The sequence below is a fragment of the Eucyclogobius newberryi genome, unplaced genomic scaffold (genome assembly GCF_026437365.1).
Source record: "Eucyclogobius newberryi isolate DKJ021-1_F unplaced genomic scaffold, fEucNew1.0.hap1 SCAF_12, whole genome shotgun sequence".
NCBI lineage: Eukaryota > Metazoa > Chordata > Actinopteri > Gobiiformes > Gobiidae > Eucyclogobius > Eucyclogobius newberryi.
In genome coordinates, this window is record NW_027315746.1 from 33451519 (window position 1) to 33523607 (window position 72089).

Consider the following 72089-nt stretch of genomic DNA (forward strand, 5'->3'; position numbering starts at 1 on the left):
TTGATTTGATCATGAGGACTTTTACAACCCTAATTATTATAATAGTGTTTCAATAGGCAATGCAACATGTTCCCCGTGTTCTCTAACCTTCAAACTACACTGGCCAAACATGTAACCCCAGGACCATGAAAATGTGTTCGTTTCCTCCTCGTAGCTTTATTTAATAATTTGTGGGAATATTTTCTACTAAAAGTAAAAATATAAACATTTAAAATACGTTTCGCCGCGTTAGCTGCAGTTTACTAGCTAAACTTTAACTCAAATTACTCCAGTTTATGCAGTTAAAACCAAACCTCTTTTACAATTTTGGGAGTGCTATGCTCTATTTATATATAACCTGTCTAGCGCTGTGCAGTGCATTATGGGATATTTAAGACAGCAAAGTGTGCTCAGATGTGTCCTTCCTTCATGCCAGGTTTCTTCACATGTAGCCTTTGGAGGATGCAGCCCCCGAGTTTGGTACTGCCCATGTCCAACCAGGAAGTAACATTATAAGCTTTACACAAAATGGCAAAATGTTTAGTAAAATCTTATTTATAATCGTGTTCACTATGTTTTAGTGAAATGTGGAGTCTAAGCACTCTAAGCACCCATATGAACTTTAAACATACTAGTTGAGGTTTAATTGTCAATCAAATGTGGTTTTGGGGTCTGTCAGTGTCGAGTCAGACCTGAGACATGTCAGCAGAGTCAGGATGAGAGGCTAAACATCTTTAAAATATAAAACCGTAATGTCTACCTTTTTAAATCTTTTCTTACCATAGAACCCTCCTGCATAACTGAGCGACTAAAACAGCACTTAGTAAAGGTATTTCATAATTGTAACAGTCAATTTACAGTGGAATTCCGACAGAGAACAGAATCCACAAATCTGATCCGAGCAAACACCGAGAAAATGTGTTATTTCTTTCTGTCACTGTTTATTTGTCTTTGCTTACAAAGTAATAAAAGAGATGAAGTAAGTTATGTGATATGTGAGGTTTATGATGGTGTAAAAGAAATACCTGCAGAATAAGAGTCTAATAAACACAATACTTTCTTTTGTTTTGATTTTGTACATGCCTTTTAGAAAAAAGAAGAATATATATATACGTATATATGGAGGCCCAGATCTACCACACCAGACAAGACCCAAGGCTGTGCAGGGGGGGCCCTGAGACAATCCCGCACATAACTGCAGGGTGTAAGATGCTGCAGGGACAGCACACATGGAGCTCCATAACCAGGAGCTGGCATAGTGTACAGAAACATCTGCATATATATTATATATATATATATATATATATATATATATATATATATACACACACATAGTGTCCAAAAACATCTGTGAAGAGTACGGGCTGGAGACTTCAAGGACAAAGTGGGAAACACCTCCAAAGGTGGTGGAGAACGACCGAGCCAAGGTCCTCTGGGACGTCCAGATACAGACAGACCGAATGGTAATGGCAAACCGGACATAGTGGTGGTCTCAAGGGTCAGAGGAAAGCTGTGGTGGTGGACAGTGCAGTGCATCATGGGATGGTAACATCCGGAAAAAGGAACATGAGAAACTAGAGAAATACCAAGGCCTCAGAGAGGAGCTGGAGAAGGTCTGGAGCGTGAAGGTATCGGTGGTGCCCGTAGTGACCGGAGCACTTGGGGCAGTGACCCCCAAACTGGAGGAATGACTTGAGCAGATCCAGGAAAAACATCAGAAAAGTGCAGGAACAGCAAAGATACTGAAGAACCCTCAAGCTCCCAGGGGCCTCAGGTAGAGGACCCGAGCTTGAAGGGGGAGAAATAGAGACACAATACACATTATACACATATATATATTTTCAGCTTTGTTGTTGTTTGAAGGATGTTATCTTAAAGGTTGAATGGACGATTTTTTTGGATCAAATCTGAGTCTTATTTCCTTGTGGCGTGGACGGCCGATTAGTCCTGCCACGTATCAATCATAAAACGCACCTACTGCACAGCTGCAGAGCCTCGTTCACCTGCAGCCGCGTGCGGCTCGTCCCCCGTGAGCAGCACGTTTCCGCGTGTCTAAGCGCATTGATCTATCATAATATAGTTCCCTCAGTGTACGGGACAAAATGAAGACGGAGAAAGACTGTTCGAGCTGACTCAGAAGAAGACGGAAATCTACGGGAGACGAGAGATGCGATGCGATCTGTCGCGCTGATAAACAAACGCGCGTGTGTGTTGTATCGGTCCACACGGGGGAGTGGCATGTGCACTTCCGCCTGCGTTCTCAAATCGCCAAAAAATCGTCCATTGCGCCTTTAACATGGACATAATTTACGTGACTTGCAAAATCATACTTGGCAATACAAAACCCATTTACTGTAAATTGGTGGTTAAGTATTTGCTGGGTTTATGTGAGTAAAGTTGTTTGCATTTTGCTTTAACCTTTCTTCACTGGGTTCACTGTTCAAGACTGCATCAGAAACAGGAGAAAACCCACTCAGACACTGGCAACCACTTTGTGTCACTATCCATGGAAGTGAAATTAATTTAATGAAATGTCTTTATTTTGATCTTCATCAGACAGACATGAATAATTCACAAATTCAACCCCAGCGGAATCTTATTAGTTGATTTTGATCTAATTGGGGCATAAAATGAGCATGCTTATACATCTCTCTCAGCTGATTAACACACGGCAAATCCACATCCAAATGCGCGGCTTCATTATCACATATTGGGAAGAGTGTTGCAGAATTCACACCTCGGCTCTGTGACAGAAGCATAGTTTTCTCTCCCTCTGCCCCAGAAGTGTTTAGGGAAGCAATGTACGTTACTTAGGCAAATGTGTCTTTTGCATTTGCAGCTAACCACTCTGCCACTGTGATGACATGTTTGACTAGGGCTAATTACAGGCAAAGTGTGACAAACAAAGAAATAAAATGGAACCAGTTTATATTTATTGCCAACGCTGTTCTGATTTTTGAGTTGGCCAAAGGAGTAAAAGGAAAGACCAAAGACCAAAGAACAAACTAGTTTGATGGAAAACAAAGGGAGTTTAGTTTCTGGTGAAACCAATAACACCTTTTATCAGGAGGTCCCGCCTGGTGAGCAGGGCTTACCCAGAGTAAGATAAACATCTATGTTCCCAGTCTTGATTCGCAGATTGAGAATGACTCTCACCTATCGTTTTAGTCCAGATGACTACAACTAAATGTTTTTCTACAATTGAACACTCCTGGATGAATGAGGGATTACACCAACATAGGAGCCCTTATTTAACAGGAGCTTCACAATTCTTGCATCCATTGAACTTGTGAGTTTGTGTAGATTTTCTTCTTGAATTTCTTTGCAGGATGTCAGAATATCCTCCCAGAGCTGCTGTTTGGACGTGAACTGCCTCGTCCCGAGATCTTTGGCTTGAAGATGCTCCAAAGGTTCTCAATAGGGTTGAGGTCAGGGGAAGATGGGGGCCACACCATAAGTTTCTCTTCTTTTATGACCATAGTCAGCCAGTGATGCAGTATGAGATGGTGCATTGTCCTGCATGAAGAAGATTTTGGTACAGAAAGCACAGTTCTACGTATTGAACCATGGAAGAACGTCAGATACTCACATACTTTTCAGAGGTCATTTTCCCACCTTCAGGGACCCTAAAGGAGCCAACCAGCTCTCTCCACATGATTCCGGCCAAAAACATGGCTCCGCCCCCTCCTTGCTGAGGTCGCAGCCTAGTTGAGACCTTGGGAAAAGGTTTATGCATAACCCCAAGCCTCTGGAGGATCCTACACCTTGATGTTTGCCAGACTCCAGAGGCACCAGCAGCTTCAAATACCCGCATGATGCTTTGTAATGGCATTTTAGCAGCTGCTCTCTTAATATGCTGCATTTGTCCGGCAGAAACCTTCCTCATTGTGCCTTTAGCTGCACAAGTCTGTGTGTGCTCTGAACCAGCTACAAATCTCCTAATAGTACGATGACCACATTTAAGATTTTGTGAAATACCAAGACATTCAACTATTTCATGCTTTTGCCACTAGAGATCCTTTCTCTTTCCCATATTGCTTGAAAATGGTGGTCTGCTTCATAATGTGGAACATCCTTCTGAACAGCGTTACATAGTTCAAACCAGTGGGATGTTATTAGCCTCCTCAAATGCTAAATAGCATTTGTCTTGGAAACCCTCCTTCCATTTTAACTTAGCTAAGCGTCAGACCTGTCTTGCGTAAACCTGTTGTTATGATATGGAAAATTGACGGTGGACCCTTAATGTAAGATTTATTCAAGTGACGTGTGGAAGTCGGGCAACAGATTTTGACTGGACTTCCACAAGTTTTTTCTCGACACATCATTTGCCAAGCTACATTTCTCTATTTCCACCTTCACTAGCAATCAAATTTATTATTAAAAAAATCTATAACTAACTAATACAAAAATAGATTATAAGTCATGTCTCCCACTCTCTCTTCTAAGCCTCGGCCTCAGGAGTCTTCTGGAATCTGTCTGTTCAGCTCATGTCGCACTCGCTCAGCTGTCCAACTGCATCCATCACGGTGAGCCTTGACTTTGAGCATCAACAACACTGCACGGGCCATCCAGGCACACGCTGTACTTTATTATATTAGAACAAATACAGAAGAAAGGAAACTGAGCTACTGTTGGGTTTAATTTATCATCTCCTTTGGACACCTTGTGTCCAAAGACTATAGACTTGGTATTTCTAACAGCTTTTAGTGCAGTGAGACTTAAGGTACGTGCACATACAGAGCATCAAAGTGCACCAGATGCCCCACATTGGATGCCTGAAAATTTGAATTGCACACAAATCTGCACAAAAGCTGAAATATCAGTTTTACTTATGGAACAGAGACATATGATTATCATATTATTTTATTCTGATGATCACGTTTTGCAGTAGGGCTATAAACCTAGAATCAAAGTTTTCCCCAGAGAGGTGCCCCAGAGAGGTGCCCCACAGAGGTGCCCCAGAGAGGTGCCCCAGCCCCAGAGAGGTGCCCCACAGAGGTGCCCCAGAGAGGTGCCCCAGCCCCAGAGAGGTGCCCCACAGAGGTGCCCCAGAGAGGTGAGCTGATGATGTGGCGCAGTTGGTAAAAGTGCCTGGCTTGTAAGCATGAGATCCAGCAGCTGGCACAAATGGTTTTGTGTTTTACCTCCGACACAGCACTCATCAAAGATATAAAAGCACTGACAGTCTGTCTGCCACAAATGCAGGACAATTTCCACTTTTTATATAATTTAGGATAATTTCCAGAGCAGAATCTAAACATTATGGACCTGATGGTATTACATGAAAAAATGTGTGACTCAGCAAACTGCACATGCAGACGAGAGGAAGAGGAGGATATATAATAATGTTTTTTCTGATGTTTTCTTCTCTACAGGCTATAAATTGTAAGCCACACATGTTTAATGTGCGTTTATTATTCTCAAATGTGATGCCATGCATTAAATGTAAATAGTATATTTAGAATATTTCGAGAGGTTTGTAGGCCTGGGTTTTCTTAAAACAGCTAATCATACATTAAAGATAGCATGGGGAGAGCCAATCACGGCTGTAGCTTCCACATGGATCCTGGTCCATCCTCATGTATTTCTCCGTGCTTACACTGACACTGTCTTTTTTTCTCTGTGTGCTCCTGCTACTAGCCATGCATGTGTAGAAGAATGTTTCGGAAGCCCGGATCAAGTGGCTAGTTTGCCGGTGTCTTCCTCATTATTCCAGCTCCGCCTGTCCATCTGTGGGCACAGATATTGGCTGAAGGTCACAAGAGGACAGTGAAAACAATCTTTGAGGTTGCTGAGAAGAGGCAAAGGCTTTAGAGGAGAGGAACTAGACAAGGCTTTTCCTCAGGGATGGCGTGCTCTGAAATCTCAAATCGACAGGTAACTTTTCCGTACTATTTTTTACAAAAGTCTTCAACTTATATAACATGTATGCAGTGTAACAAAGTGTGCAATATGTACTGATAGCAAGTCAGAGATGGATGGATTTCTTCTTTTTAGATTAGATTTTATGTTTTTTATTGAAACATGGCTTGACAAAAACACAGGAAATGTAGTTCTGATAGAATCTGATCCACCTAACTTTTAGTTTGAATCTGAAACATGAGAAAACAAAAAAGGGGGTGGAGTCTGTGCTGTCTTTAGAGATGAAATAATTACCCACAGGTTGTCTTTTGGGGGTGTTTTCATCATTGAGTAAGTATCCTTTAAAATGGAACTAAAACAGTCTCCATCGATTCTCTTCATTGTTTTATACAAGCCTCCCCAGCACTGCCAACGTTTTATTGATGATTTTACTGAGATGTTTCAGTCGTATGCACAGACTTTGATGGTTTGGTCATTACGGGTGATTTCAATGTGCATGTTGAAAACATTTTTGACAGAAACGTTAAAGAGCTTGATGCTGTCCTTGAAACCTTCAGTCTTACTCAGCATGAGAGTGGCCCCACCCACAGCAAAGGACACACTCTAGATCTCATAATTCTGTTTTTCCCTTACCACCGGCTGGTCTTGCAGTTGTTTGGAGGAGACACTTAAATGATGGCACAGGTGCACTGTTTATGGAAATAATAAACTTTGAAAATGTCTCATGTTCTAATGTAAATGATTTGTTGAACTAAAATGGTTAAAAATAATGCCATGGAGAAAATGATGATTCGGTCAGGGCAATGAAAAGGGAGTGCCGGCGAGCCGAACAGAACTGGCACGAGCTCCAGGTTCAAAAAGAGATTTACAGAGAGAAGTTGAACATGTACAACCTCATTTTATGTAGAACTAGAGAAGGATGATTTTCTGAAATAATTCGAAGCTGCAGTAACAACGGGCGTGTCCTGTTTGCCACAGTAACAGATGAACAAACCCTCCAGCTCAGCTGCAGATAGAACTCATTTCCACATCCAAGCGTAATTAGTTTGCATTATTCTTTTATGACAAATTTCAGGGCATTAAAAATGCTATAAATCCCACAACACAAGTAATTACCCTAAAACCATCAAGTCACTTAGAGCTGACTCACTTTGCGCCTGTAACAGACAAAACTGTCCATGTCTATCATCACCAGTCTGAGTTCATCTACAGCTGCCTCCATGTGTGACCCTCCAGATTTCTAAAGTCTGTGCTGAACAGTTTGTTAGCACCATCACTCACATAGTTAACATGTAGCTTCAATCTGGAACATTCCCAATGTCTTTGAAAACTGCGGTCATAAAGCCTCTCCTAAAGAAGAGCAGTCTTGATGCTGCAGTCCTGAGTCATGACCGGCCCATCTCTAATCTGACATTTTGGGGCAAAGTCCTTGAAAAGGTTGTTTACAACAGTCACAGATTTCCTCTTAATAAACAACTCATTTGATGTTTTTCAGTCAAGTTTTAGAGCTCATCACAGCACTGAGACTGCTCTTGTCAAGGTGACAAATGACATCCGCCTGAACACTGACACGGGCAAAGCCTCAGTCTTAATTCTGTTAGATCTGATGCTGCTTTTGACACCGTCGATCATGGGATCCTCTTACAGAGACTAGAGGACTGGGTGGGCATCACTGGCCCCGCCCTAAACTGGTTAGGGTCCTATCTGGAAGACAGGAAGTACTTTGTTGAAATTGGTAGTTGTGTCTCAGACTACATGACCCTGACCTGTGGGGTCCCCCAAGGGTCAATCCTGGGACCACTTCTGTTTAACCTCTATTAGGTCAGCTGATATGCAGTGAAAATGTGTCCTATATCCAATATGGACCAGTGGATTCACTCTGTCACTGCATCCAACAGATCAGTTTGTGGAGGCAAAACAACTTTCTCCAGCTGAACTCAGACAAGACTGAAATAATCGTTTTTGTCCCACAGAAACAAAGAGAAAGTGTTAGTGTCACCTCCAGAGTCTCGCTCTAAAACCTACAAACCAAGTTAGAAATCTGGGGGTAATAATGGACTCAGAGTTGAACTTTAACAACCACATCAAATCAATAACATCAGCAGCTTTTTACCATCTAAAAAACATTGCTAAAATCAAAAATATAGTGTCTAAACCAGATTTGGAGAGATTTAATTGATGAGTGATATGACTAATATGTTTTACATATCATATATATAACTATGTAAGCGTGACCATGCAAAATGCTTGATAATTATTATTATAATGTATAACTTCAACATGCATTGTCCCATCAAGTTGAAATTGCAATAACTGTTCATACTCTAAATAAGATGTACATCTAAATAATTCAATGAGTCCCTAAGTTTATTGTAGTGTCTAAGCACATAAGTTCAATGTACCTTAGTCCAATTTGCTGCTGTGGGACAATTAAATTTAACTTAACGCATATGAAAAAATGCACCCTAAGGATGCACTGCTGTCTCTCTGTCCGAGGGACTCGGATCTCTCCTTCACTGTGGAACTCCTCCAGGTTTCTACTTTATCCCAAAAAGGTTTAGAGTATAAGAACAGGGGACTTTGGGACATTTGTCGAAGGACAGGGGATTCTTGGACATTGCTAAATTCCTATGAACATTGTTTAGTCTGTTTTCTTTTCAACTGCTGTTGTGATTTTTGGCACTACAAAAATAAATGTTGTTGAATTGGGACACACCATTAGTGATGTATCCTGGGTTTATTGGGTGTTTTGGGTCTTGCTACATCAGACACCCTCACCCAGGCGACCCAGGTTGATAAAGTCCCCACAGTGGGTCCCAGCAGTGGTTCCCAAATCACCCCTTTTTATCCAAAGCCATCTGGAGGCTGCCTCTATGCTCTATTGCAGCGCTGATGGCTTTCTTTTTTGATGGCCTACTCATGCCCAGTCGGGTAAAAGTTCTGTAAAGGGGGCATCCTACACATTCCCTGCAGCCCACCTCCACTGGTTGGCAATATGCCCTCCACCCTTTCTGTTTGCACTCATCCACCAGCTCCTCGTACTTAGCAGCCTCCATTCTGTCTTTGGATGGAACTGTTAATTCAAGCAAGGCCGTCGTTTAGTAGATTCTGATAAAACAATGATGGCTGGGTGTAGTGAGGTTTAAGGACATGTTCTGGGAATGATCAAATCAAATCAAATCAATTTATTTTTGTAAGGCCCAAAATCACAACAACAGTTGCCTCTGAGGGCCACAGGGAGAAATGAATCAACAATGTCTGTGGTGGCGATGGAGTCAGACAATGTCTGTGGTGGCGAGGGACGATGTCCCAGGGTCCTCTGTCCTTAGACTCTCCTTCTCGGCCAGGAAAAACTACAAAAAAAACCTCTTTGGGAAAAAAGCGTAGAACCTGGAGGAGTTCCAGTGAAGGAGAGATCCGACTCTCACAGACGGACAGACGGACACGAGGAGACTGGAGCTGGACCCACTCTTCAAGCAGATGAGGGACCGTCTGAGTCGAGCTGGACCCACTCTTCAGGCAGATGAGGGACCGACTGAGGCGAACTGGACCCACTCTTCAGGCAGATGAGGGACCGTCTGAGGCGAGCTGGACCCACTCTTCAGGCAGATGAGGGACCGTCGGAGGCGAACTGGACCCACTCTTCAGGCAGATGAGGGACCGTCTGAGGCGAGCTGGACCCACTCTTCAGGCAGATGAGGGACCGTCGGAGGCGAGCTGGACCCACTCTTCAGGCAGATGAGGGACCGTCCACACAGGGCAGGGACCACTTCACCAGGGGAGGGGCATCTGGGTCCACAGGTCCTCAGGAGTGAGAGAAAGAAAAGAAGGCGGTGAACAGTTTGCAAGTGGAATCAAAAAATAAATATTGTTTGATAGCATAAGTAGTCAGAAGAAGAAGAGGATAGTGCTCAAGCTGTCATACTTCCCCCAGCACAGTTACTCCTAGGGCAGCGTAGCTAAAGCTGTGGGTTTATGTTTCTGTTCCTAACTACTCTGACCATAAGCGATTTCGAAGAGGAACGTTTTAAGCCTGGACTTAAATGAAGAGACTGTGTCAGCATATTTAACATGGGTCGGGAGCTGATTCCATAACACAGGGGCTTGGTAGCTAAACGCTCTACCTCCTACAGTACTTTTAGAGACTCTTGGCACCACCAGAAGGCCGGCATTCTGAGAGCGAAGAGCTCTGTTTGGATGATATGGTTCTATAGCATCTTGAGGTAGGATGGGGCCATGTCATTTATGGCTTTGTAGGTCAAGAGTAGAATTTTAAATTTGATTCTAAACTCTACGGGGAGCCAGTGAAGAGACTTCAGCACTGGCGTAATGTGCTCTCTTCTTTTTGTTCCTGTTAGTAATCTTGCTGCTGCATTTTGAACCAGTTGAAAGCTTTTTATGGAGCTTTTAGGACACGCTGCGAGCAGGGAGTTACAGTAGTCTAATCTAGTCGTTACAAATGCATGGATAAGTTTTTCGGCATCACTTTTAGGCAGAATTCTTCTGATTTTGGCTATGTTGCGCAAATGGAAATAGGCTGTTTTACAAGCTTGATTTATATGAGCTTTAAATGAGAGCTCCTGGTCAAATAAGACTCCAAGGTTTCTTACAGTAGAACTGGAGGCTACACTGACATTGTCCAGTGTGACTATCTGCTCGGATAGAGAGTCTCGTAGATGCTTAGGGCCAAGCACAATGACCTCGGTTTTTTCAGGGTTAAGAAGCAGGTAGTTTAGTGTCATCCAGGTTTTTATCTCCTTCACACAAGCACTAAGTCTGTCTACTTGATCGCTCTGATCAGGTTTCATTGATAAATACAGCTGAGTGTCATCTGCATAGCAGTGGAAGTTAATGCCATGCTTTCTGATAATGTTGCCTAATGGCAGCATATAAAGAGTAAACAGAATTGGACCGAGTACCGAACCCTGTGGCACACCGTAAATTACTTTAGAGCTTGGTGAGGAGCTCTGGTTTACATTAACAAATTGGAACCTATCAGATAAATAGGATTTAAACCAGCTGAGGGCTGTTCCTCCAACACCTACATCACATTCTAACCTCTGCAGTAGAATGTTGTGGTCAATGGTGTCAAACGCTGCGCTGAGGTCCAACAGAACCAGGATTGAGACCAGTCCATCGTCAGCGGCTAATAACAACTCATTTGTGACTTTAACTAGTGCAGTTTCAGTGCTGTGGTGGGCTCTGAACCCTGACTGGAAAACTTCAAATAAGTTATTGTCCTGCAGGTGGCGACAAAGCTGTTTTACTACAACTTTTTCAAGGATTTTAGAGACGAAGGGAAGATTTGAAATAGGTCTGTAGTTTACCAATAGGTCGGGATCTAGATTAGGCTTTTTCAGAAGAGGTTTAATGACGTCATGTTTGAAGGACTGTGGAACATAGCCACTTTCGAGTGAAGTATTTATTATATTAAGAATAGGGTCTATAATTAGGGGGAGAATATCTTTGATGAGCTTGGAATGGGGTCTAGGACACAAGTTGAGCTTTTAGAGGACATAATGGCTGAAGTTATCTCTGCTTGATCAACAGCTGTGAACCTTTCTAAGTTTACAGGTGGATTTATATGGGACGTTAGATTTACAGCTTGGGCTAGTTCAGGGCTAATAGCGGGGGTAATTTCATCTAATTTATCTCTGATTGTTTTTATTTTATTGTTAAAACATAGGAGGAAATCATCAGAGCTGAGTGTAGCTGGGATTGAGGGCTCTACTGCACTGTGACAGTTTGTTAGCCTAGCTACAGTGCTGAAAAGGAATTTAGTGTTACTTTTGTTGACTTCTATTAGATTTGAATAATATCTGGTTTGGGCCTTACGCAGAGCCTGCTTATAGGACAGCAGGCAACTTTTCCATGCTTTTAGGGATTCTTCGGTGTGAGAGCGACGAAATAATCCCTCTAACTTTCTAACTCTTTGTTTATGTGAACGCAGTTCTTGGTTGTACCATGGGGAGGCGCGCTTTGGCCTAATGACCTTCTGTTTTAACGGCGCTACAACGTCAAGAGCAGACTTCAGAGAATTCATGGTCAAGTCGACACATTGATCACTTAAACTGGGACTAAAGCTGTTCTCAGCAGGATCACATGACATGTCACTGAACAATATAGCTGCTTCTCCAAGTCAACCAACATCTTCCAGTCTCGGGCAGAACCCAGCATCCCTCCTGTGTTTTTAGGACTCAGTTTAATGCATCACAAAAGAGATGGGTCTTATCATTGCTTTCCACACACTTTCAGCCTTTGCCTTTAGGATCTTGTTGTGTCTTCAACAATATCGGCTCTCGCTGAGTGCCTTGGGGCCACAGTTCATGATGTGTTCTAGTGTCCCACTCCCTTAACACAGCAAGCAGGTATCATTGATCTTCCATTCCATTGCCTCTTGAGCTGTTAGTGGGACATAATACACCTGCAGGATGAGGGCAGGATGCCACGTTGATACATTTAGCACTTGAAATCATTCATCAACGTTACTAAGCCATGAATAAAGCTCTTCAATGGATGTGTGGATAGCTGTCACGTCTCAGAGGCTCTGGTATTGTATAACGGTGTCATCCAGAGTAAAGCCGAACTTTCCAGACACTTTTACTTTCCTCAAAACATGTGACCTGAACTTTACTTGGGCTTAAAACTTATCCGCGCACACTTGAATAGCTCTTCTAGTCCTTTGAGAATCCATCGGCAACCCAGCATGGAGGAGGTAGTGACAGTAAGGTCATCTATGTAGGCTCAGATTGGAGGCAACTGCACACCTGACCTAACCAACGGACCTCAGCAGCATTTACAACCATGTTTACGACCAGAGCCAACAGGAGGACTGATATAGCACAGCCCATGTTGATGCCCCGATGCCAACTTGATGTTACTTGCCCAGAAGTGACTTTCAATCTGAAAATCAATTCTCAATCAACTCAAATAGTAAGCTCGGCTCAAATGTTCATTCGGTCTCTCAATCATAAAAGTTAATCAAACCTAAGTTTTATCATGAACTGGGTTTCTGAAAATACAATTATAAATGTCACCGAAATTGCAAAATTGGAGCAGAATGTTTGGCAAAATCTTAAATATAATCATAATCTCTCTTTTTTTCCCCTGAAAAGTGCAGTCTAATGTGTCTGATGTGTATAAACTTTAAACGCGCTGCTGCTGGAGACGAGCTACTGCAGATCAAAATCAGCCGTGCAATACTGATACTCATTCTGGTATCAATATACGGATATCAAAGCAAAATGTCTATGGAGGGAGCGCTACAATAGTTACATAGTGCACCTTTAAAATGTTCTATAAAACAGCTTTGTTCCTTGCTCCCTCCTTACGAGTTGATCAGCCTTGAACAGCAGCTGGACATGAGGAGTGGAATGAACCAGAAACCACCCCGTGCAGAGCCAAAGAGCAAGCACACTGGGGTCAATTAAAACACACAGGTGAAGGAGATGAATGAGGAGGGGGAGTAGAGAAGACCCCAGGCAAATGCTGTGATACAGAGAGCGCCGGAGTGGTTTGGAACAGGCAAAAGCAGGTTTAAACGTGTAAATGTCGCAATAGGTGTTCTGTGCTAACGGCTTCTCTATTTGGCTAAACATAATCAATCACTTCCAGTCACTGTTTTCAATTAGTCACCTCATTCTGCGTTTACCACTTTCCCAACATTGAGTCTTGTGCGTCGTGGTGTTCCTCCTCAAAGTACTTTAAAACTGCATGATGCTAATCCGAGTTGGTGAACTGAAAGGGCTCATTTGTGAATGTAAAACGCCTCTTCACTGTCTGCAAATCTGTAAAATATTACTTCTGTGTTTTACATGCCATCCTAGACGCACAATAGTTTAGGATTTGTTTACCTGTTGCTAAGGATTTCCACAGTGTAGTGATGTAGAACGGTGATTTAGCTGTTACTACTTGTGCGAAAAGCAAAATCAATGCACATTAGAATTCTGACCGACCGTGGTATAAACTAAAACAAAGCACAAAGACATTTTCTACATAGTTGATTTGGCCTAATTAATCCAGTCGATTTTGAAGCCATGCCTTTTTCTCTGCAGTTTCTTCCTGTTTGCTGCAGTACATGTATTCATATCAATGTCTGGGCATTTGTAAGTACTTATAGATTGTTTTATTTAATATTTCATGTTCATTTTATATTCAAGCCTTTACTGCACAAATGAAACTCAAGTACTCAATGAAAATACATGAATTCCTTTTTTTCCTGCACAACTTCTCCTCTTAAGCACTGCTGCAAAATAATACTGTGTAGTTGGAATCTCCACGATGAAGACAAATGATAGTAAAAAAATGTTTCTGTATATATGAATTCAAAACGCTGCTGAAGCAATCTGTCTACCTCACAAATGCAAGGATGAACCAATCTGTTTTTAAACCCAGACACTTAGCTCGTATTCCACAGATGAACGGAAGCTCATGCAAAAGGGAATAGTTTAAGCTTTAATCCAGCTTTTATAGAATTACTTAGAGCCAATATGCTTTTATGTTATCTTTAGAAGCTATGACACCTGTGGTTCAGTACTTTACATTTTAAATCACAATATTGATCCAAAAACAACGTATTCATTTAAAAGAAACAAGTCTGCTGATTTCCACTTGTGTTGTGACCATTTTTATATATACAGTATAAATAAAAAAGAAGAAAGAAAAAAAAAGAAGAAACATAAAACAGAACATAACAAGACCTGAGAGTAAAAATAATGACACAAATAGATATAAATGAAGCATCAAAAGAAACAAAATCATGACACGTTTGCATTAAAATCAATGTACCATTGGGTCCATAGTCAAATTTTTCCTTTTCCAAATTAAGTCTGAATGTCATTTTTTTCATGTGTCTAATATGTCAGCCCAGTCCTGGATCGTCAGGGGTTTCGTGTCTCTGACATGGTGTTGTAAAAACACTCTCCAGACATGTGACTTTGTGGTTCTCCACTGGGATGGACACATGTTCCCACTCTTTGTCTGTCAAAACAAGATGACCTTCTCTTTCCCATTTGTTTTTAATATATTTGTACAGTAGTTGTCCAGATTAGAAATGCATTGATATAATTTAGATATTATTCCACTTGAAAATTCTGATTGATAAGCCTCAATACAAAAATTAGTCAGAAGGTTGTAATGGTCATTAATTTATTTCATTTCTTGATAATAATAACTCCTTATTTGTAAAAGAAACAATAAAAGTACTGTTTCTCCAAATCAAAATATGTTTTCAACACATTAAAGCTTTTCTTGAAAAACCTTTATACCTTTTGTAATCCAGATCTTGTGTTAGTATCCGCTCTGCAGAGACTCTATTTCCCATGTGCCCCTTGTGTTTGTCATGTGCTCCCCTGGTTGTTTCTGTGACTCCGCCCCTCACCTGTGTCTCCGCCCCTCACCTACTTGAGCAAGTTTATATTCTTCAGTTCTGGCTTTTTGGAAATTTGAATCTTTTGTGTTTTTTGACTTTTGGAGCCTTTGTGCCTACCTTTGGATTTTTAACTTTTTGTTGAATAAATTCTTATTTGCCTTATCCGGACTGCTTTTGGGTTTTTGCCTCCGGGATCATAACATCTTGAATCTCAGGTCAGTTCTATTTGGTACAAAACCTTGGTCATAAGCCAACCAATTTTAAGATCTTAAAATCTTTGTTTAGTTTCTATGTTTTGATCATCCAACAGATTTTACCCAAGATTCTCCACCTTCTCCAATGACTCAACCGTCTCATCTGCCAGTCAGGCCTGCACAGGAACCCCCGGCATAACATTAATCTTTGTTGGAAATATTTTTCCTTTGAGCTTCATATTCTGGATTACACCAGTGCAGCAACACTGATCTGAGATGAAATTAAGTGATTTTTCAGACAGGGTAAACCCCAGCCTCCTTTTTCTTTTGATAACTGTACGGTTTGTTTTGAAATCAGAAGAGTCTGGAACAGAGAGAAATCAGGGCAAAACTTTCATTTCTATAGTTTCAATCCTTTGACTTTGACTTAAGTCTGGGATCAGAGTCAATTTTCAGAGAAGAAAAGAGTATAGTTTTTCTCTAAGATTTTTGATAGTTCTTTATGGAGGACCACCCCTCAATATTTGAGATTCCGTTAGCAGGACAGCAGGGGGTGCAAGTAAGAGTACATTCAATTTGTATCCAGACATTGGACCAATATCATGAAGAAATATTATATATTCACACTGTGAATTGTTTTTGATTATCAAATATATATATTGGCCCAATGGTTCCAAATACAAAGCAAACAGGAGGGGGGACCGATCACAGCCCTGTCTCATCGCTCTTTCCACAGTCTGCGTGTCTGTCAGGTGAGTGTTACTTCTTGATGTTGAAACATCATAAAAAGCCACAATACATTTTTTTTCAAAATTAAAGTGTATTAAATATTTAGCCCAGTGAACAGAATCAAAATATTTTTCAATGTCCAAAATACTCATTACAGCTTAATTATGTTAATTTTGTATATGAATCATTATGTGTAAGGATGGTCTTATGTTATCCCAAATAAAGTTTAAAAGTGGCACCTGAGACTTATAACCAGCCGCGTGCTCTTACACTGGAAAGTCTGTGGAGGCTGCTCTCAGCAAATAGGCACAAATAATATAAAAGGGATTTATACCTACATGTTACCATACTTAATTCAAATTAAACATGACATTGCTCTTAAGGATTAATTTTAATCCATAAAATGCTTAAAGACTGATTAAGTAATTTAGTATTTTGGCTGTTGGAGTGAGGTAAAAGCTGTAAAGTCAGGCTTGAGTTTGTGTTTTCTCAGACTTGAGGATTAAGCCGGATTTGGAGCTGGTTTCATTCCATGATTTCAGGAAAAGCTCGGACGTGTTAAGTGACTTTGATGGAATATCCCCATAGTGTTGATTAAATATTCATTCATGAAGTTCAGCTCTATGTCTAAGTGTAGGTCTGCAGACAGGGTGCAGTGTGGCAGATCAGAGTTAGTGCTCCAGCAGCTGTTGACACTGGTCTGTAGAAGCAATCAAACAGACAGTAAACAGCACTCTGTCACGTTTAGCCCCCAACATCATCACAAACATGCCATGCATATGTAATTGCAGTCATGGGAATAAACCCTATGCTACAAGGCAATTCCCTCAAAGTCACTTGTGTAGCTGGATAACTGCACAGTGACCTCCTGCTCTCGACACTGCAGCTGCCGACGCCACTAGCATTATAATAGCAACATAGTAATGGACTGTGGAGCAAGATAGGTGACATTTAGTATTCACAGTGTGATCATCTGGTGTATTCCAGTGCGACGGTGCAGTAGCACAGTATTTGCCCTAAATACTGCTGTATTTTCCCTACATAGTAAGAACTTGCAATTGCAATGGCTTTATATTGGACCAGGAGCTCACTTACTGGTTCATAACCTGAAGATAAAACTTGTTTTTTTAAAGAAAAAAAAAGTAATAAAGCCTTTTTTAACCTTGAAGCCTGCAAATGTCTGGTATTGTCCACCTCCATGCCTCTGTTGGATTATGGCCTAAACATAAATTTATCTGCAAAATGTCTGAAGTCATTGGATACTGTAGATCATTAAAACAGGTTGTGGGAGGCTCCCCCACCACTGTGACCTCTGTGACCTCTATGCCGAGGCTGGGGGGCCTTCTTTGGGTACAGGAGGTTCACACATTTTATAAAGATATACTACTCAATTCTATTTGATCCAAAAAGAGCAAAGTACATTGTAAATAACGGTACTTAAGGGAACATACATACACACTTGTGCACTTTCCTTCTTGTGTGCCCTGGTGCAGAAAGTGGAGGGTCATTATCATAATCTGTTTGATTTGTTTGTCCCCCGTGTGAGGACTGACCGGGGGAGCGGCCCCTGCCACTCGGAACTCCTTTCAGTCAGAGTTGAAATTGTGTGAAATAGTCTCAGTTAGGGGGTTTTAATTGAATTTTAAAAGACAAAAAGAGTGAATCTTAAAAAAAAAAAGTTGGTGCTTTTAAATGTAAATTTTGTTTTATTTTCTTGTCTTTTAAAATTGTAATGTTTCAAAATGTGTGTTCTGTTATGTCTTTACTTTGCTCCAGGTCACCCTTGAAAAAGAATTGATCTCAATGGGTTCTTTCCTGGTTAAATAAATGTTAATAAATAAATATGGTAATCGACTTATGAACAAGGTCAGAAAATGGTGGATGAAGCCTAATTAGCCTGTTAACACAGCACACTGACAGTGAAATAGACATGGAGACTCTGATATACTGTATTTGCAATATTTTGCTTGTGTATAAACCATTTCATTATTTAAAAGCCGCTCCTAGGGTCAGAATTAGGCCGCTGTCTGTCGTCTGCATCAAATGTAGTGTTTTATTCTCAGTGTGTTGTTAACATGCTAATTTTTGTTAGCTTTACAGTGACATTAAACTCTGCTCTTGCTCTGAAAGTTGTGAAAAGTGCTTATAAACTCATCCTGGCTATTAATCAGAATACATTAGTAAGTTGTGGACTACTACAAAGAGCTTAAAGGAACTAATTCTGCTTTTCAAGTTTTTAACATTGTAAAAATCAGCTAAACATTTTCTGGTGGGGGGTCCATCACCTGCTTTTCGTTGTAGGCTTTGCTTCGAATGTTTCACAGTGTGGCATTAAACGCATCTAGCAAGGCCACGGTACAGATCGGCTCTGTGGAGAGGCGTGCCTGCTCAAATGAAGTATGCGTCAACGTTTATCGCAGTAAAAACGCTTGAAATTGATAAATCCAAGATAGGTACGTTTATTGCCAAACTGTGGTGCAATGCAATAACATCTTTCCTCCTCCAGAAACACTCCGCAGTGCACCTTTAAATCCTTTTACAAACAGAAAGAGGGCGACGGTCCAGGGTTCTGTGAGCAGCAGTCCTCTGGGGCCCTCAGCAGTGATTTGTGGAGGCTCATCCAGATCCAGGACTGGAGCATTTAGGATCAGCTAAACCCCCTGTTAGCTTTGGCTCGCACCTCTCTCATGAATCATTATTTAGATCGCAGTTTGTCACTCATCCAGATGGTCCAGTGACGAGGAAGAAGTCTGCATTCCACCCAATTAAAGCGCGGCAAAAAAGAAAAGCTTCCAAAGCGCCAGCGTCACGTCAAAGTGGAAACAGTAACATCTTGCCAGGGAAACTTGCCAATGTGGATGAGAAGGACGAGCAGGCGGGAACTAATATGCTGAAAATATGTCGTGTGGTGGATATGTAAGAAATAATTTGAAGAAATGCTGTAGTTATATAGTTTGCGCTTGATGAAATACAGACAAAAGTAAGGCACAATTACAATATTGCTTGGACTAATTATTTTATTGTTTTTAATTTTTGACAACTCCATAATCTGACTCAATACCAAACATGGCAACAGTAATCTCTGCTTCGTGTTGAGCTTCCACATTTAGAGATAAACATGAGCTACAATTGGGTGGGATGAGGCACAATTCCTACAATGCCTAAAGTCTGCAAAACAATTATATATCAATTGCTAAAATTATTACTTATGTTCTCTATGAAATAGTAAAATGATAATAAAAATAAGGGTCGTGCCAAATCAGACCCTCCCAATATGATCTTAGTGTGGAACATTCCAAGCAATTAAAACACATTTGTGGGTGACTTGGCAACAACTAAAAAGTCACAGTACACATTTAAAGGGACTCTACCTGATTTTTTCATGGAATAAAGTTAAATCAATGACCCCAGCACAGGTAAGACGCTCTTAAGGCTGAGACCGCTGTCTGCATCGAATTATAGAGTGTTTTGTTCTCCAAGAAACAAAAAGTGCAATGTTTGCAAATCTAACCAACATTAGCATGCGATCACGGTAAAGCTAACTCACTCCCTCCAAAAGCTGTGAAAGGTTATGAATAATTAGGATGCTCAGAATGGATTAGGTTCATGAGCAGTACAAGTGGACCGCTGCAAAGAGTTTGAAAATGAACTAGTTCTGATTTTCACACTTTTCTTAAAGGAAAGTAGGTACAGCACCTTTAAACAGAAAGAACTGTTACCACAAAGATTTACTCATTTTGAAGACATAAATCCTCTTTGTTGGCAGCTGTCTGGAGAGTACAGTGAGTGATAGAGCGGTCGAGAGGTCCTCCTGTTTCGTTTTCCACTGCGCTCTCGACCTCCGACCCCTGTAATGGCCCGTTCAGTGTCCCACTCCCGGCACCTCAATGAAGTGACAGTACAGCTCCTCTCAGCGCACACTTGACTCCTCTCACTGAAGAGGGCCCAGAGGAGGAAATAAAAGTCTATTCAGTCCACAAGGCTGATCATTCTTTGGTCGTCGTAATCTAAATCGCCAGATTGTGAAAAGAATCTGAGCTGAGAGGAAATCTGCAAAGGGAAAGTTCATGAAGCTAAAGATGGTTCCATTTAAACGTAAAATGGACATACAATTTAAGGTATTGAATAATGTAGGCTATTTGTGAAGCAGCTGCACAGTTTCTTTTGCAATGAATCACGAAGCGTACAGTAGGCCCTGTTAGTACAATTATATACTGCACTTTTCGGACTTTAAGACGCTACTTTTTCCCACGCTTTGAACCCTGCGATCATTACAAGGGTGCGTCTAATTTATAGATTTTACGGCAACTGGGGGGCACTCTAGCAGGAAGTGCAAACTGTAGAAGTAGACGTCAGTGGTTACCGTCCAGGTGACACATCGTGTTCTCTATATTTTAAGCTTCAAAACGCTGTGTTTTATTACAATCAGACTCATATTCATGGATAAATCAGTCTAATCAATCTTGCGGAGCAGCAGCGGACCACAGGAGTTTCCAGCCTAATTTCTATCCACTCTCATAAAATCTATATTTGGTAAAGAGCATTTTCTTAACTATTTCCTGTGAGCTCAGAGCACACATTTCTCCTCTTATCTTTTTAATTCCCTGTAGGAGTTGAGGATTAGCCTTCTGGGCATGTTTTACTTACAGCAATTTTAGTTTTTCTGCTTGTGTTTCTTTTTTGCTGAGGCAATGACTATAATTTTACCTCTCAAAACTGCTTCAGCAGCATCCCAGAGGATCGGCAGGGAAGTTTAACCATTATCATTTTCCTCCAGATAAGGCTCATTGTCGTTTTCTTAAACAAAGGGTCATTAAGCAGCGTTGAATCTTTAAGTTTGATTTTTAATTTATTTTAATGTGTCCACAGTAATGTAGGAGCATGATCACTTAAGTCTATTGTGCCATATTTGCTTCAGTGATTTTTGGTCTGTCTTTATTGGAAGAAAAGAGTTGTCTATTCTAGAGTAGATTGTATGTGTGTTAGAGAAATGTGTGTATCGCGTGCACTGATTTCCAGCAAACCCAAACTCAAATGTATAACGTATGTGACAACGTGGTGTCATTATCCTCAATACAAACATAAATAAACAATAAGAAAGAAAATGATTTAAATTTAGAAGTTTTCATAATTATCATGTATAAAGTTAGATGCCTAAAACAAATAGATCACACAAACTGTCCTCAGGGTCTTTTCAAAACAACAGGACTGTCCTACAATGTGACGACACTGGTGGGTCGAGCTCTTGCTGCTGTTCAGCTCTCTGCATCTGCCTCTGCTGGTGTTTTGAGCATGTGTTTTTCAAAAGTTACTAAAAGTGCCAGAAATGCAAAACCGTGTTGCAGTTGTCTCGAGGTTACAGTCCGTCAGCTTTGATTGTTTAGCTCAGTGGTCCCAAACTACGACCCGCAGGCCACATCCAGCCCGTTGGGCCTTTCAATCCGGCCCGCCAAGCTTGTCCAAGTTATATCATTTGTTTATTTTTTTTTGCCGTAGGCTTTATTAGTCAGTAGATGGAACGAGAAAGAAAGGAAGGGGAATGATGAGAGAGAAAGGAGGACATGCAGCAAATGTCGAGGTCGGGATTCAAACTCACCACACTGTGGCTGGCCGTTCATTTCATCTTTCGCCTGTAATGCCCACATTTCCCCAAGAGATGGCCACTGTTCCTTCTAAGCTGCGCCTGCGCAGCTGCGCACTGCTCGCACATAGTGCGCTGCTCTTAGTGCACTACTCTTAGTGCACTGCTCTTAGTGCACTGCTCTTAGTGCACTGCTCTTAGTGCACTACTCTTAGTGCACTGCTCTTAGTGCACTACTCTTAGTGCACTGCTCTTAGTGCACTACTCTTAGTGCACTATCTTAGTGCACTACTCTTAGTGCACTACTCTTAGTGCACTGCTCTTAGTGCACTGCTCTTAGTGCGTGCACTGCTCTTAGTGCACTACTCTTAGTGCACTATCTTAGTGCACTGCTCTTAGTGCACTGCTCTTAGTGCGTGCACTGCTCTTAGTGCACTACTCTTAGTGCACTATCTTAGCGCACTGCTCTTAGTGCACTGCTCTTAGTGCACTGCTCTTAGTGCGTGCACTGCTCTTAGTGCACTGCTCTTAGTGCACTGCTCTTAGTGCACTACTCTTAGTGCACTGCTCTTAGTGCACTACTCTTAGTGCACTGCTCTTAGTGCACTGCTCTTAGTGCACTGCTCTTAGTGCACTACTCTTAGTGCGTGCACTGCTCTTAGTGCACTGCTCTTAGTGCACTGCTCTTAGCGCACTGCTCTTAGCGCACTGCTCTTAGCGCACTGCTCTTAGCGCACTGCTCTTAGCGCACTGCTCTTAGTGCACTCACAAGAAAATCTATGGCGCGCAGAAAATAAAATTCACCATAAACGGCCACCGGGGCCAATCAAGCAGGACGCGCAAGTGTTTGACACTGAAGAAGACTCTTGTGGACAGTAGAAGACTCTTGTAGAAGAGTCTTGTGGACAGTAGAAGACTCTTGTGGACAGTAGAAGACTCTTGTAGAAGAGTCTTGTGGACAGTAGAAGACTCTTGTGGACAGTAGAAGACTCTTGTAGAAGAGTCTTTTGGACAGTAGAAGACTCTTGTGGACAGTAGAAGACTCTTGTAGAAGAGTCTTGTGGACAGTAGAAGACTCTTGTGGACAGTAAAAGACTCTTGTAGAAGAGTCTTGTGGACAGTAGAAGACTCTTGTGGACAGTAGAAGACTCTTGTAGAAGAGTCTTGTGGACAGTAGAAGACTCTTGTGGACAGTAGAAGACTCTTGTAGAAGAGTCTTGTGGACAGTAGAAGACTCTTGTGGACAGTAGAAGACTCTTGTGGACAGTAGAAGACTCTTGTGGACAGTAGAAGACTCTTGTAGAAGACTCTTGTGGACAGTAGAAGACTCTTGTGGACAGTAGAAGACTCTTGTAGAAGACTCTTGTGGACAGTAGAAGACTCTTGTAGAAGACTCTTGTGGACAGTAGAAGACTCTTGTAGAAGACTCTTGTGGACAGTAGAAGACTCTTGTGGACAGTAGAAGACTCTTGTAGAAGACTCTTGTGGACAGTAGAAGACTCTTGTAGAAGACTCTTGTGGACAGTAGAAGACTCTTGTAGAAGACTCTTGTGGACAGTAGAAGACTCTTGTAGAAGACTCTTGTGGACAGTAGAAGACTCTTGTGGACAGTAGAAGACTCTTGTAGAAGACTCTTGTGGACAGTAGAAGACTCTTGTAGAAGACTCTTGTGGACAGTAGAAGACTCTTGTAGAAGACTCTTGTGGACAGTAGAAGACTCTTGTAGAAGACTCTTGTGGACAGTAGAAGACTCTTGTGGACAGTAGAAGACTCTTGTAGAAGACTCTTGTGGACAGTAGAAGACTCTTGTAGAAGACTCTTGTGGACAGTAGAAGACTCTTGTGGACAGTAGAAGACTCTTGTGGACAGTAGAAGACTCTTGTGGACAGTAGAAGACTCTTGTGGACAGTTGAAGACAGTAGATAATTAATCATTATTTAATGCATTTGGAACACAATTTGTACATTGAGCCTTGCATTTGTTGCTTTATTACAAGTTACAGGTCAAATCTTGCGTGTAATTTATAGTAATTCATTAGTTCACACAAACACACCATATTTTCCTGGCCCAGCCAAATTTTAGAACCCAATGTAGCCCTCGAGTCAAAAAGTTTGGGGACCACTGGTTCAGCTCTTTACCTTCTTTACCCTCCTTGTCTGTTCTGTGTTTACTCATCTTTAACAGCGTCTTGCTCCTCGTTTTATGGATGAAACTGAGATTTTAGAGGCAAATGTTAAATAATTATTTTCTAAGGACCCAAAGAAGTGTTTGGTTGCCGTTGGCTGTATTTTCATAAAACAAACATCAGTGTAACGTATAAGCTGTTTCACCACAGCTTTGGATAGAATCAAGTGATAAATACATGTTTAATTTTGCACAAAATCATCTCAGTTCAGTTCAGGGAAGTCACTTAAACTGCTGTATTCTGTCCACATGCTGCAATGCACACAGCCACGTACAGGATTGTGCCACCCGGGGTCCACCCCAATATAAGAAGTCTGGATGCGCCCCTGCTGCCAGTCAACTCTGAGCTGAACCAAGCTGCTCAACTTAATAGTGAGAGGTCGACAGTTCTGATGCAAAAATGAGCTGATCGTCATCTTTCCGGACCCTTTTGCTTCACACACGTGTCTGTTTCATAGGTTAGTTTCGGAGTTTAGTCTGCTTTAGTGTGCTCAGGTGTGCCCCCTCCAGGAGAGCTGCGGGGCTGACGTGTAACTGCACCGAGACCTCTGACTTCACATGGGCCAGATGTGCACTTTGACTCTAGTTTGGTGAAGCGTTCACATCTCCACAAATGAAGTGTACTTAGTGTGTGAAAACAACACACGTAATCTACGTTACATCATTTTTATTTTATTTTTATTTCACTGAAAACCACAATACTGGTTAACCTTTAAACTTTGAATATTGTAATGCAAAGGTCTATGGGGGAAATGAAGGAGAAGCAGGTTGTGCTACGTTAAGAGTTGTCAAAAGTTTCAAAAATCCAATACAAATCAATGCTAAAGCTGTTGAAACTAAAACAAACAAAATGTGACTTTTCCTGAACAATTTTAGAATAATCTCGAGTTTGAAATGAACTAATATCAAATTAAATGATAAAATAGAGACTTTTTCTATAGACTAGACTATTTCTCACTATGGAAATTGAGTTTGAAATGTTGAAAAGTATCGTCACAACATTACATCATACATTAGTACGGGTGTATACATATTTTGTATCCACCAATCACTACTTCACTAGCAGGGACCACGCCACAATGGAGTATGAAAGAATATTTATTGATAATAACGACGATGGAGCGCGGCGATGAAGGTTGGCGATGGGGAGAGACGATGGAGATCGGCGATGGAGATCGACAGTGAAGCGACAATCGAGCCACGATCGAGCTAAGATGTAGCAACGATGCAGCAACGATCGAGCATGAGAGTTGGCTGGGTAGAGACTCAGGATGGGGGCTCTGTCTCGGGTGATCAGCCCCGCCCCCTCTGTAGATGATGATGTGTTAAGGTGAAGATGATAGAGACATGGGGTGGGAGGGCGGGGTCGAGAGAGCAGAGACGACCAGATATGCTGTGAATAGGCCTTATAATTAGGGCTTCTGGGTAATTAGAGGTGTGGTTAGAGAGTGGGGCGTGTTTTACTAGTGGAGTTGAGGTTGAGGCGTGGTCCCGCTCCTGAACATCAGTTAGCGATTAACATCTCCAACTCCATCTAATATCTTCTAACAAGCTCAACATTATTATTATTAATTGCTATTAACCATTATTTCCATTACAGGTCCATGATACATTTAATAGAACAAAATGATTAAACAACAACAACAAAATTATAATAAAACCGCATAAATTCTCATCCTATCAAAGATTCTTATTTTCAAAAGCAAAAGTTCAATAAACTTTGTTCTACACTTTTAAACAACTGTAGAACGACACCGCTTAAAACTTTGGAGCGTCTTCAGCGTCTCACAGTCCACACGTCCAGTAACATGTCCTAAGCTTTATATCTCACAGTTTTACCGCGCTCTCCTCTCGTCCGGCGCTGTAGCGGTCAGCAAAGGTCAGCGCGGCTCACCAAGACTCCGGCAGCTCAGCCCAGCGTGGTTAACCCCGGCTCCGCGGCTGTAATTGAAAAACATGTCAGCCTTGTCAGTTCGCTGTCAATACAAACAGAGCCAGAGGCAGAGCGGAAACTACCGGCTGGTCAGTCACATCCAGCACTGAGTTGTTAAAGTGAGTTCAGACTGACCGAGCTCACAGACTCAGCCTTTCCACTGCAGAGTCTCCACGGTTACAGAACGCTTCTAAAGGCTCTGAGACAGGTTCATACTTTAGCGCCGATATGTCATCAAAGACGAAACAGGATTTGTCATTGTTTCAAAATCATTTACGGACACAATTTTTCTCTTTTAATCTGAACTCTTTTTATTTCTTCTAAATCAGATGAAACATGTTGGACACAGACGCGTTCTGTTTGTATTACCGTAGATCCTGTGGATGAACAGTGCATATGGACCATACATTTCATATGCACAGTCTCATATAAATAGTTATAGCTTTAGACTTTAATATCCACGTGAACGTGAGTGATGACTCTCTCAGTAATGCCTTCAGCGCCTTGTTAGACAGCATTGGTTTGACTCAGAATGTAAATAAACCGACTCACACTCACAAGAACACTCTGGATCTTGTCCTAACGTATGGAATAGAGATTAGTGACCTCATTGTCTTCCCTCAAAACCCTATATTGTCAGATCATTTCCTAATTACCTTTCAGTTTATTCTTAAAGATCATCCAGTCCCACAAAATAAAGTTATAATGAAAAGGACAATATCTGAAAAATCTATCTCAAAATTCAAGGAAATAATAGAGCCAATATTCAGTGACATGTCATGTGATCCTGCTGAGAACAGCTTTAGTCCCAGTTTAAGTGATCAATTTGTCGACTTGACCATGAATTCTCTGAAGTCTGCTCTTGATGTTGCAGCGCCGTTAAAACAGAAGGTCATTAGGCCAAAGTGCGCCTCCCCCTGGTACAACCAAGAACTGCGTTCACATAAACAAAGGGCTTTAGAAAACTAGAAGGATTATTTTGCCGCACCCACACAGAAGAAAAGCATGGAAAAGTTGCCTGCTGTCCTATAAGCAGGCTCTGCGTAAGGCCCAAACCAGATATTATTCAAATCTAATAGAAGTCAACAAAAGTAACACTAAATTCCTTTTCAGCACTGTAGCTAGGCTAACAAACTGTCACAGTGCAGTAGAGCCCTCAATCCCAGCTACACTCAGCTCTGATGATTTCCTCCTATTTTTTTACAATAAAATAAAAACAATCAGAGATAAATTAGATGAAATTACCCCCGCTATTAGCCCTGAACTAGCCCAAGCTGTAAATCTAACGTCCCATATAAATCCACCTGTAAACTTAGAAAGGTTCACAGCTGTTGATCAAGCAGAGATAACTTCAGCCATTATGTCCTCTAAAAGCTCAACTTGTGTCCTAGACCCCATTCCAAGCAGACTCCTCAAAGACATTCTTCCCCTAATTATAGACCCTATTCTTAATATAATAAATACTTCACTAGAAAGTGTCAGTAGCACACTCTGGATTATTAAACCGCTTTTGAAAAAGCCTAACCTAGATCCCAATCTATTGGTAAACTACAGACCTATTTCAAATCTTCCCTTCGTCTCTAAAATCTTTGAAAAAGTTGTAGTAAAACAGCTTTGTCGCCACCTACAGGACAATCACTAATTTGAAGTCTTCCAGTCAAGGTTTAGAGCCCACAACAGCAGGGTTCAGAGCCCACCACAGCAGGGTTCAGAGCCCACCACTGCAGGGTTCAGAGCCCACCACAGCAGGGTCCAGAGCCCACCACAGCAGGGTCCAGAGCCCACCACAGCAGGGTTCAGATCCCACCACACCAGGGTTCAGAGCCCACCACAGCAGGGTTCAGAGCCCACCACAGCAGGGTTCAGAGCCCACCACAGCACTGAAACTGCACTAGTTAAAGTCACAAACGATTTGTTATTAGCCGCTGATGATGGACTGGTCTCAATCCTGGTTCTGTTGGACCTCAGCGCAGCGTTTGACCATCGACCACAACATTCTACTGCAGAGGTTAGAATGTGATGTAGGTGTCGGGGGAACAGCCCTCAGCTGGTTTAAATCCTATCTATCTGATAGGTACCAATTTGTTCATGTAAACCAGAGCTCCTCACCAAGCTCTAAAGTAATTTACGGTGTGCCACAGGGTTCAGTACTCGGTCCAATTCTGTTTCCTCTGTACATGCTGCCGTTAGGCAACATTATCAGGTCACATGGCATTAACTTCCACTGCTATGCAGACGACACTCAGCTGTATTTATCAATGAAACCTGATCAGAGCGATCAAGTAGACAGACTTAGTACTTGTGTGAAGGAGATAAAAACCTGGATGACACTAAACTACCTGCTTCTTAACCCTGAAAAAACCGAGGTCATTGTGCTGGTCCTAAACATCTACGAGACTCTCTATCTGAGCAGATAGTCACACTGGACAATGTCAGTGTAGCCTCCAGTTCTACTGTAAGAAACCTCAGAGTCTTATTTGACCAGGAGCTCTCATTTAAAGCTCATATAAATCAAGCCGGTAAAACAGCCTATTTCCATTTGCGCAACAAGAGCCAAAATCAGAAGAATCCTGCCTAAAAGTGATGCTGAAAAACTTATCCATGCATTTGTAACGACTAGATTAGACTACTGTAACTCCTGCTCACAGCGTGTCCTAAAAGCTCCATAAAAAGCTTTCGACTGGTTCAAAATGCAGCAGCAAGATTACTAACAGGAACAAAAAGAAGAGAGCACATTACGCCAGTGCTCAAGTCTCTTCACTGGCTCCCCGTCGAGTTTAGAATCAAATTTAAAATTCTACTCCTGACCTACAAAGCCATAAATGACATGGCCCCATCCGACCTCAAAGATGCTATAGTACCTTATCATCCAAACAGAGCTCTTCGCTCTCAGAATGCCGGCCTTCTGGTGGTGCCAAGAGTCTCTAAAAGTACAGTAGGAGGTAGAGGGTTTAGCTACCAAGCTCCTGTGTTATGGAATCAGCTCCCGGTCCATGTTAAATATGCTGAAACAGTCTCATTTAAGTCCTGGCTTAAAAAGTTCCTCTTTGAAATCGCTCATGGTCAGACTAGTTAGGAACAGAAACATAAACCCACAGCTTTAGCTACGCTGCCCTAGGAGTAACTATGCTGGGGGAAGTATGACAGCTTGAGCACTATCCTCTTCTTCTGACTTATTGTATCAAACAATATTTAGTTTTTAATTCCACTTGCAAACTGTTCACCGCCTTCTTTTTCTTTGTCTCACTCCTGAGGACCTGTGGACCCAGATGTCCCTCCCCTGGTGAAGTGGTCCCTGCCCCGTATGGACGGTCCCTCATCTGCCTGAGGAGTGGGTCCAGCTCGACTCTGATGGTCCCTCATCTGCCTGAGGAGTGGCTCCAGCTCCAGTCTCCCTCACGTCTGTGAGAGTCAGATCTCTCCTTCACCGGAACTCCTCCAGGTTTCTACTTTTTCCCAAGAAGGTTTTTTGTAGTTTTTCCTGGCCGAGAAGGAGGGTCTAAGGACAGAGGACTCTGGGACATCGTCCCTCGCCACCACAGACGTTGTTGATTCATTTTTCACTGTCGCCCTCAGAGGCAACCGTTGTTGTGATTCTGGGCGTTACAAAAATAAATTGAATTGAACAAATTGAATTGAATATAGGACAAAAGTTTAGAAAATGCCAATGATGGTTGGTTTAATAATTTGTGTGGCCAAACAAGGTCATACGGAAATGGTTTGTTCATGTAGATGAGACAATAATGGATTTTGAACAGAAAAACAAAGCATCAAAGCATTTGATCTTTCTAACAACAAGAACATTACCTCACGATTTGCAAAAATAAATGAAGGATTTGAAGGTTGAACAATTACTTCGGGAAAATGTGCCTTAGCAACGGAAAATAATGTGCAGGGGATTTAAAAAGTCTGCAGATCTCTGTTGAAATGCCAGTTTTGTGATGTAAAAACATGAGCCCAAGATAAACCTTTGGGGGAGTAAAGATGAGAGAAGAAAAAAGGAAAATAATGAGGTTTGTGATAAAATGTGAATATATGATTATATTTCTGTGATGTATTTTATCTGCATAATAGTGATATTTTACTGCATCATTAGTCTAAGAGAAGAACGGGTGTGTGACAGCATTTGTTTGTGAAGGGGTCGTAAAGATGGGCCAAAGGATGTTGCCCCAGAGGGGGGGGAGTTGCACCCCCCCTTCCAGGCTTTATCTCTACGGAAAAATACCAAGTGCCTTGATGTGAGGCTGACCAATGAGAAATGTGACCCGCCTATTCCAGAATATCTAATAAAACCAACCAGCATGGGAAAAAACGGTGTGAGACGCGGGGGTGAGACGCAGGAGGGTCAGCCAGGCTCCTTACAACGGCCTGGCTGACACAGTCCCCGCGTTTTCTCCCATGCATGCCACACAAATGTCTGATGTTTCTGTGTCGTTTAATATTCTAAGTTGAATTGTGTTCTCAATGTCTTAAGGAATAGCATCGGGTGTATGTCTAATTCCATGACAGGTTGCATAAGTGTTTACATCATTTAAACATCCTCTGCTTTACCCCCAATGAAGTTCAGCTGTTCTAGGCTTTTCCAGTGGCACCTTGAGGCCAAAGCCATGGTCCACTGAGAGGGACCTCACTGATGAAAGGTCCCAGTCAGGAGAAGGCTTCAAAAGAATGTCCAAGGCTTTAGATAGAACTGGACGTCCCTCAAAAAACTTTGAAAAGATGATAAGGAAACTCGTCGGGGAAACTGCCACGAGGCCTTCAGCAACATTAAAAGAGCTGCAGGATTCTCGGGAAAGTACAGACTGTGTAGTACATGTGACAACGATCTCTCCCCAGAAGAACTGCAGAGCCTCAGTGAAGCAGGTGACGGCGCATCACGCTTTCCTTCAGCTGGAACTGGGACCTTTTTATTTTTACAACTGAATCATAAAGGTCATAGGTCACGTAAAAGGGAGAAAAAGTTCTGAAATGTTTTATCTTGGTCTCATTCTTTACATCATAAAACGTGACATTTAAACAGTGTGTATATTGTAAATGTGTGAATCAAGTGATCAAACCACAGCACATTTCTGAAACTGTGCGGGGAAAATACATCTAATAAATGTAACGTGGACTTGGTTTGATCCTGGTTCAGTGACGATCCAGCCCAGGTTCAATTAGTTTAGGTTTAGTCTAAGTGTTGATGTGGAGTGTGGGTAGGTGTGGGTAGGTTCCACATTTAAACAGCTTCAAAGGGGCCTCTCTGTTTATTTATCCACCTGTCACACGTCTTATTCAAAGTCCATTTACTGCGTTGGTTGTAATCCAGAAAACCGCTGACTAAAGAACTTGTGTTTGATGCTTTTCGCTGAATGAGCGTGTTTGCTGTCACTGAAGCTTTTAAACGACACCTTTTCTTTTTGCTTGTCTTTTTTTTTCTGTCCCCTTTTCTGTGTCCCTTTTTCCACTCCCACTCAGAGATTATCCGTCCCAAACTCCCTGCAGCGCGCTGGGCTTAGTGTTACTTGCACGGCGCAAATTGGAAAAAGGGGGAAAATTGGTTGAGTTGTGTGTCGGGAGGTCAGTGCCGGGCGGACGAGCGGCTGTGGCCCCCCGCAGTGTCCATCCACGGCTAAGAAAGACCAATGCAAATGGCCCCCAAGACCCCCCCCCCATCACCTCGGCAGGGGTCTCACGGAGCCGCGGCGCACAGGGAGGAGTGCGTTTTTGCAAGAATCGCAGAACGGGGAAAGTGGAGAGAAGACATAATAGTGTAGAAAGTTAAAATGGAGGAAAGAAAGAGTCACAGTGTCATTTCTTTGGTAGGTATTCTACAGTTTGCACGTTCAAAGGGATTACTGACATTCAAAAGGTTATGCCAGTGTGGCATAGTTTGATTGCAGTTCAATGTCAGAACAGTCTTTGAATACACAGGAAGTAGAGTGAGGACCATGGTATTAATAAAAGTATGAATAATGCAATTGTTTACGTAACTACTACCTATCTACATACTGACTACCTACAACAAGTATGTGCAAATACATACACAGATACACACAGGTTTTAAACATTCAAATATCTTCTAGTTCCTTTGAAAGGAAAGCTAGAGGACTATACCACAGACAATTTCAAGCTTTCCTCGCCCATGTGGATTCTGAATACGGTGATGTCCTCTTCCGCCCTGATGTGCTGCACCCGTTTTACGCGCTGAGATCAGAAATGCATCAGTTTTTGAAAAAGAAAAGTTCCTCTTCGTGAACGGAGTGACCCTCTGTGGCTGGCAAACCTCACTTTTTTAGTTGATCTTACTCATTATTTGAATACACTAAACAATAACCTACAATGCAAAGAGCAGCTGGTTCCACACCTTTACACGCTCATGAAAGTGTTAAGCTTCGCCTCTTTGAGACGCATCTGCAGAGCTGTAGCCCTGCACACTTCCCCTGCACCCTCTGAAATCAGGTCTACTTTTCCAAACGTGGTCCTCACTGTGAATAATGAGGAATATGTGTCTGTGATTGCATCTCTTATGGTTGAATTCAACACCATTTCCAAGTTATTGAAAAACAAATCAAGCTCTTCTCTTCTTCTTCCTGGAGGAGGAAGAGGAAGTGGAAGAGAGTGAAGAACTGATTGAAATGTCAGCTTCTCTCCCTCCCTGACTTCTTTGGATCAGGTCAAGTTTCCTCTGAAGAGACAAACAGAATGATGAGCCATGCAACACAACACAACACATGCAAACAAACAGTTTCTCTGTTAAATCAGAACAAAAACTGAAGTTCTCTGTCTCTCGACCGCCACATTTTCTCCTGACATCAGCCGTTCTTGGACCCAGAGGACATTATCACTGCTCCCACTGAGTTCTTCACAATCACACACTATAGTATTATCAACATGTCACCTCTAGTGTGAGGCCCTGGGTTCATTTTTCTGGCCCTCAGTGAAAAAAAGTCTGCTTTAAAAGTTCTGTGTTGTAGTTCCATTTACTTTTACGGATCACTCTTCAAACTTTTATGTTTTTCTATTATATTTATAAGATCAACAAGTAATATAATAGGGAAATGATCAGTGACAAATTTAGAATGAATTATGTTTGTTATCAAAGATAGATTTGTGTCTTTTCCTTGACTGTACATGCTAAGGAAGAGGAATAGAGACAATTTAAGAAGTAATTTTCTTCTCCATCATCTTTGGCTAAATTGTTATTGAAGTCTCCCAGAATTAAACTGTTTTGTTAGATTTATTTATAGAATGTAATAATCCTTCCAAATTGACTGAAATTATTTCGGTTTGTTCTTTGAGGACGATAGATTATATAGATTATATAGATTGATATCAATAAATAAGGAATCTGAGTGGTCATCTTTGTACATAAATCATCATGAATTAGCTTCCATATATACATGTAGCACCACCTGATCTGCCCGCCCTGTTTCTGTTATACATTGTATAACGATCTAGGTTGAGGGTCTCTAGGGATGTTTTTTTTTGCAGATCATTCAGTTTTTTTCCATCTTTGTTTCTTTTTGGCTGAGGCAATGGCAATATTTTTACCTCTCAAAACTGCCTTAGCAGCATCCCAAAGGATGGGCAGAGAAGTTTCACCATTGTCATCCTTTTCTTCCACATGAGTCTCATTAAGAACGCTGGCATTGAACCTCCAAAGTGTGTTTTTTCTATTTCTCCTCCAAATCTACTGTAATGATAAGAGGGCCATGGTCAGTAGTTCCAATGGACCTCATTCAAGAATGTCTATCTATGCTCTTAAGAAGCCAAATGTATTCTTAAATTCTTTCTTTACATGTTTATTAACTTAAAAATACACCATATAACGCTTGATCATACTTTTAGTATCAACTATTACTACTATAAATATGTGCCCCACCGCCGCAATTGTCGGACCATGTCGGCCTCGGTGAAACTGAGAAAAACAGCATTTTACTTTTTTTCCCCCAAATTTGTGATTTTCATTTTTTTGCAGAATGTGCTAGTTGAAGTTATGAATAAGCCCCTGTGTGCTTCAGATAACACTATTGGTTGTCTTAAACGTATACATTAAGCTGTTAAAAATGTGGACTTTTCGGGTCTTTTTCCTGCTCTCCTGGGGGCGTCACCTTTTTCTAGCCAACGTATTGTTTACATTTTCCACCAATCAGCTGTGATCCGCATGGCAGCTGCGTGCTCCGTGTTTTCCTCTCATTACTCCAGACCGTCTGCAGAGCACAGTCTTCAGAGCTTACATTTCCTGGACTACATTGCAACGGAACTGTTTACTCAGGTACACTTTTACTTTACTACTAAATTATTGCTTTAACGCTGTGTTTTAAGGCGGTCTCGTGATCACTTTAGAATCTTACTTGTCTGCTCCGGTGGAGCTAATGCTAAGCTAACATGTTGCTTCAGTGCACTCTGCAATACGGGCTTAATGTGACTACTTGCTGTTATCACCATGTTATCAGGTTATTTTTCGGCGTGGGTTGGCCCGTGGGTTGTGTGGGTCGTGCTTTGTGTCTGTTTTATGCTGCTAAACCGGCTGTTAGCGCCACAGCCCGGAGCTAAACGCAGCTATTCGGAGCTAAGTTGTAAGCTAAACTTTGCTATGTTATCTGGTTATTTTTCGGCGTGGGAAGAGAAAAAAACTACAACTCCCGATACCACTTCTGGTCACGTGGCTTACATACGTTGAACGTCACGCACGCACTGCGTCACTCGAACCAATCACGCGCTTGCCTGGCCATTATCAGCTTCCTGTGTGTCTCTCTGTGCACGGTGTTGGAAGAGACAACAGGAAGGCTGAACCAGGTAAGCTTTGCGACTAAAACACCCGCTTTTAATCACTTTAATGTGCGCCGGTTTTAAACTCGAGTGTATGTTTATGTTTTGGTGTGCTGTTCTGCAAGTGTTTTGCTTTTACGAGCCGTGTTATCTCAAGTGAGCTAGCTAGCCCCGCTAGCCGAGGGCAGATGTCCCAATATCTCTGCGTTTTGCATCTTAAATACACCGTTAACGTCACAATATGAACTGTTATCTGTGAAGCGTGTTATTCCCATATTACTGTTAACCCTAATCCTTTTTTTCCCCTTTTCAGAATTGGCAAAGACACCCTGACTGACATGACCTGTCTCTACGTGAAGTCTGCTAAGGAGCGTGGTAAGTGTAAAACATTATTTTGGTGATTTTCATGTTTTAATGATTAGAGTATAATTAACCATAAGCAACATCTGTTTTTCAGGTGAGCCTGCAGTTTGTAAATCAAGCTTCAAATCACTGTGGAAACAGCTTCACCCACACATCAGAAGCTGCAGGCCACGCACAGATCTCTACAACAGAATCTAATGTGCTGTCTTTGGACCCTCACCGCCAGCAAGCGAAGACATCAGGATGCATTACAGCTTTGACTTTGCACAGCAGGTACTAATAATAGTGCAAATGCAGAATAGCAATTATAGAGACATATACGTCTTAATCAAATGTCATATGTATTAATATAATCTCCTTTCTCTCTCTCTCTCTCTGTCTACTACAGATACACTTTCCGTCCAACCCTCTGCAGCCGGGGCCAAGCTTCACTACACAATGGACATCCACTTCCTCATTGCTAGCCACACCAAATTCTCCCCTGATTGCGGCTTTGGACTTATCAAGCGAGCATACATGAAGACCAGGGTTGACACTTTGGAAGACATCGCTGAGGTTAGTTTATATTATTTGACTACTGTAATGTGTAAACATTAGCCTGGCAAAACTTCAGTGCTGCTCTCTGCTTAAGATATGTTTCTTCTGTTCTCATTTTTTTTACATTGTCGCCCTTGTCATCAGGTAGTGGAAAACAGCTCTCCTGAGTCTCACCTCAATATCCCACAGCTTGTTGGAACGGCGGATGGCAAAGTGTTTGTCAAGAACTTCGACTGGCAGAAGCATCTGAGTCCCTTCTTCAGACGGCTTCCAAAGATCAAGAGTTATCAGCACTTCAGGTATTTATATTGAAACTCTCACATTGTGTTAAAAAAAAAAATAGTTTAATGAGTGTTTTATGTGAAATAGTTAGCCATTTCTTAAATGTCCTGTTATTTGTTTACAGCTTTGATGCCAAGAGCAGAGAGTCACAGCACAGAAGAGTGCACAGACGAAGAAGAGGATGAGGATGTGATCTCTGATGTAATTGGACTCTGGTGCTGTACATATCATATCTATTATCTCATATCTCATATATTCAAAGCCATGGACCCGTTGCAGTTCGTATACCTGGCCCTGGCATCTGTTTATAAGAGTTCTTCTATTAAGAGTGTTTTTTAAACTTCCTATAAGTTACTGTCCTTTCCCCCTGTATCTACTGCGTTGTAACATTAAAGGCTATCTTATCTTATCTTATCTTATCTTGTGTTGTTTGTGTTGAATCATTCAGTGCACCATTGTTGGTTCACTGAATATAGTAACTTCTAATTCTGATTCAAGTCCAGTTACCATCAATAACAACACTCCTCTTGAGTCTTCAGTGACAGCTGTAGGGGGAGGTGGTGTCAGTGTGACAGGGGGGAGGGCTTATCTCAATGAGATGCAAATGAGCCCCCCTGTGACTCTGGGCTCACTCCGGTGTGAAACTTTGAGCCCCGTTTTCTCAGTGAATGGGTTTGAGAGTTGTATACATTCAAATGACCACAACTTACTCAAATATGATCAGATCTACATGAGTGAGACATCATTGGAAAGCTCTGAATTCACACTTTCAGAATCACTGAATAACGCAAAATGTCTCCGGGTAGACATGTAACTGGTTTAGCCACGGTCAGTCACATATACTAACAACCATGTGAGAAATAAAATTTTTATATATCATTTTTTATATGAGAAAACAGCTGAATGTCTATGTATAAGAGTGCTCCTGACTATTCGTTGGATTTATTCTTCCAGAAGAATATTTTCAGTTAAGATAAAGTTTTTGAATGACAAAAACCTTCGTAAGAAGGCCTTAAGTACACATTGGTGCGTAAATATGCTTCGTGAATGAGAGCCATTGTGCCAATGTCCACATAAGTGATTATTATTGTTTTCAAGTATTCAATTCTAGTATGAATTATGAATTAGAGAAGTATGTGCATTGGCATGCACTGGGGTTCCCTTCAGATATCAATTAGCCCTATATTTTTAATCAATTTGCTGAATGTATTATTTTTTCAGTTTTGCATATTGAGTTTGATACATTTAATGCAGGCTGAACATGAAGGTTCCAATCGCCGCCACAGATCAGTGTTCTCTCAGAGTGGTTTGCATCATGTAACTCTGTAAAGATGATCCAGAGAGAAGGCCCGAGCAGTGAGGCTGCTCTGACTGTGCTTGTAGGACAACCTCAGCACCTGTGCACTTTACGCACACATGAGTGTCGGAAATAATGAACCTCGTCTTCTACGTGAGAAAATAATGCCCCCACACATGGGCGATGGTCAACAGGGCACCTCTACGCACTGCGACCTGATCAGTTTACTCTCGCTCAGATGAAGCCCAGTTCCACCTATGAGACAAGGAAACATGGATTTGTTGCAGCTGTGACTCCTGCAAAGGCTTTCATGGTGTAGGTTTAGACGTCTTAATTCAGTCCTTTCCTCTGTTATTTTTTCAACTATCCGTCAGTGTAAAAGTATAAAATGAGCAATAAATGTTAAGGTTAAGAGTACACTTTATTGTCTCCGTAGGGAAATTTGTCCTGTAATAGGAATATTTTAGTACGACCAAATGTAGTTTATTAAGGCAAGTTTATTTGTAAAGCACAATTCTTACACAAGGCAATTCGAAGTGCTTCACACAACAGGGAAAAAAATGCAATAAAATCGCACAGACATGACAGAAATCACAAAACAGTTTAAGACATGAAAGAGAAGAGTGCAAATAAAATCCTTTCAGTCAAACACAGCTAAACAAAACGCTGGCACCAGCAGGAGGCCGGTCCATGTTTAGTCCTGACTCTGGCACCAGCAGGAGGCCGGTCCATGTTTAGTCCTGACTCTGGCACCAGCAGGAGGCCGGTCCATGTTTAGTCCTGACTCTGGCACCAGCAAGAGGCCGGTCCATGTTTAGTCCTGACTCTGGGCACCAGCAGGAGGCCGGTCCATGTTTAGTCCTGACTCTGGCACCAGCAGGAGGCCGGTCCATGTTTAGTTCTGACTCTGGGCACCAGCAGGAGGCCGGTCCCTGAAGTCCTCAGAGTCCGAGATGGTTCATATGGCACTAACATGTCTGAGATATACTTTGGTGCTAGGCCATGAAGAGACTTGTACACAAGCAGAGCTGCTTTAAAGTCTCTTCTCTGAGCCACAGGGGGCAGTGCAGAGACCTGAGAACAGGACTAATGTGATTGTACTTCCTGGTTCTAGTCAGGACCCGAGCAGCAGCGTTCTGAATGTACTGCAGCTGTTTTACAGCTCGTTTAGAGAGTTGTTTAGAGATAATGACAGTTTTCAAAGACATTGGGAATGTTCCAGATTGAAGCGACATGTTAACTATGTGAGTGAGTGGTGCTAACAAACTGTTCAGCACAGACTTTAGAAATCTGGAGGCTCAAACATGGAGGCAGCATGTAGATGAACTCAGACTGGTGATGATCTCATGGACAGTTTTGTCAGTTACTGGTGCAAAGTGAGTTAGCTCTAAGTGTCTTGGTGGTTTTGGGGTAATTTTTTTTGCATTGTGGGATTTATAGCATTTTTAATGCCCTGAACTTTGTCATTAAAGAATAATGCAAACTCATTACACTTGGATGTGGAAATGAGTTCTAACGGCAGCTGAGCTGGAGGGTTTGTTCATCTGTTACTGTGGCAAACAGGACACGCCAGTTGTTGTAATTTCTATTTTTTTCCTTTCTCATTTTGTTACTATTTTTGACCGTTTGATTGGGTTTAATATGCTGTTTGACATTAAAACTACTTGCTACTGCTACTTGTACATTTTCAGATACCGCTGGATTAATTGTTTTTACTTCACCCTTCGTATTTTGTCACTAATATCAAACTATCCAGTGGACTAAAACACATCAACACAAGAACTACTAAAAGGTGCCATAACATGCTTTTTTTCACGTTTCGTAGTCTATCCTAAGTGTATAATTGATAATAATAAGGGTTGTGCAACAGCCTTAACATAATAGTTATGAAATATCACCCAGACCTTGGACCCCCTCACCAACCCGGAAATGCAAACGGCTTGGTTTGATATTCGCCCCCACCCTTGTGAAGAGCGATCTGGCTTCCCCGCCCAACCCGTGACGTAGTCTCAGAGAGCGCGTGTGTGCCCCGCCCACCCGTGACGTAGTCTCAGAGCGCGTGTGTGCCCCGCCCACCCGTGACGTAGTCTCAGAGCGCATGTGTGCCCCGCCCACCCGTGACGTAGTCTCAGAGAGCGCGTGTGTGCCCCGCCCAACCCGTGACGTAGTCTCAGCGAGAGCGTGTGTGCCCCGCCCAACCCGTGACGTAGTCTCAGCGAGAGCGTGTCCCCCCCACAGCTGTCTGCTCCGCCGTGCGCTGCTCCCGCCGCGCGAGTGAGTGACAAACGATAGAACTTCAGATCAACACTACTTTGAGCCTAAATAAAACTGGTGTTCAGATATATCTATAGATCTATATATATAGATCTTATATCTCCGTTTATTTTCCCGGTTGCTGCATCAACTGCCACATAAACCTTCACCATTGTGATAATAGTAAAGAGTGCGATATCATTAATGAAGTTTTGGGCCTCTTTGAACCGCAGAAAAACTCCTGCATAGAATGGGCTTGTATGGGGAGACACGGGTTAGCCTGGAGGAGCCAGCGCGGAGCCGGGGGGGAAGGGGGCGGGAGGCGACAGACGGGAGGGAGATGGAGAGGGGGGAGGGGGGCTGGTGACGTGTGCCTGTGGTTATGACGCGGTCTTGCCCCACCGCCCGTCAGTTTGGAGATTCGTGGAAAGGATATAGTCTGTAATATAGCTAAAAACTGTGTGAATCAATCAAAAAAACACTCTGGGTACATATATGAAGCACAAATAGCAATGTAAGAAGGTTAAAAGCTCTGAAAAGTCTACTTTGCATGTTATGGGACCTTTAAGCACAAAAAGGGAAACTGAACATCAAAAGGATCCATGCCAAGAACATGCAATGAAACTAAAGCCCAATCAAACAAAATATCAAAATAGAATTTTATTTTACCGAGTATGTTCACTCATCCTTGAAAGGGTGATTTCAGTATATTAGTTGTCTTGGTTTTATTGCTTTTTTTTATGTGTCATCACCCAGTTTTTCACCCCCTCTCATCTCATCCAAGAATCCAAATGAGATCCTCCAAAAAGCTGAATTCAGAGTTGGACTGTGGAGAACAGAGCGTTTGTCTGGACAGCTCAGCCTCTTGTCCAAACCAGCGTGTCCTTCAGCCTCTCAGCGGGGACACAGAAAAGACCTCTCATTTCCTATCATGGGAAAATCCGGGATTAAGATTTACTTTCCAAGAGCTTTGAAGATGACTGCAGACTTCATGTGAGGTCGAGCATGAAATATAACGAGTTAAACCCAATTTGAGTTGACAGAATTTCGTTTTGGGAGCATGTATTCAAATTGTGCCAAAGATTTGGACAAAAAAGCAGCTTTCTTTGGACAGGATAATGTTCTAAAAAACATTTTGTCAAAAAACAATGGGTGTAATCCCTCATTTGTCTAGGAATGGTCCGAGACAGAAAAAGTGTCAATGGTTGTGATCTGGAAACTGTTTTTGGACATCTGAAACTGAGTCGAAACAATCAGTAGAGAAATTATGTGAAATTCAACATCATTCCATGGCAAAAAATCAAGTTTATAGTTTGAACATTGAAAATGAAACCTTTTTGGGTAATTATCCTTTTGAGACTGGTATTTGAGTATAATAGTCGCGATGTATCATTCAAAGAACCGGGTTAACCTTGAGCACTCTTTTCAAACATGTCTTCAGAAACGCTGAGGCTTCATTTTGGTGTTGAGTTTGTGACTTCCACATGTGGGAAACCTTTGAAAAATTTGAGCACAGATGTTTTATCTTTTTTCTTCTAAAATATGCTTATGGATTCACCACTACATAAACACATTTGTACATTTTCAAACATTATTTTTAAGTTAGAAAATGTGAAATACTAATCTTGAGGTGAATAAAATCTAATTAAAGCCATCATAATATAGAATATGTCCATTAGTTTGTCTTATATTGTATATTTAAAGCTATTCTCTAAAGCAGGCATGTCCAAACTACGGCCCGGGGGCCCTCAGACCAATTTTTGTTGGCCCTCCGGCTTCCTGCTAAGTGGGTCCAAACAGTACTTTTTTCTGTTAAAATGGAAAAAAATTCTTGATGTTTGCATTTTGATGTTATACCAACCTAATATTCATGTTCCGAGTCTTATTAAAAGGTGTGGAGGCGCATTGAAACTATGTCAAATGCAAAATTTCCATTGATTCACTTTGTCCTTCAACAAATTTGACAAAGGTGGGTTGTTTGTGGCCCCCTGCTCTGTGTAAGTTTCAAAATGCGGCCCTCTGTGAAAAAAGTTGGGACACCCCTGCTCTAAAGACTCAAAACTACTTGTCAAGAACCTGAGTAAAGTAAAGTCACATTTCCCCATTGTGCGGGTTTGCTTGATACATACACTATGACATCACACGTTTGCATTAACAAGCTCACCAAACAACCTTTGATAGCTTTTGTTTCTGAGAAGCTTCAGTGAACCTCACCCAATTATCCTCACTTTTCACTAACAACGTCTGCAAAAATCTCCTTGTATTACAACGTCTACAGTGGCTTTCCGACAGCGTGGCCTAGTTTCAAGTGTTTTATTCTGAAATGACTAAAAACAACTTTCGGGAGCTAAGTTTGGTTTTACCGTTTTAAATGTTTTAGTTGTTGGGCAAACAAGTCATCTCGAATATCTGAACAAGAACGTAACTAAAAGAAAACATGGTGCAAGGATTTGCCCTGGCAAAGCAATAGTTTCAGCTTGACAATTGATCAGAGAAAGCAGAAGCGTTTGGACTGTTTAGAAATATGTTGTACCCTGGTGCTCTTCTTTTGGGATCAGAGTCTTGAAAAGCAAAAAGGAGCTGAGGCACTCAAGGTATTTAGAACAAATATGAAAAGCCTTTGTTCATTCATGGCCAAACGTTTTTTAAAAAGGCCACGTGTTTCGGCCTTCATCAGGGCATATGAAAAGAACAAAATGGCTGCCAAGGCTAGGAAGTCACATGACTAAACCAAAGAGTACGCAGTTAGCAAGTTAATCTGAGACCATAATACACTAAAAAACTATAAGATAAAATGGTTCACAAAAAGGAAATCTATTCGGATCATCATTTAGTCCAGGGAATTCTACCTACGTAGGATGCTAGACCACGTACAAAACCTACGTAGGATGCTAGACCACACGCATACACAAAACCTACATAGGATACTAGACCACACATGTATAAAACCTACGTAGGATGCTAGACCACGTACAAAACCTACGTAGGATGCTAGACCACACGCATGTACAAAACCTACGTAGGATGCTAGACCACACATGTACAAAACCTACGTAGGATGCTAGACCACACGCATATACAAAACCTACGTAGGATGCTAGACCACACGCATGTACAAAACCTACGTAGGATGCTAGACCACACATGTACAAAACCTACGTAGGATGCTAGACCACACATGTACAAAACCTACGTAGGATGCTAGACCACACGCATATACAAAACCTACGTAGGATGCTAGACCACACGCATATACAAAACCTACGTAGGATGCTAGACCACACGTATGTACAAAACCTACATAGGATTCTAGACCACGGAAATCTTTGCAACAAAAATAGAATGAAAACTGCACTGCTAAATTGGCTCCATAAATGTATTGTCATGCACTTGGTCTGACATAAAGGCCAGAAACACCTGGCACTATATCTAGCATTCGTTGCACATTATATACAAAGATCAAAGCCCACAGTACATTTTCATTATACATGCAATGCAGTGGAGCACTGAAATATGAACGCATATATATCTTGGCCAATCTGAAGGTGGTGGAGAGAGAAGAGAAGAGAAGACAGTAGAATAGAAAACACTTTAGTCCAACAGTAAAAACATGAAGTTCCCAGTTCTTGTAAGCCACATTTTTTTGCCGTATGGTTATTTTAGGTGGCTTTTGACTGATCTATCACTCAGGGTAGACATTTTAAGATGTCCAAACTCTTCTTGATTATTCCTTTAATTATATTCGCTTTGACACTATATTGTGGAAACAAATTGACATGTTGTGTTCTTTATGTACTAACAGTTGTTCCCTATTGAGACGTTTAGCCTTTTGGCAAGCTTGGGAAACAGTATGAGATTTATAGCATCCCTCTTCAAACCTCTTTGTCATACTTCTTGCATTAGTTTGAAATATTTGAAACCACAGATGAGTTTTAGCCTCTGGAATTGACCGTACAGTATATTGATTAGCTGAGGTGGGTGAAAGTGATCTGATCTATTGCAGCGTATTACGGTCACTGGGCTTTCTAAATATTGATGTATGTTGATCCAAGAAAATGTGTTTCAAACGGGGAGCAATCTTAACTTAGTCTCACATTGGTGTTAATATTGAAAGTAATGATCATTTCTTTCAGTTCTACATCACTACCAGACCATTGTGATAAATTGTCCTCTGTGTGTCACTCCCACGTCTGGCTTGGTCTCTATAGAGGTCAAGGTTGGACTAGACATACATTTCTTCAAAGGCCCATGAAGAGGTCAGCATAGTTAAGGACGAAACAGGCTCCCATAGCTGTACCTTTTTCTGTTCAAACTGTTCATTTTGAATCCAAAATCTTGAATCCTGTACTACAAATGTCAGATACTACATATACTAAATTCTGCTTTTAAAAACATTTTGCTTTCAACCCACTCCACTTGAAAAACTCCACCATAAGAGATCTTAAGAGACCTGACTGGGATGGCCCACCGCGTTGTAAGACACTGACCACAACGGCCCACGCAGTCGTTTCACAGCGGTAAGCACATATTCTCTTTATGAGCCGCTTTGTGTCCGCTCCTTTCTGCTGACTGCTAACAGACACACACAAGAGGCAGAGGCACACCGGAACTCGGGGAGACTATTAAAAGTTGCCATTGTTGCAGGAAGTAAGTCTTTTACAAAACACTGCTTTCACTGCTGCTGCTGCTGCTGCTGCTGCTGCTGCTGCTGCTGCTGCTGGGATCGAGGCTACACTTGCTCTTATTTTCTTTTTTTATGCTCTGAAAACCAGGACAGGAGGAATCAAACATGCATATTGGAACGGTCTTATATAACTATTTGCTAAGGCTGGTTAAGTCACGATATTGGCGCACACAGACTCCATTGACGGGCTTTAATTGACGTGGCGCGGCTTCTGAAGGGCCTCACTGAGCGCGGGCGCACGGTAATCTGCCTCTCACATTGGCGTTGCTTCGGCAGGATTACGAGTTAATGAAGTTCTTTTGTGTCGGAGCAGATGAGCCAGCTGCAGGCCCCCGCTTTTCAAAGGTGTGCTCTCAGCTACAATCGGCATGCTGTTTTCACTTACATCCTGGCAAATTCTGAAGGCTTCATTTAAAAAAAAAAAAAAATCAAAAAGATTGACCCGGGGCCAGCGCAGAAATTAGGCTAGAGTTACCGTAGCAACGGCACTGCTGATAGAATGGGAGAGATGAATATGCTTTGTCCACAGTAATTTACTTGTTTAATTTGTAAATATCAGTGTCAAATTTAATTTAGCTTTGCAGAATTGAAATCCTTGAGTGGTTTAACTTGTTTGAACAGTGGAATTGAACATGATCCTATTTAAGTCAGAGCCAAGATCTCCTCCAAGATGAACTGTGGAACAAATTTGCAAAAGCATTTAGTTTGACAGTTCAGAGTATTTTATAATTGACTTTGTGAGAATTAAACTAGACCTTATTACAATGTGTTTGAAATGTGTGTGAAATGTTAATCACCAATATCACAGTATTTATGTGAATTAGCTCTTGTCTAACCGGGCTGACACAATTGGACTTCGTAGGTGGATAAATGTGAGTCTTATTTAATTATTCTAAATCCATATCCATTGCGAAAACACCACACCTTTTTAAATAAACATAATACATAAAATAGAACAAAAAACAATCACAAATCAAACACAGAAAAATAACCAAAAATAATAATAAGTGAAGCTAATTACGTACTATAGTGTAAAAGCAAAAAAAAAGGTGTTATAGGATTTTAATATTATTTAATATAAATAAATTCACAACAAACGTGAATGAAAAAACAATATCAGTTTTATTATTATGTCAGGTTTTTAACGCTATAACATAATGCAACTTAATGTGAAAGTATTCTAAGTATTCAGAATACAGTATAATGCCTGGACCATGTAATGGAATACGTTTATAAATATTTAACGTAACATAATGTATTCTAAGCAGTATTCTATGATTAAATCGATTTTCAAAGTATCTTTTCCCATCAGTCAATAATAATACACAATAATATACACTATTCAGACACATTCTCTATCTAGAAGTAAATATTCTCTGTCTAGAAGCCTTCAGTCTCCATATTTCAACCGTTTGGTTGGGATGGGAGTATTGATATTGAAGTATCAATATATTGATACCCAGATGTTGGTTTTTTTGGGTGTCGATCTCATGGATGAAATATTGATACTACCTCAAACGTGCTGCTCAGGCGTGCGGTGGGTCAAACTCTATAGGTTTATTTTGGCATTTGTATTTGTAAGTCTGAAGGCCGAGGGCTCGTGAGCACTGAATATATCATATATTTATGCACACTTCCGGTGTTGGTCTCGATTGAAATGTCCCCCAAAATACTTGGTATTGTATCGATACTAACATTTTTGGTATCGCCCATCCCTGCCGTTTGATTGGTATTTGGCTATAAATATAATTTAAATGTCTCAAATTGCAATAGAAATACTCAATTGACCAGTCAACTTATCAAAAAATGTATCGCTGACTAGTCGACTACTAAAATAATCGTTTGTTGCAAAAAACACCGACTAACTGCAGTCATACAGTCATACATGCAACATAGTGCTTGTAGCCAGAGCTAATTTGCTGCACTTGTGTAACACACAACAGAGAACAGAAGAATAGCAGTAATACAAGGACATGTACAACATTGGACACAGAGACACAGGAGGGACGCACATGTGCAACATTCAATTTCTCTAGCCACGCCCAGGCCTGATTAGTGCCTCACCTGTTCTCAGACTAATCACTTAAATAGGACCTACCTGACAAAGTGAAGGAGACCAAAGATCCTCAAAAGCTAGAAATCATGCTGTGATCCAAAGGAATTCAGGAACCAATGAGAAGGGAAATAATTGAGAGCTGTATAAAGCCATTTCTAAAGCTTTGGGACTCCAGTGACCCACAGTGAGAGCCATTATCCACAAATGGCTAGAACATGGAACATGGATTATGGAACAGTGGTGAACCTTCCCAGGATTGGCCCGCTGACCAAAATGACCTCAAGAGCACAACAACGACTCATCCAAGAGGTCACAACAGACCCCACAACAACATACAAAGAACTGCAGACCTCACTTACCCGAGTCAAGGTCAGAGTTCATGACTCCACCATAAGAAAGACACTGGGCAAAGATGTCCTGCGTGGCACAGTTCAAAGACAGCTCATATCAAGTAGGGATGTGAAGATTATTAGGATAATCAATAATCGTGATTAATTTGGTTGCAATATAATTGTAAGAACCAAATGTAATTATCCGGACAGTTTTAGAAGCTGAATCAAGTATTTTTCAACTTTTTTTATTTGGCTGTTTTTGTCAAATTTAAGTTTATTTTTTCTTTCAGAAATTTTAACCATCATAAAGCCGGTCACTTGCTCCAAGTGGAGGAGTTCAAGTATCTCGGGGTCTTGTTCACGAGTGAGGGAAGGATGGAGCGTGAGATCGACAGGCGGATCGGTGCAGCGGCTGCAGTGATGCAGTCGCTGCATCGGACCGTTGTGGTGAAGAAGGAGCTGAGCCGAAAGGCAAAGCTCTCGATTTACCGGTCAATCCACGTCCCTACCCTCACCTATGGTCATGAGCTTTGGGTAATGACCGAAAGGACAAGATCGCGAATACAAGCGGTTGAAATGAGTTTCCTCCGCCGTGTGGCTGGGCGCTCCCTTAGAAATAGGGTGAGGAGCTCGGCCACACGGGGGGAGCTCGGAGTAGAGCCGCTGCTCCTCCACGTCGAGAGGAGCCAGCTGAGGTGGCTCGGGCATCTGTTCCGGATGCCTCCTGGGCGCCTCCCTGGGGAGGTGTTTCGTCCCTCCGGGAGAGGCCCCGGGGGAGACCCAGGACACGCTGGAGAGACTGTCTCTCGGCTGGCCTGGGAACGCCTCGGGATCCTCCCGGAGGAGTTGGAGGAAGTGTCTGGAGAGAGGGAAGTCTGGGAGTCCCTGCTCAGACTGCTGCCCCCGCAACCTGGCCCCGGGTAAAGCGGTAGAAGATGGATGGATTTATTTCTATTTTTCTGTCACTTAAAAACACCACGCTCATCTCAACAATGTAAATACTAGTGTGTCTCAGCCACGGATCTCTTGACTATACTTTTGATAAAATACACCCCTAAATATAGCTTTCCCATTAATCTCACTGCCATTAATCTCCTCACTTCTTCTCAGTTTCTTTGGACGAAGAACAACACACATTTGTGGCATCGTGTCATATACAGGTCAGAGCCAAAACACGTTTGCGCCTTGGGCTTGTTCCATTGTCATTAAAGCCGCCACAAATCAATACACGCATCCTGCTCCTGTTTATTACTCCGAACAAATCCATATTTTCATCAGTATGCACCCTACCGCCCCGTCATCACTCTCTCCCAGACAGATGGACTTTGGTAGATTTAGCGTAGCTGTAGCCAGGGCCAAAATGCTAAGAGGAGCTCTTAATTGAGCAGGTATGGCCGCTTCATTAGCGCCCTGTCTCCATGTTGTGATAAACGTGGTGATTTATAAATGCTAGATTAAACTTGAGCAAATTAACAACACGCCCCATCGCTCTCTGGAGAACACAAACGATTATGCTGTGATAAGAATAATTATGTGGACGTGGCATCTTGGAAATAAAAGTTAAGGTAATTGATCCTGGTTCAGTCATTCCAAATATGGCCTCATAAAGTGAGTAATGAAGGTGTTTTTTCGTCACGTAACAGTAAATGAAGTGACGTGCAAGATGTGTTGACATGAGAGCGAGGAGTGAATGAGTAATCATAGAATTCAGCTTTGTGGACGTAATTATGTGATAGTTTGACTTTTATTGGTTTCTAAACTACATGATTTTGCCCACCTAGGCATTTGTATTTCATATTTTAAAACCTTAAGGACACATTATGTAAAATATTTGAATCATGTTATAACATTGTTCCCTCATCGTTCACACTTGTTTGATAAATCCTGTTTAGAATCCACTGAACCTCAGAAAACACAAAATGTCCCAGATTTGTGACATCATTGGTAGAGTTCTTTGTAGATCTTTTGTGCTGTTTTTAAGTCAAAGCCAGACTTGTTCTGAGCAGAAGTCATGTCAATTTAAGACCAAATAAAGTATGAACACACCCTTCATCTCCAAATAATTCAATTTTTAACCATTGGAAAACCGTCTAAAAATAAAAGATCTGCGTATATTTCCTAGATATTGGTGATTCAGTGAAGACAATATAAATATCATCACTACCACAGTAATTCAGTCAGTCGGATTTAAAAAGAAATTTGAAGTTCTAAAAACAAGTCCACATAAAAGTCTGCAGGAGTCTTTCTGGGGCAAACCCTTAGATAAAAGCATTCATGCTGCAGACATCATGAAACAGAATGTCGAGCTTTGCCAGCACAAGTTCCCTGGAAGTTCTAACCCGATCCTGCAGGTCCCCCCCGAGGCTGCCGTTAATATTCAAGCTCCCAGCTCCCGCAAACCTGCATCAATTCAGTGAGAGAGGGCGGATTTAAGTTGGTGACAATTCCTTTGTTACTTTAGCGTGTTAGTAACTAAATATGTAACATTATTTCAGACAGGAGTTGTATAATCGTTGGCCTGCTGCATGTTAATGGAGGCACTAGAAAACGTTGGACGAGCTGTTGACCATGACCCTCTGACACTGTGTAGGCGTAGATTCAACTGTGGTCCAAAACAGGCAGGTTCAGCGGGTGTGGTTACCTCCAGAAGAAGCGGCTTTGCCACTGTGGAGTAATGCAGGAATGGGTAGTATTAGCTATCTTTACTTCACTCACAAAAAACTAGACTATATTCTCAGGCTGCCAAACAAAGAACATAGTAAAAATGTAAATTCCCAAATTTAATTCCACAAATTCTAGCGAGTGAGCACCTTCATTTTAGTGCGTTTACTGACACATTTTAAATATATTATTTAATCTAAGTGACAATACTCAAGCTTTTACAAAGAGAATGCAACTGTCAAATACTTAAAGTATATATATAAACGCTGTTCCTGCACTGCACTTTTCTGGACCGAGATGTTTGATGTTTTTCCTGGGATCTGCTCAATATCTATATATATATTGTGTGTGTATATGTGTATATATATATATATATATATATATATATATATATATATATATATCTATATATATATTGTGTGTGTATATGTGTATATATATATATATATATATATATATATATATATATATATATATATATATATATATATATATATATATAACTAAAGAAGTCTGTAATACATTCATAAAACTTTTTTAAATAATCTATATCAAAATCATGTCAAACTCTGCAAAACTTGACTAAACGCGCTGTACCTGATTTTACCATCTTTAAAACGTGAAAATTAAACACTTTACAGCACTTAATTGTCGCTTACCTATTCCAAGCACCCTAATTATTCATGAGAATGCAACGAAATTGGATATAAACATTACACAGTGGTCTCATTCATTTTGAATTATTTTGTTTTATTATATGAAAAGAAAATGGGTGCAACTCTTTTAATGCACATGAGATAACAACCACAGAAGGCATTTCCACCCTGGGGCTACCCAAGGTTCTCAGCGGGTCCCCAAGGTTTTTTATAAAATAAGCAAAACTAAACTAGATAATGTGCAATGGCTGAAGCCATTGCGAGTGTCTGCGTTCTTGCGTAAAAGTGAAACAGAGTGTAAGAGTACTACATGTGTGTAAGTACTACTTAAGACGAAGTCCGATTTAACATCAAATTACATTAAAGCCGCGCTAGAGGCGATGATGTAAAGGGGGGGCTCCATGTTTTTTGTCATACCAACAACGCTCAGTAATTCACAGTTGATGATTGCGTAGTTTGCGACTCAAATTGTTGTTTGTCCTGACAAATTGAAAGATCGTGCTGAACGCAGACCTGAGCAGGAAAAAGGGAAGAGAGAGCCTCTGTGACCCAGCTGCACCCCCTCCTCTCTATACCTCCGTCATCTAGCAACAGAAACGCTAACTAAACTAATTAGTATTAGCGTTGGCATTAGTGTTAGCATTAGCAATTTACTTTTGCAAATCTGAAAAAAAGTACAAGGTGTAAAAATGTCAAAAGCAATAGCCCCCCTAAGATGGTGAAAGCGATCGTAAACAGGTAAAACTTCCGTGAAAGTGTTATGGAGTGGAAACACGTCAATCCTGATATGGAAAAATCAATGGGAATAGAAGAACATATAGTGTCTGCTTTGTGAAGCACACACTCAATTAGTAAACAAGGTTCAGTTGTTTCATCTGGACTCAAAACAAGAGTCAGTGTCAATCTGCGAATTTAGACCGGGAACTCAGATATTTATTCTATTCTGTGATAAGCCCCGCCCACCGGGCGGGCCCTCCTGAAGTAGAAGAAAAAGTTGTTTCTTTCAACAGAAACTTACATCTCTTTGTTTTTATCAAGCTAGCCTCTTGTTTGCTATCAGTCCTTTAATGAGCTAATTAGTCTCCCTTTTGTGTCCCTGGCTCACTCTCTTTCTCTTCCCTGAGGACCTGATTAGCATCAGAATGCCCTGGACATCTACCTCTCCAGGGATTCAAAATCCCATTATAAACCTTAACCCTCCTGTTTAAAGAAGGTCTTACCTGGTGGGCGGGGCTTATCACGGAATAGAATAAATATCTGAGTTCCCGGTCTAAATTCGCAGATTGACAATGACTCTTGGATGAGAGGGGAAACGTTTTTTTTTTTCTAAAACTGAGTCCAGATGAAACAACCAAACCTTTTTCTACAATGGAACACTCCTGGACAAATGAGGGACTACACCGACAAAAAAAAATTAATAAAAGGATATCATATTGTTTTTTTTTTATATTTTGCAATCATTATTGCCTTATAACATCTTATCAGAAAATGAGTATATTTTTTTTACAGTAACAGTGGCTTCTCAGGCAGGAGAAGGATGTTTGGGCAGCCAATGTATGCTTGGGTCACTATGAGAATAAGTGATACAATTCCAATGTAAGACACTCCAAAAGTTTGCACTGACCAGATTTTAATAATTCTCTTTGTAACAAATTTACCAAAGTCGCTCCAAACTTTCTCCCTTCTGAGGACAAGTGCACTGGGCTCTCTCACTGTTTGAGATACCAGTCATTGTTTGGTAAAAGATTCAAAAAGTTTCCACATGAAACATCTCCTGAGGTTTACCCAGCCGCTGTTGATGTAGGATATTTCCCCTGGGGCCCTCCTCCCTTCCAAGTATGTGACTCGGTCGGGCCCCTAGACGAGCTGAGGGGCCGAGGATTGACTGACAGCTCACATCACGGCCTCAAACTGAAATGAGAGAATGGATTGATTTTGTGGAATGAATTGGGATCGGCGTCTGAAAGAAATCGATATAAGCCTGTGCAATGATTCTATATGAAACTGTTGAACCTTCAAGATAAAGTGTCCAAAACTAGACAAAAAAGCTGTGCGAGGACGGACTTGGGCAGAGAAATGTTTGTGTGAGGCAGTGGATCATTTGTTGTGCGGATGAAAATGTGGTGATTTGATGTGCCAACACCGCAACGGCTCATGAGGCACGGCTTGTGAATGTGTGAGTTGTGAAAAAATATCCACAAGAATCCCATCCAGCGATTGTCCACACGTGTTGTTCAGTCCCGCTGTACGTGACGGGGCATCTGGGTCTGGACGTGTCATTACGAGGGGGAAGGAGGGTCTGTGGTCCTAAAAGATTTAACTAGGCATAAAATATCATAATAGTTCAGAATATGTTAGAATATAAGCAGCTTAAAAGAGGTTATATGACTATGATCTGTAGGCGTCTGTGCTAAAGGCGTGCGCAGGTGACGACTCTCACCGTCTCCTGCAGTCAAAGCATGTGCAGCGCTTCGATCCAACAAACTGAAGGAAACACGTGTGAGGACCTCACTCCAGCTCAGAGGCTCAACGTGACAGTCTCTTAATGTGCTGCTGTTTGTAGAATGTTTCAAAATCCTATACGCTCAAACAAACCTTCTGGAATAAATGATAAGTGTAAGAGTCTGGATGAATAAATGTGGAAATGCACAGTCCGTGCTCATGCGTTGATTATGCTGTAAAACCATACATTTATGCACAACTATTGGGGATGTGGAACTGTGGGATTCAAGACGACCTTTTTTCATAGTTGTGGCCGGGGTGCGACTTATACTCCAGAGCGACTTATATGCGATCTTATTCATTATATTCACACTGACAACTGCAAGAGGGCGCTCTAGGCTCTAATTGACGCAGAAGAAGAATCTGCACTTCCTCTTCCTCTGGAGTTTGTGGAGTTGTTTAGAAGTGACACAGAGGAAGAAGAATTCAATGGATTTTGTGATTTGGGGTAAAACTGATGCTTTGCTAAACTTGTTAGCATGTTCTTTATGCTATAGTTATCTGAATAACTGTTAATATGTTACGTTAACATACCAGACACTTACCACAGTTCTGTCTGTGCCTCATGTAGCTGAAGGTGTTAGCGTTAGCATACGTCATGTAGCTGAAGGTGTTAGCGTTAGCATACGCACACCTGTTCACCATGTTCTCTGTTATTATTTTATATTGCATTTCAAGATGAAGGCCTGTTCTTTGTCTTGGATTTTATCAAATACATTTCCCCCCAAATATGCGATTTATACTCCAAGTGCAACTTATATATGTTTTTTTTCTTCTCTCTTATGCATTTTTTGGCTGGTGCGACTTTTTATAGTGACAATTTATAGTCCGGAAACACAGTACATGGATTCAGACGCACAACTGAACACAACTTTAATTCACATTAAATTACTATTATGCATCAATCGTGGGGGAAAGCGAGACTTCTGTAAATGTGCACGTACCTATGTTTCCCGGCACTGCAGTTCCCCCGTCCATAGTAAACGGGGAACATCGGTACAGAGGAATAATATAGGCTCAGGCACTGTCGCGATAATCTGCTCTTCTCTCAAGACAAAACAATGAACACCCAAGTTAATAAAGTGGTTTAACTCTGCGACAGGAGGGTAAAAGATCCATAAATGAAAGTATTTGGAGAGGAGTGAGGAGAAGACGCAAATGGCCTGAAGGGAGCGAGGGAGAGTGTGTCGGGGACAAGTGCTTCTGACAACAGCAAACACAACACTAAAACTCACTTTATTGGGCATAAACTGGGTTTTAGTGAGTGGCAGCTCAGATATGCAGTGAATGATGTAATGCGGCTTTGATCAGGACAGTATTGGTATAACCTAGAGCAGTTTTATTGTCAGGGCATTTGAGCTGGATAAATGAATTTGGTTGGCCAGCAAACAGGAATATACATTTACCACTGCATTTGATGGGTTTAAAGCCATATTTACAGGGTCCATATCATGCAAAATCAACTTACAGTGCTATTGGTACCTCATATATGTGCCCAAAGTGTTTTATTTATTTATTCCTTCAGTCTTTAGCTAGAGAACAGTCTCTATCCTTCCTCTCGGATGAGCTACTTCTTTTGTTCCAACGCTGCTGCCGCTGACATGTGCCGCTGTGTCATGCGCTGTGTACCGGCCACGCCTCGGCCTCTGTTTACACCATATTATTTGGTTAATGGTTTATACCATTATCAGTTTACAGGAGGTACGCTCGAGCTGAGACTGCGTCACGGGTTGGGCGAGGAGGCAGATCGCTCTTGGCGAGGGTTTATTTATTTATTTATTTGACAGGGACAATGCAATCATACATAGCTACAAACAGAGCTTGCAGCCGATGTGATGCACACAAAGATTATAGCCAGAGCTAATTTTCAACTTCTGTCCCTGGTTGGGCTTTTCTAAATCCCCCCACAGATATACAAGGCATTAAAATACATTTCCATTCAAATAATTCAGTGATACATATACACATCTACACAACTCATTCTTCTTCACTCATACACGTCACTCATACACTTCATACACATTCATAACACTTACAGGTGGGGACACTTTTGATTTTCTTTCAGCCCTTCAGTCTGGAGGTGAACATATTTGCCCCCGTGATGCACTTTATTTCAGGGGGTAATGAATTCCAGAGTTTTCCGCTCTTAAAAGAGAAGGAAGATTGTCCAAATGACGTCCTGCACTGTGGGATTTGACAGTTTTGGTTTGAGGAGCCTTTTGTAACTCTGCTGCTGTTTAGTCTCTGTATAAAAGTCCTGATCGGTTCAGGAGCCAAGTTATTGATACATTTGAAACATAATTTAAGAAAACACAGATTACTGAAACTTTCAAAACTTAATAAATTATAATTCTTGAGAATGTGGCAGTGATGAAATGGGACAGGTTTTCTATCCATAACTTATATAGCTTGGTTGTAAAGTGAACCGATTTTCTTTGTGGCTGAGGGAGCTGCCTGGGCCCATGATGTCATGCAGTATGAGATGTGAGAGAATATCATAGCATGTAGCATGTAGCATGTACAGCAGGGCCGCTTGGTTTGGGATGTAGTGTCTGATTAGTTTGAAACAATTTAGATTTCTTTGGATTGTTTTGGATATTTTCTTGATGTGTTTGTCAAATTTGAGTTGGGGGTCTAGTACCAGCCCAAGATATTTGAATTCGTCAACCAACTGTATTTTTTCAGTTTGAAGATTGATTTGAAATTTATGGTCCAAATTATTTATTTTTTTAATGGAAAAACACATGGCAACTGTCTTTGTGAGATTTAGAGCCAAATTATTTTGAGTAAGCCACTGACTAACCTCAGCCATGCAGACAAGATCTCTGTCTGCATGCATGGCTGAGGTGTCTTGGCGGGTGCATAAAAAACTGCATCATCCACATAAAGTTGGCAGCGGACACTTGGACAGATCAAAGGCAGGTCGTTTATAAAGAGATTAAACAGTAGCGGTCCCAATATGGAGCCCTGAGGTCGGCCCATACTGATGTTGAGGGATGAAGATTTGTTCCCAGCCACCTTAACACACTGTTCCCTGAAGAAATGAGGCAAACCAAGCCACTGCCTCAGGAGAGATGTTAAAAGAGGACATTTTACATCAAAGTAGGTGGCGATTGACCGTTTCAAAGGCTTTTTTAAGAGCGAGAAATACCGCTCCTACCACCTGACCCCTGTCCACCTGACCCCTGTCCAGGGCCTTTTTTACGTTTTCAATAAAGCAGCAGTTTGCCATTTCGGTTGAATATCCGGATCTAAAGCCAAACTGCTGTGGGTGGAGGAGCTGTTTGACCTCCAAGTGATCATTTAATTGTGTTGCTACTACTTTCTCAATAACGTTCGATAATATGGGTAGAATTGATATTGGCCGATAGTTGACCGTCACATCTGGGCTTCCTGATTTGAATATTGGTACAATCACTGCTTTTTTCCAGCCCGAGGGAAATTTACAATTTTGTATTGACAAATTGATTAAGTGTGTCAGCGGTTTAGCTAGTGCGCTACTGTAACATTTTAGAAAATGACAATTCATATTATAGATGTCATTCAATTTGGAGTTTGACAGTTTTTTCATAATTTGTGTGACTTCACTCTCATTTGTCTCCTCTATACAAAAAGAATCAGCAGGAGGCGTGAGAGATGGTCCATTCTTGCCTACAGTTTCTTTAAAATCTTTTGTTAGTTCTACTACTGATTGCACAAAGTAAGAATTTAGTCCTTCACTCATAGCTGGGCTGTCATTTGTGCTCTTTCCATTTATGATGAGTTCTTTAATTCCTTTGGGCCTAGATGTTTTATTAGTGAGTGTGTTTAGTGCTTCCAGAGGGACCTAGAGTTTCCCTTTGCATTGCCTATAAGATTAGTGTAATATGAACCCTGTGCTTTTCTCAATTCTTGAACAACTCAACTTTATTTCTTAAACTTTTGAAGGCTAAGTGATCAGAATTAAGTTTAGAGTGTAAGAATTTCCTCAAGACAATATCTTGCTTCTTCATAAGTTTTCTGATTTCATTATTTATCCATGGGAGAGTTCCATCTTTGTGTTTGCATTTTATTTGTTTTGTAAATTTGTCCACTAGTTTTGTGATCGCCGTCGTCATAGAAACGCAACATTCATCCACGTTCTCCATCGCAATCATCTGCTCCCAACTGACATTTTTTAATTCTCTTTCAAACTGTGGAGTTTTAGATTTAAGTATGACTAGTTTTATGTCACTGTCAATGTTATTTGATTTACCAAAGTATTGCAGTCTTTTTTTGGTCAGTTTTCTAACCGTCAGAGTCATGTTGTGGTCTGAGCCCGGTTATTAAGTTATAAGTCTTTGTTATGCGTTCAGGTTTGTTTGTAAAAGCCATGTCAATTAAAGTCTTAGTCTGTCTGGTGATCCTAGTGGGTCCTTCAATTATTTGTTGGTAGTTCAAATTTGTCATTATAATAATAATAATAATAATAATAATAACTTTTATTTATATAGCGCTTTTCAGTGACCCAAAGACGCTGAACATAATAAAAAGGGGGGGGGTATTTACAGACAGGGGGGACAACACGTACAATACACATTAATATACAGATAAAATGAACAAGACAGAAGAAGTAGAGAGAAAAAGATGGGGATGTAACAGGGGGTAGAAGAGTAGGCAATGGGGTAGAGGAGGCTAGGGGTAGGGGAGGTCATAAGCTTGGGTGAAGAGGTCATGTTTTTAGGCGGGATTTGAATGTTGTGAGTGAGGGAGAGTGGCGGACAGGTTGGGGGAGGGAGTTCCAGAGTCGGGGTGCTGTTCGGGAGAATGCTCTGTCGCCAAAAGTTTTGAGTCGGGATGTTGGTGCAGTCAGGGTGAGAGAGGAGGAGGATCGGAGAGCTCGGGTGGGGCGGTGGGGGATGAGGAGGTCAGACAGGTAGGGGGGGGCAAGGTGGTGAAGAGCTTTGAAGGTGAGGAGGAGTATTTTAAAGTTTATGCGCTCTTGATGGGGAGCCAGTGGAGAGAGCGGAGAACGGGAGTGATGTGATCACGGGACCGGGTGTGGGTGAGGAGGCGGGTGTGGGTGAGGAGGCGGGCAGCGGAGTTTTGGACCATTTGGAGTCTATGGAGGGAATGGGAGGAGATGCCAGTGAGGAGGGAGTTGCAGTAGTCAAGGCGGGAGGAGATGAAGGCATGGATGAGGGATTCAGCAGCGGGGAGGGTGAGGCAGTGTCGGATTTTGGCGATGCGGCGGAGGTGGAAGTATGAGGTCTTGACGATGTGGCTGACATGGGGAGTGAAGGAGAGGGTGGGGTCCATGATGACACCGAGATTGCGTACCAGGGTAGAGGGGGTGATGGTCGAGGTGTCGATGCTGAGTGAAAAGGGACCAGTTTTATTGAGAGTGGATTTGGTGCCAATGAGGAGGAGCTCTGTTTTATCACTGTTCAGTTTGAGGAAGTTGAGAGTGAGCCATGATTTTATTGTAGAGATGCAGGTTTGGATGTGGCTGAGGGGAGGGTTTTGGGTGGATTTGGTGGTGAGGTATATCTGGGTGTCGTCAGCGTAGCAGTGAAAGTCCAGGTTGAGTTGGCGGAGGATGTGACCAAGGGGGAAGATGTAGCAGATGAAGAGGAGGGGGCCGAGGACTGAGCCCTGGGGGACCCCCTGCGTTACTGGGGAGAGGGTGGATGAGTGACCGGAGAGGGAAATTAACTCTTGCCTGTTGGTGAGGTAGGATGTGAGCCAGTCAAGTGCAGAGCCCTCAACACCCAGTTGGCGCAGCCTTTGTAGGAGGATGGAATGGTTTATAGTGTCAAAGGCTGCGCTGAGGTCTAGTAGTAACAGGATGTTGAGGGCCCCGGAGTCTGCAGAGGTGAGGAGATCGTTGAGTACTTTGACCAGGGCTGTTTCAGTGCTGTGAAGTGGGCGGAAGCCAGATTGGAGGGGTTCATAGAGGTTGTTTGACTGGAGGTGGGTGTGAAGTTGGGCGGCGACGATGCGTTCCAGCGTTTTTGAGAGGAACGGCAGGTTGGAGATGGGGCGGTAGTTGGAGAGGTTGGCGGAGTCTAGGGTGGGTTTTTTGAGGATGGGGGTGATGGAGGCCAGTTTGTAGATGGAAGGAACATGGCCGAGGGATAAAGACTGGTTGAAGAGGGTGGTGAGATGGGGGATGAGAGCAGGGAGGCAGGCCTTGGTTAGATTCGTTGGGAGGGGGTCGAGAGAGCAGGTGGTGGTTTTGGAAGCGGTGATGAGGTCTATGATATGAGAGGAGTTAACAGAGGAGAAGGTGGTGAGGCCAGGGAAGGGTGGGTGGTCAGGGAGCGGAGGGGGGGCAGGGGTGGGGGTGGTGATGGAGTTAATGGAGACGGCAGTCATGGAGCTGTTGATTTTGGAAATTTTGTCATTGAAGGCAAGGAGGAAAGAGTTGCAGAGGTCAGGGGAGGAGGGTGGAGTGATGTCCGGTGGCTGGAGCAGCTTGTTGACGGTGGAGAACAGGGTGCGAGGGCTCCGGTGGGAGGTGTTGATGAGGGTGGAGAGGTGGGCAGATTTGGCGGCTTGGAGAGCGTCACGGTAGGAGGAGATGTGTAATTTGAAAGCTTCGGCGTGGACGGTGAGGCGGGTTCTTTTGAGGAGTCGTTCGAGTTGGCGGCCAGTCTGCTTCATGGTGCGGAGTTCAGGGGTGTACCAGGGGGCGGGGTTGATGTATGAGACGGAGGAGGTTTTCCAGGGGGCTAGGGAGTCAAGGGAGTCGGAGAGGGTGGTGTTGAGCATGACAGCATAGTCGTCGGGGGAAGAGGGGGGGAGTCAGGGGGGAAAGCAGAGGATATGAGCTGGGAGAGCGTGAGGGGGTTGACTGACTTGATATTGCGGTAGGTGATGGTGCGTTTTTTGGGGTTGTGGGGCGAGGGTAGGGGGGCGGAGAAAAGGATGCAGAGATGATCAGAGAGTGGGAAGGGGAGGGGGTGGGGCTTAGATATGGGTAGGAGAGAGGAACAGACTAAGTCCAGAGTGTAGCCTTTGGTATGGGTGGGGAAGTCAATATGTTGGGTGAGATGGAAGCAGTCCAGGAGAGAAAGGAAGTCGGATGTCAGTGGGGCGTTGGGGCAGTCAATGTGGATGTTGAAGTCACCAGTGAGTAGGAGGCGGGCAGAGAGAGAGGATGCGATGGTGAGGAGTTCAGACAATTCAGTGAGGAAAGAGGGGTGGGGCTTTGGGGGACGATAGATCAGGATAGCGGTGATAGAGTTGGGGAGGGAGAAGGCGAGGTATTCAAATGATGAGATGGATGGAAGGTTGAGGTTCAGTTCAGTGATGGATGTAGATTTTTTATGAATAACAGCAAGACCTCCCCCACGCCCGGAGAGGCGGGGTTTGGCAGTGTAAGTGTAGTTGGAGGGAGTGGCTTGGTTGAGAGCATAGAAGTCCAGGGGCTGTTGCCATGTTTCACAGAGGAGAAGCAGATCAATGTTATTGTCCAGTAGCAGTTCAGATATAACAGGTGATTTGTTGGCGAGGGAGCGGCAGTTCAGCAGTGCAAGGGAGATGGATGGGGGCGCGGAGATGGATGGGGGCGCAGGGGTGGGGGGGCGGAGGTTGCTGAGGTTGGCAGTGCGGCAGGTGGGGGTGACAGGGGGGCGAAAACTAGTCCAGAGTGAGGGGATAGGTGAGCCGTCGTTGGAGTGTTGGTTATGGGAGAGACCAGAGCCCCTGTGGATGTAGCGGGGCCGGCGAAGGATCCCAGCTGAGCTAGCTGCAGAGGCAGCAGCAGCTGGGAGACGGTGGTTATGGTTGAGGAGGTGAAGGTCAGCAGCGGTGTAGGTGAGTAGGCGAGAAGTTGGTGGAGCGGTGGCCTGGAGGCGTGGGAGTGATAGTCCGAGGAGGAGATGGAACGTAGCAGCAGATGAGAGTAATCCAGTTAGAATGTTGGCGGTGGCTAGAAGCTGGTTAACTAGAAGCTGGTGGGCAGAGAGTTGTGAAAAAGCAGCAGTGGACCGGGTGTTGAAGCTGGTGGAGTGAGTGGCGTTGGTTGCCCCAGACCTTGTCTGCACGGCAGGGAGGCCCCGCGATACCATGACGGACCTCAGCAGGTGTTAAGCCAGCTGTTAGCTGGCGGCTAGGGCAGTAGATAGTCCAGGAGTGAGGGAGGAGATGAGCGATGGACGGTGCAGTAATGTCCGATGAAGTTAAGGAACAGGGATGTAGACTGAAGACAACACAGAGACGCGGGAACAAAACAAAACAATGGAAACGACTAACAAAACAAAGACGTTGGGACAGAAGCGGCAGTCCACATACCAGACGCCGGCGTTGCTCTAGCCCAATCAAGACGCATTTGAGTCCAGTTTTGTGACCAGATCGCCCCCGTCTGTGGAGCGGGGAAAGCAGAGAAACGGGGCTGTACCTTGGTTGTATGGGGCTGCTTTTCTCCGGGTGGAGCCGGTGCCCCGCTCTCCGTGTCTGCTCCTGTGGCGGGCTGGGGCCACACCTTCGCCCAGGTACAGACCTCCAGGGCGGCGGGTGCGGGAGCGCGGAGCCGGTGTTCGGGCGTGGAAACGCCGGTGCAGCGGAGGAGAAGCGGCGCCGCTCGCTCGTGGTGCGTGCGGCTCGTGGTGGTGCGTGCCGCTCGTGGTGGAGCCGGTGATCGGACACGGAAACGCCGGTGCAGCGGAGGTCCGGTGTGTACTCAAACTAAAAATTATTGTTTTTAGTTTGAGTTTAGAGCCTTTGTCAAACCAGTTGATGTTATAATCACCATACAATATAGTTTCTCTGTATATCTCTAGTTGTTTAACTACATGACTTAATTCATCATAAAAGGACACTTTATGAGAAGGGGGATTGTACAGGACAGCAATATTAAAATTAATTGTTGGTGACAAAATTATATTCAGGGCTAAACATTCAAGAGGTGTGTTTAGTTCAACTTGATCACATTTAAATTTATCTTTGATATAAATCAATACTCCACCCTTCCCAAGGTTCCGATCTTTTCTGAAGCATCGATATCCCTTGATGTCTATCATATTGTCTGGTATATTACTATGAAGCCAGGATTCAGTCAAGCAGAGGTAGTCCAAGTTGGAATCCCTGAGGAGAACCGAAATCTGGTCTCTTTTGGGGATTAAGCTGCAGATGTTTAATTGCCCCCCAAGTATTCCTTTCGGTTTGCACTTCGGTTCCCACAGCACTCGAGCATGATTAACAGTTTCAAACAAAGAGATATTGCTTTTGTTTTTGCGTAGCGCGGCTGTCTTTGAGGCGCATTGGTATTGTGATTTTCCCTCCTCCGTTGTTAGCGCGCGTCGCTACCGCTCTGTGCGCTCGGTGCGGAGCCTTTGTGGCTCAGGGCCGTGGTCAGAATCCCCGCATCCGACTGTGGGTATGTCGGGCCAAGTGACTCACCAGTTTGGCTGCGGTTGTATGTTCCCAAGCGGCTAAGCACAGATGAGGTGCGCTCCTCGGCACATCGCTGCTGCTCCGGTAGTTCCTGGCGTAATGCCAACAGGTGATCCGACCACTGCGTTCCTCAGTCTCTCTCCATCTATTTCTATTTCTCTCTTTCTCCAAAGTGAGCTACAACCCGGTACAATGCGTTGTTCCTGATAAGGTTCATGTTCTCTACGTGTTGAGCTGCAAATGCTGTGTTTTATTTCAATCCAACTCAACTTCACAGATCACCCCATCATGGGTCATATGACCCACACAGAAGATTAGTTTCAGGGGAAACTTTGAACAGGACGGATTGTAATCTGGAGGTCCGGCCCAGTGGGCAGGGTTTATGTAGCCCACATTAGGATAAATACCAGAGTTCTCAGACTAGAACCACAGATTGAGAATGACTCTTGGATGAGTCCAGATGATACAATTTAATCTTTTCTAGAATGGAACACTCCTGGACGAATGAGGATTACACTGATGATGACTGAGAGTCGTGATTGGACCACGGGAGTAAACAGCGAACATGGTTGTTTGATTCAGGGCAACACAACCCTGTCCAAATGCATCGCTCTCATTCTATTTAATTTAAAATGGACATTTTAAGGCCTCATAATGCTCCTCCTGCCCCACGACCGTAACCTTCCAGCTCATATTCCTCCTTTTCATTTAGTTTTCACTCATAAACAGTTTCAGATAGAGTTTAGAAATGTTAAATACTTTGAATAAAATGCTCTTTATTGAAATAAATAGACCAGGACACCCACACCATAATGAAATTGCTTTGACCATAATCTCCAAATGTGCGTGTGTTTATACGGCCTCCAGCATCCTTTTCTATTTTCAAGGTTGATTATAATTGAAAGAAGAGGAATTTTTATCTTTATCTTTGATGTGAATGGGTCTGTGGGTCTATCCCTTATAACAGATATTATCATTAATTCACAGCTCTCATGTTCAGATTGTTGCTCTCCGCGGTGACACCCATTTTAATTACCTCATTTCATTTACTTAATTTAGACGCATTAATTCAATCAGTGTCTCATTTGAGCAAACCAGATCAGATTAGGGGTCCCAGAGGTGGAGAACGCGCCCCACAGCTCGCAGAAGAAAAGCTAGTTCATTTAATAAGTCTTATCTCATTTGGAGGGAAGAAGGAAAGGTTTTTTGTTCCGTGTGTATTATTCAGCGGCACTGCAGAAGACCTTTAGCCAGAATGATAATGTAATCAGCGCGGTTTGACGTTTGTGATTGGGACAGATTACGGCAAGGACAGCAAAGACGAGCCACATCTCAGGCTGGACTTGTGAAATTGTGTGATTTCAAGGTAATGTACATCAAAAAAGCAATCAAGTAAACTCATCAATGTAAAATATATAGTTTGTAAGTTGTATGAAGCTGAAATGCTTTTCTAAAATTAAATATTTTAATTCTTGATGTTCGACCATCGCAGAGTCCCAATATTTTTTAATAAATATGCTTTTGTTCAGCATTTTAAATAAAAAAAGGCCAGCTAACAGAATCAAAAGCTTTCTCAGCGTCCAAATAAATTATTTCTGCTGATTCATTATATTTAAAGAGCCTATATCATGCTATATTTCCCGTTCCATAACATAATAGTTAAAAAATATCACCCATATCGTGGAACCCGCTCACAAACCCGGAAATGCTGACGGTTTAGTTTGAGATTCGCCCCAGGAATCAATCAAAAAAACACTTTGGGCACATATATGAGGCACCAATAGCACCTTGAGAAGCTCTGAAAAGTCGGTTTTGCATGATATGGGACCATTAAGGATGGTCCTGTTCTATGGAGAGTGCAATGTGTCCAATGGCCCGGTTGTCAATGTCTGCAAGGTTAAGTGTGAGAGTCCAATGATTTCTGCAGCTGTGTTCTGTACCTTTTGTGAGTTTGTTCCGGTGTTTAACAGTCAGCATAGTGGAAAAACAGGTGGAACAATACAAGAGAAATGGGCTGGATGATGGATTGATACAACAATAGTAGAAGATGATGAGCGACATAGAGGCTTTTGAATTTCACGGATTATTGACAGCCGTAGTTGCAGACTATTCTCCTCCACAGAGCTCCACCACAGTCTCAACATCGCAGGACAAATGACCACCTTCCTGTAGGAGACGGAGGTCAACCAGCACATTTAACAAACACACGCTAATATCAGAACACAACAAGTACATATACGCTAGACGCTAGAGCAGAAAGCAGACTCACCTGGCTCACATCTTTTAGCGATCTGTAAACTCCACATGGCACTCCTGCTTTTGTCGTCTGCTTTTACTCATAATGCTGAATATCCTTAAATCCACTCGCGACGACACATTCCCTCGTGTGTTTTGGAGAGGTGGAGGATGAGACGTCAGCTAAACCAAAGAGAACAGTTTATCTCTTCTTAGCAGATCACCTTCTCTAATTCTTCATCTTGCTCCTCTTCACTTCCCAAAACAAGCTTTGCAGCTGATACTTATATTCCATCATTCCTGGTCGTCAGTGCAAAGCATCAATAATGTTAAGTCAAACAAAGGTTCGATCACTCTTGAGGTAGATGATCCCTTCAAGTTCCTTAAACTAAATTGAGTCCTCTTTTGTGCCGTCCTCTGCTCTATTGGCTCATGCTAATTAGATTATTATTTTTTTCTTTGCTTCAACAAACTGTTGTGCCACTCTTGAGCTGCATTCATTGGCTGAGTCTGGCAGAGCAGCATCCGCAGGGCGCCGCGACGGGGCAGTGGTTTGGGCCGTGCTCCGGGCAGCTCTGATTGACAGGTTGATTATTGCGGGACGGGGCGCTCGTGGGGGGTTCGGTGGGAGGAAGTGGGGGGTATAGTGGTCTGGAGCGCATTCGGCTGCTCCTCCATGCAATGCACCTGTCAGCCTAATGGACCCAAACTCGTTCACGCACAAACAACTCCAATTCAACGGCGAGCGGAGGTTGGAAAGGTGTTCATGGGTTTTAACTTTGCATATGCTCATTTGTATTTATTGTTGAGGGGGAAATGACAGAATTAGAAGATTTAAGGATTTGAAATAGCCTAAATTTGCCATCTAAAGAGGAAAATTCTGTCTGGATTCTAAGAAATACATTGCCACACAAAGGAAAAGGGAAGGGAGCTCCATTCATGTACAAACAACTGAAACCACTTTGCAAAGACATAACTACTTTGTTAAAGCTTTTAATTATGTTCTAACATTGTTTGCTCATTAAAAACAGACCTGGAGTTGTATTTAGCTTCTTTCACGCTTGTTTAATCTATTCATTAGTGTTAGAAATCGCTAGTTTCAGTATCCCCAGCATTGTGATTTCAAAGTAGCTACATTCAAATATTTTTATAACGTTGCAAGAAATAAGGACTGATATGTCTTGCAACATAAAAGAACAGCAGCAGGTGTTACAGGTCCAGAGCGCCACCTGGAGGATGGGCTGAATAGGGAAGCATGCTGACTCATCCGAGTGAGTAGGCCTCGTTCGTCTGCTCGTACGAGGAGAAGGACAGAGACTGTTCTTTAGCTAAAGACGGCAGGAATTAATCAAAAAAACACTTTGGGCACCAAAGCACTGTAAAAAAAAAAAGGTTAAAAGCTCTGAAAAGTTGATTTTGTATGATAAGGGCCCCATGCACTATGGAACTTTTCAGTGGACGATCTGCAAACTAGAATATTCCACAGTATGACATTAAAATGATATGCCTCCATGGAGACTATCAAGAGACTCCACCAAGCCAAGGTTTTTACTAAAGGTAAGGAAGGGTACAGACAACAAATCAAAATGGCAACTTTGTCGGCTGTGTGTAAATTGGCCCTGTACAAATACTCTACACACTTGTGACTGAAGTGTGCTTTTTTCTGAAAATGCATGGAGTGTGTGGGTGCACAAGGGCGCAGGGGAATAGGGACAATCCTACGTGAAAGCGGTAAAGAAAATCAGCTCAGTCTAGTTTGCATTTGCTGGATTTTTACAGTGTTGTTGCTGAGCAGTCACAGACTTATTTTAATGATCATCAGTTTAACTGTTAAGACGTTAAATTCCATTGTTTTCCGTTAGCTCTCACTGCTAGGTTGCTAAGGCCGAAAACATTTCAGTGAAGTGCATTGTGGGGAATGTACTTGTCTGAAGACCACATCACTTCACACTCACTGAAGTGCAGATAGAAGCCTGAGGTGAAGTGTGGATCAGAACGGTCTAAGAATTGGGGCCCTGCACACTTCAGTGGCTCGTCCTGAAGGGGACTTTGAAGTGTGCAAGTGCGAGTATTGGGACAAGGCCATTGTCTCTGCCTTTTACATGGGAGATTCTGTTTTATTACTCAGCTCTAATTCTTTTAGTTTTCAATGTTTCTTTACAAACTGCCATAATATTTACCACAGGGACATCTCACCAAGCAAAGTCATGACAATTTGTCATATACACTTGACTTAATAAAGATGTTACAATAAACACATTTTGTCCCCTGCACGTTATCGTTCAGCCAAAACCAGAGACTCGAGTTCCTTCTCCAGAACTGCTGTAGGTTTGATAAATATGTTTTATCTTGAGCAGTAATTTTAATCGCCATTTGATATTAAACAAGAGTTATTTTCAATATTTTAATTGCACACGAAGAAGACCTCAAAATTGGGGCTTGGCCATAATTTGCAAACTTGTCCTTTCTCACACAAAGCAAGTATGCAAATGTTTCTACACCACTTAATTCTGAATTAGCTTTACATCGGCTGCAATATGGAAGCAAACACTCCTTCTCTCATCAACAGTAAATTATACAGCTCTTGTACAACTTTTCCAATCCTTTGTTCTAATCAGGAAACAATTGTTAGGCTGACAAACGTCTGCCTGGCCCAGTCACTGAGAGGCAACAATAGATCATAATTATAACTTACCACACAGAGCTGCAATTAGCAATCCAGGCTCCCTCCGACTTATTTTAAGGCATTCACTTCCCCATTACTGACAATAGTAACTTTAACAACCTCCTATGAAGCTTTAACAATGGGCTAATTACAATTGTGCAGATTTTCCTCGAAATAACTCTTGCAACAATAGTGAAAATCCAGTCAATACCTCCGTGTAAAACATGTTTGGAGGGAGCAACACCAGTAAATGATGTTGCTAATGAGTCGAGTGCATTGGAAGCTACAATTAAAATCCCCCCGTGCTTTTCTGAAGTGCATAAATAAGGCCGTTTGCAGCAGTGGCGCCCTTGGGCATGCCACACACAAATAGCTGTACACGGAGCGCAATATCTAAGCGCGCCGGCCTCAGGAAACTCATACGGCCGCTGTAGCCGGTCTGTTTTATTACAACCGCCTCGTGTAACAAAGATGGACGGCCGCGCTCGCATCCAGTGCGCGCACACATCCATTCATGTCCAGCCTTGCTCAAGGGCACAGGCCGATGAAAGGGAGACTGTTACTTTGTCTGGTGCTGCAACAATTCTCAATAGAAATATATTAAAGGAAAGGAAAGTAAGAAAGACCCTCGTGCTTGTTATGTGAAATGATCCGTAGTCAGGTCCATTGTGAGCGCTCAGCAGTTATGCATTATGCTCCTGGACAATTCACTGATATATATTTGTGTAAATGTGAGCGGGTGTTCATGATATTTTTGGGACCGAAAACCGTCACTTTTATGCTTCTTGGGAATCAAAAATCAAGCCCCCGTGTAATAAATCCTTCAACATTAGATCAACGACAGGACGCATCTTATAACATGACGTATTTTAACATCAAAAACATGCCTGGAGTTGTATTTAGCTTAATCCTGTTCTCATCTTCTTTGAGCCTCACCAAAACAATTTACCATTTTGTGATCTCAAAATCAGAGATCCAGAGACCGCTTGTGCTGTTTTTGAGTCCATGAATCATCACAAGGCTCATTCTGAGCATTTCTTTCTCAAATGACATTACAGCTGCTGGTGACGGTGGTTTTGCCGCTCTTTTCCCGTGGAATTGGGCAGCTTTTTAAGAGCTGCACTGATTGAATACATGGTGCACGTTTTTACATTTTTCATGTCAAAAGTACTCATTTTAGAATAAACATAATGTGTGAGATAAATTGTTATGGTGAAATGTCACAATGAAGAGGCGGGGCTTATTAGTTATGCTGTTTTAAACAGGAGGTCTAAGGACTATGTAATAACCTGTTTTACATTATTGTTTACAGTGCATCCATCCATCTTCTTCCGCTTTATCCGGGGCCGGGTCGCGGGGGCAGCAGTCTAAGCAGGGACTCCCAGACTTCCTCCTCCCAGACACTTATGACTTATGACACTTACAGAGGTAAAATTATGATTTCCTTACGTTATAGTTCAATAATGAAAACATTCTTTGAAACTAGGTCTAGTTTGATCACTTGATTCAAACATTTATCTGAACAGGGGCCCAGGTGGGGGGGGCCTCAAGCAGTGTTGCAGTCACATAGTTTTGTTAAATTTACCTTGTGTTTCAAAACTACATGTTAGTTCACATGGGGTAAAGGACTTTAGTTCCAACAAAGTCTCTTTCTATAAAGAAATGCAAACATGACATCAAACATAAAAAACAACCATTGCATTTATACATTTATAAAATTGTATTTACTGAATGGGTAGTTAAATGTAACTACTAGTCTTAAACAAAAACAGCCGTAAGTCACATGTGTAAAGAACCCAATTGCAGCCAGCACTACCCCAGTTTCCCTTTGGTCAGTGAGACTTGGGCCGTAAGGCGCAGCAGAGCTCATTTCATCACATCATGCAGTCGATGCAATTGATGACAGCGCAGGGGATGGAATTCTAAACCAGAGGTGTAATTATGCCAAAATATGAGGTGGAGTAAAGGTGCATTCTGTGAATGGCCAGATTCTTAACTAATAAACTTCAGACCTAGTGCACAGGAGTCGTGTTACAACCTTTATGGGCATAAATAACACAAATTATAATTATATTATATAGATAGATATGTGAACAGCACTCAGCTTTTAATGCTCTTTGCTGGACACCTCCACCCCGGTCTGGACCAGAATGGACAGTACAGACTTGAATGTGCTCAGCTCAGAGAGGAATGTCTTTTTGCAAAACACATTCACATCAAATTCAACCAAAATCCTTGTCCCAGTCTGTGTAAAACTGGTCAATTTTTTCTAATTGGTCAGATGTGCAGGAAGCAGATAAACCAGCTCACACACATGTGAAAGAACAGACAGAGCAGACATGTTCTCTGTATTTTAAGCTTCAAAATGCTTCATGTTTTATTACAATCAGTCACATATTCTGAGATGAATGATGTGCCGGGGGTTCCTGTACAGGCCTTACTGGCTGATGACAAATGGTTGAGTCATTTGGAGGAAGTTATGAATATCTGGGTTAAAATCTGAAATCTGAAAGGTTTTGTTCCAAATAGAACTGACCTGAGACTCAAGGTAGTTAGGGTTAAAAAGGTATAAAAGTTCACCAGATTGTAAAAAATAACAACAAAAAAAAGCTGTTTAAAGAATCCTTTAACTTGGAGAAACAGGACTTGAATAGCTATTTACAAATAAGGAGTCATTAAAACTGAGAAATTAAACAAATAAATGACCATTCAAATCCTCCTTATAGATCAGAGCCTTCAGAGAAATAATATCTAAATTATATCAATGTAATGGAAAGCTACTCTACTTAATATATTATGGGAAACAGAAGGTAAGCTATATATATATATATATATATATATATATATATATATATATATATATATATATATATATATATATATATATATATATATAATATACATGTATGTGTATATATATATATATATATATATATATTATATACATGTATATATATATATATATATATATATTATATACATGTATATCTTCCTCGTCCTCCTGCGCGTGGAAAGCGCGTCATTGTCTCTGCTCTTTGCTGGCAGTCTGTTGCTGGGCTTTTCTTGGCAGCAGCAGAGTGGTACAAGTCATCTGCAAATTCTGAAATGTACCAACCGAGCCACTGCCAGAGACTTACTATAACCAGAAGGGAAACAGTGGAATTTGTTGACTGATGAATTATTGTCTGGAAGAGCATTTCTGGTTCACAAAGAAATATTGATTGTACAAGGGAACGAATCAGAATCATAGTATGTAAAAAATGATTTAAAACAGGAAGACAGAAGTATCAGGGTCAGCTAATCACAGCCTGATACGTTTTTCTCTCAGCCAATTACCTGTAATGTCAAACATTTCTCTGTCCAATCTCCGCCGCAGCAACAGAACTTTAAGCCTCTGCTTTTCATCCTCTATGCCACCAAGAGGAGATACACTCCCTACGAAATCCTTGATACTCTCTCTTCTTCACTTTTCAGATGGTTGGAAATATTCAACTGAGATTAATAAAGCCTTGAATTCATTTTCAGCATTTGCATTCCACTGGACATCGGAAACTATGTATCTGGGCCTCAAAACTCCTGCCCTGGACACAATAAATAGACACCTTTGGACTAGTGATGTGCAGGTTTTCTTGGGTTCCATGGGTTACCCACGGTCGGGTTGGGCGGACCAAGAAATGTATTGGACAGGACAGCTCAGCGTGAAAGGGGGATGAGAGAGAAGGGCCAGGATTCAAACTCACAACACTGCCAGGCATGTGCACTGCCTTGACCATTCCACCACCAGGCAGCTGGAGTGCACTCCCATTTGTATAATTTATGTGGGTTAAAAACAGGTAGGGCTGGAGCAGAGAACACTAAAATGGTGGACCCGGGTTGGAAAATAACTTATATAAAACCAATCAATGATCAACATCTCAAAGATGAAGTGTGCACAAAAACACTGACATTGTGCACAAGCAATGCACAAACATATGACATGATTTATGACATGACCCCTTCGTACACTAAGGGGTCATCTACTGGCAGCAGAGGGAACGACCCAAGGGGGAAAAAACATGTCCATGCTGATGTAAGCACACAGTTGTAATGACAAATGCTCAGCACGAGTCAGGTGACCTCCTGATCTCCCCCTGACACGCCACAATTCTGGAAACATTTAAACAGAGTGATATCTGTGGCTCAGAGCAAGGATAACAGGATAACAACAAGTGTGAATGAAGCTAAATACAACTCAAGCTGTGTTTATGATGAGGCAACGACAATGTAACATGGTTAAAAACTCATACAAGTCCATTTTGCATAAGATTTGTCCTTTAAATATGTGTGAGAGCCTGAAGCCCATGCTATTGATCACCTTTTTAAGTCATCTGTCTTCCAGGTTTAAATTGTATTGAAATCATTCTGAATTATAAATCCCAATTCAGCCATGTGTGTAGAATCTACATGAAGGTCAGACAAATGTGGTCACAGCTTTCCCAAAATCAGGAAACAATAATTGAACCTCTCTGCGCTATAACAAACTTAAATGGCAGATACTTTCTCTGGACTTCTATTGGATTCGTTGATGCATTGGTCTTGACAGCAGCGGGACATCCGCGCGTCCTACACAAAGTAATTTGACCAAACTTTGCTAATATTCGCCACACTTTCTATCCTCGAGAGTGTAAGATGACTCCAGCTCAAAGCCTTAAACTGCAGATAGATATTTTATTGATCCTGGGGGAAATTAGTCTCTTTTTGTCAAAGATGTCTCTTTATATTGGCAGTGATTGTGCAGTCTCCTGAAGCTGTGTGCTGAAAGAAAAAGCCCAGCGGAGTTAGGCATTTAAAATAATGGCCCGATTTTGGTTAAAAGCACTGAACTGAAGAATAGGAAATGTGTTAAAATTAATAGGCTGTGAAAAATAAGCAAATAATTGACATTTGGGCGACTACATTTGAATTGGAACAGCACATGGACTGGAGTATGACTAAATCGGGACTAGAACAGGACAAAAAACTGAGCAGCCAAAAGAATAATCTGGAACTGTGTCCTGATTTCCCCCCTTTGTGTCTGATAGATGTGATTGACAGGAGGTGTTTTTCCACCTTTAATGAGACATGGGACTCCATTCTCTAAAACTGTGGTTCCCAACATTTTTCTCCCAGCGACTATGGGCCAATCTGACACCAAATAATATCATTGAATGTATCGCGATTATGATACCAATGAGTTCAGTATTAAAAAATGGAAATTCTTTTACTCTGAAGAATTTGATCTCGTATCTTCTCCGACCTTTGGAGTTACTGTCATAAAAGGAATAAGTAGACACATTTTCTCGTTAATAGAGATGTTATGAAATGATTTATAGCGGTGCCATCCCGTCATTAAAATTCACACTAGTTGGGATCTCCTGAGAATCTTTGCGGATCAGAGTCAGCTCTATCTTTAGGCCAGGTTGGCAGCAGAAACACCATGAACGGTCTCCTGAACATGGACAGTTGGCATTAAAGTCTATTAAAACAGAATATGGACAAACACAGCTATAGATCAGTTTAATCAGGACAGAAATGCACTAGAGTTACAATTGTAAAGCGAAGTTTAGCGATTGTGTATCGTCTGTCTTGATTATTCAGCCTTTCT